At 44.1% G+C, this 71842-nt stretch overlaps 3 protein-coding genes across 17 annotated transcripts in view; 1 reads left to right on the plus strand and 2 right to left on the minus strand.

The window, feature by feature from the left end:
* Window positions 1–912: 912 nt before the first annotated feature.
* On the minus strand, window positions 913–7749 carry LOC124040098 (putative nuclease HARBI1). Of its 15 annotated transcripts, XM_046356925.1 has the most exons (12): window positions 4525–5025; window positions 3546–3616; window positions 3282–3458; window positions 3130–3191; window positions 2950–3047; window positions 2829–2870; window positions 2587–2760; window positions 2472–2507; window positions 1818–2372; window positions 1633–1748; window positions 1435–1536; window positions 913–1340 (listed from the first exon to the last, which is right to left on the minus strand). In XM_046356925.1, exons 9-12 carry the CDS (start codon window positions 2287–2289, stop codon window positions 1281–1283), a joined length of 750 nt encoding a protein of 249 aa, XP_046212881.1. In that variant the 5' UTR covers window positions 2290–2372; window positions 2472–2507; window positions 2587–2760; window positions 2829–2870; window positions 2950–3047; window positions 3130–3191; window positions 3282–3458; window positions 3546–3616; window positions 4525–5025; the 3' UTR covers window positions 913–1280. The 15 variants fall into 15 exon arrangements, 10 of the variants coding, with proteins under 10 accessions (XP_046212881.1, XP_046212880.1, XP_046212882.1 ...); XM_046356924.1 differs by having other exon boundaries at window positions 2587–2870; window positions 2958–3047; XM_046356926.1 differs by lacking the exon at window positions 2829–2870.
* A 467-nt stretch (window positions 7750–8216) lies between these two features.
* Window positions 8217–31861, plus strand: trim65 (tripartite motif containing 65). Its single transcript, XM_046356914.1, has 8 exons — window positions 8217–8292; window positions 12585–13059; window positions 13186–13281; window positions 23184–23414; window positions 29378–29546; window positions 29899–29988; window positions 30220–30437; window positions 30571–31861. The coding sequence occupies exons 2-8, from the start codon at window positions 12625–12627 to the stop codon at window positions 30877–30879; spliced, it is 1548 nt and encodes a 515-aa protein (XP_046212870.1). The 5' UTR covers window positions 8217–8292; window positions 12585–12624; the 3' UTR covers window positions 30880–31861.
* Window positions 31862–62833: 30972 nt separating this feature from the next.
* Window positions 62834–71842, minus strand: part of wbp2 (WW domain binding protein 2) — an 11454-nt gene continuing 2445 nt past the window's right edge. The window contains exons 2-8 of the mRNA XM_046356928.1: window positions 68303–68411; window positions 68045–68183; window positions 67412–67504; window positions 67160–67303; window positions 66895–67017; window positions 66613–66683; window positions 62834–63587 (exon numbers count right to left, since the gene is read on the minus strand). Of these exons, the coding sequence (XP_046212884.1) occupies window positions 63540–63587; window positions 66613–66683; window positions 66895–67017; window positions 67160–67303; window positions 67412–67504; window positions 68045–68183; window positions 68303–68411 (727 nt within the window). The 3' untranslated portion in view covers window positions 62834–63539. The remainder of the gene's footprint in view (window positions 63588–66612; window positions 66684–66894; window positions 67018–67159; window positions 67304–67411; window positions 67505–68044; window positions 68184–68302; window positions 68412–71842) is intronic.

Raw genomic sequence — 71842 nt, forward strand, 5'->3', positions numbered from 1 at the left:
AGCTAGCCTGCTCCAGACCAGGCTAAATTCCAGGATCTATTTAATCTCATCCCTAATGTCAGTCAGCAGTCACCACAAATGGAAACCAATAGTTATTTCACTGCTCACTATACATTGTTATCACATATAACTAGACCCACTGTCATTATTTAAACGTTTGTGATCATTAATTTCAATGATTTTGGATAAAAAATGATTTTTAGATGTTGCTATCATTAGATAATTTACAGTTTCCCATAGACTATATATAAAATGATAGAATATTAGGGCCACAGAGGGAAAAAAAAGACAAGTCATAATATTGTAACCAGTTGTTTTAAAGGAGGACAGTTGTTAAAATGACAGATGCGGGGCATTTAGTGAAATTGTACTTCAGTATGGTTTCATAAACAAAGACATGCTGATGTGCCAGAATATTAAGTATCACATTGTCATAAGTATCAAAACTGTAAAAACAATATGTAGCTTTTCTGCAGAAAGAACCAGCCTCATAAATTTATGACTTTATCCTTTTTCTTCAGTGTGGCCCTAGTACTCTGTCATATAAACAAATACACATTCCATATGAATATAAAAACACAATGTGTAACATTATGTTCCTTTATTGAATAAGGACAAAACAAAGCAGGTAAACCATCAGCTCCTTTCGAAACTGAAGTCACAGTGACTCTACAAGATGGAAAGCACAGAATCCAAGCATATTATACAAAATGATACATACACATTCAAAGGTCTGTATATAACACACCCTGCATGTCTGCACACTAAAATAAATGCAGGACAAATCCATACACATCAACTGAACAGACAAATGAATGGATGCAGTAGCCTCCCTGCAGCCTTGTATTACACACAGTATACCGCACAAACATCATAAGAGGCCAAATTCGTGAAAAAAAAACGAAAAAAAAAAAAACAAATTCCTCTGCCACCGCAGGACATATTTAACCAAAATTGAAAGCACACATACTAACTAAAATAATTCAACACATATTGGTCCCTCAGCAGCCGACCACTGTCGTCATCAGGGAAGATTGCCGGATTGTCCCAGTCCATGGCTGGTGGCACTCTGGGGGCCCTCTCCTTCCTCAGGCAGGCCACATTGTGGAGGACAGCACAAGCCACAGTAATATCACATGCCCTAACAGGGCTGACCCTTAATTTGTGAAGGCAGTGAAAGCGTGCCTTCAGGAGGCCAAAGGTCATTTCAACTCTGGCCCTGGTCCTGGCATGGGCATGGTTGTAGGCCTGCTGTGCTTCCTGGGGGTCTGTGAAAGGTGTCAGGAGAAAAGGCTGGCAGCCATACCCCCTGTCTCCCAGCAACACACCAGAGAATTCACCTGTCAACACAAAATCTCATCATTACTACCTCATAAACATAGTGATATTCTTGACACAGCCATGATGGTTATAAATAGGGGTTGTGTGGCTTACCTTGTGATAGATTTCAGAGGCCCGAAAGATTCTGGAGTCATGGACTGAGCCAGGCCATTTTGCCACAACATTGCTGATCACACAGTCAGCATTGCAGACCATCTGAAATCATAAGATGAGGAATATTACACCAATCAATGCACATCACTGGCAATGCAGAGTGTTCGTAAAAGGACAATATCAAAAAGTTATGTTCACCTGAACATTAATGCTGTGAAAGGATTTCCTATTCACAAAATCGGCCTCATGGGCACCTGAGGGGGCTTTTATCCTTATGTGTGTGCAGTCCACTGCACCAATGACATTGGGGAAACCTGTCACACAAAGTAATGAGTATCCTACTATGTGTTAACAGTTGTCCTGTAATTTGTAGATCCTCTTACCTGCAATCCTATAGAACTCCTCTTTGATGTCACAGAGTCTTCTGTGGCCAGGGAAGGAGATGAAGACATCTGCTAATGCTTTGATAGCCAGACACACACTCCTTATTGTGCGGCAAATTGTGGCCTTGTTCAGCTGTTCTGCATCCCCCACTGAGTACAGGAAGGCTCCACTAGCAAAAAAGCGCAAGGCCACACAAACCATTTGCTCCACACTCAGTGCATGGCTCCGTGCAGTGCGGTGCTTAATCCTGGGACCCAGTAGTCTGCATAGATACCTGATGCCATCTGCAGAAAACCTGTATCTTTCATATAGATGGTCGTCAGGGAAGGCCAGTGGGTCCAACCGGTCCCTGAAGACCCTTTCTCGCCTGAAGGCTCTCCTCAGCACAAGTGCTTCTTCATCCACCACATCTCGCACGAATGGGCATGCCATTGTCAGAGCAGAAAGGAACACACAATTTTGGGCCTTCATATAGGCTAGTGGCCACACCTGGTGCTGGGGGGGTGGGCAAAAGAGGGCGATGCCTTATAACGATGACTTGGTTGTACTGATTGCTGGGAAAATAAAATAAAAACTTAGAAAGATGCCACCGTCCTGTGTGCTCACAATAAGAGCTCATATGTCATGGCTCACTTGACTTTACGAGAATATACCTAATTTTTATTTTGAGCTGTGTCATCTTCTTGGAGCTGGGGGAGGAAATACAAATAATGATTAATACATTTGTGTTACAGTTAGCATACAGTGTACATTGAAGGCATATCTCACCTCCCTCTCAAGTTTTTTTATTTCAAGGTCCAGTTTCCTAATTGTCCTCTTTTTTATTTCGGAGTCCAGTGCAAGATTTTCCATCTTTTTCTTCTTGTACTGAATGTCTATGTCTGCCAGTTCTATTTGGCGCCGGAGGTGGTTGCCATACAACTTTCTGATAGCTTGTGAGCTCTGTGAACACAATACAATTAGCGCAGCTGGAATTTGGCAGGATGTGGTGTCCTTTTATTAATACGCACTATGTTGCCAGACTGGTTTTCCCACTGTATAGCATCTGGGTCCTGTAAAAGAAATTAGATTTTTTGATTCTGATGAGGACTCCTCACCATTGTAGAGTAAATAGTACTTTCACAGTCTTACCATGATACCTCATGCCTTCTGGAATCCAGAGAGATGGTCTCCTCCTCATCATCATCGTCTCCATCATGTGCTGTTGCTGCTGCACTGGGGCCTTCACCCTATCACATTTAATCGGATTCATATTGAAGCTAGTAGACAAGACATGCCAGGCCTACAGTATGCCTTTGATGGAGTACTCACTGGATCAGCATCGTCTGGTGCTTGTGCTGGTGGCTCTAGCAGGAACACAGTGCTGCCAGACACTGCAAGGCAATAGGTAAACCAAAGTCAGACAGTCCAAATTGATTCAATATGAATGTGGTTGTATCCCATGTAGAGATGGAAGGACATACCTTGAATGAAGCGGGTGGCATCTTGGGAGGAACCTATGCTCGTCTCTTTCCCCCCAGGGATCCCCTCTAAGACGGGCCTGCCTTTATTTAGCTCCAAGGCCATGTCCTCTGCTGGGGTAAGGTCAGCCTTTGGTGACCCACCACCCGTGCCTTGTCTGTGGGTATTCTTTTTCACTGCTAAAACAGTACAGACAATGTGTGAGCAGGCACCTTCTGGGTACAATATATGCTTGTGCTTTGTTAAATATTAGTCAGGGACCATACCATTCTGCAGAATGTTCTTGTATTTGATTTTGACCTGCTGCCATGTCCGTTTTGGCCCGTTCATGTTTAATCTACACACACACACACACACACACACACACACACACACACACACACACACATTTAATGGAGTCACACTGCAAAAAATTACTTGGTATTTTTGTCTTGTTTTCAGTAAAAATATCAACAAAAAAAAACTTAAATAAAGATGTATTTTCTTGATTTGCTAAATGACCTAGCAAAATAAGTATAGTTTAGACAAAAAATATAAACTTTAAGTAAATGTGTGCTTAAAACAAGCAAATAAAAAATCTGTCAATATAATAAAAATTCTCTTGAAATAAGTTTACTTTTTCCATAAACACTTAATTTTAGAAAAGTTCTCGTTTCACTGGCAGATTTTTTTTTGCTTATTTTCCTAGGTAATTTTGCTCAAGAAAATATTCAAGATGTTTTTTAGATATTTTTTTTTTACTGAAAACAAGACAAAAATACTAAGTAAGAAAGACATTTTTGCAGTGCAGTGAGCAACCGACCTTGGGTCCTTTGAAAGGCGCTATATAAATTAAAGTGATTATTATTATAGCTCATCTATTTATTCAATTAAATTGTATTTATATAGCACTTTTCACAATTGTTTCATTCTGTCAAAGCAGCTTTACATTAATGAAAGCAGGAGAAACACAAAAAGAACGGTGGACAACATAAGAAGCAGAGTACAACGGCTAAGATTAAACCGTACTGAGCGTAGTAACGTTAAATAATAATGTAAGGCTTTAATAATAATTTATCATAGCTTTATACAGTGTGATGGACTTACTTTACACAATTTCACTCATATCTGCAGTGCATTTCAATTAAAAATTTAACCGTTTCATAATTACAGTACAACTGCGTTTTTGGAGATGTGAATTAAATATTTGAATTGTAATTGTGATGTTTCAGCGGAGCGGTGAGTGTGTAATTGTGCACTACTTACGCATTCAGGCGGTCTGCAATACTTTGCCACGCTTTTTCTCTTTGCTTTATCACTGTGGCGGTGTTGCCTTTCTTCTTAATTATATCTTTTACCTCCTCGTATGCCTCCATGAGGATTTGTGCTTCCGACGGGGAAAAGTACGCGGCTCTAGTTGCCATGGTAAATCAGTTAATCTGTGATCTGTGGCGGGGTCTATTTGAGTGAGCCGTGAGCGCGCACCTATCCAGGATTGGTTTCACCTGGCTTAATGAATCCGTGTCTGCTCATCCTGGCTTGGTCTTTGTGCAACCAATTAAGCCTGGACGCACGTTTTGGATTCATTGAGCTCAGCTGAGTCATTTATCCCGGATGTCTTAATTCTACTTTTGTGCAACAGGCCCCAGTATCACTACTTACACACCATCATCTGTTCATCTATCGCTCCAGTGTTAATCTGCTAAATTGTAATTACTTTGCTACTATGGCCTATTTATTGCCATACCTCATGCCATTTCCACACACTGTATATAGACTCTTTTTTTTCTATTGTGTTGACTGCACGCTTGTTTATTCCATGTGTAACTCCGTATTCTTGTTTCTGTCACACTGCTTTGCTTTATCTTGGCCAGGTCGCAGTTGTAAATGAGAACTTGTTCTCAACTAGCTTACCTGGTTAAATAAAGGTGAAATAAATAAAAAATAACAATGTAGGTAAGGGAAGTTGACAAAAAAGATCTGTAACTTCGGGAGAAGGATTGGCTCTAAGGGCTGGGTCAGTCGGGCTGGGGTGCGAAGCTGGGCTTAAGCCGGGTCTAGGGGTGCAGTCGCTCTGTCGCCCTCCTCGGCACCATTGGAAGTTCATTGTGTGGCCTATCTCGCTGTCTCTCGTGTGTGGTTTCGCAAGCGGCTGCGTGCAGGGGTTCGTTGGGGTGGTGTCCGTCGGCGGGCCGGTGGGGTGTTGGTTCCGATTGTTGGCGGTGGAAACTCTGGACGCGCGCCAGGCCCTTCTCGCAGATCTCCCCAGACTACGGCGCCCGCCGGCCCCCCACATTGTAGGTGGGGCAGTCTCCTCTACGCTCAATTGACTTGAGATGGAGACTAAACCCATTGGCCCTGCAGTGATAGGGCATTGCATGGATCTGGCTCATGCCCTACAAAGTGGGGAGAGGTATCTCCAGCTTGTCTGGGGAGGGAAGCCTACATCTGATGTGGGTAGTACCATCCACACTCATCGATTTGCTGCGGATCCATAAAACGGACGGAAGAAGCCTAGGTTCCCACTGGGCACGGATCACTGAATGTCAACTTGATGAAATTCAAAGGAACATACCCACCTGTCAAGGTCGCATTAAAGTCACCCGTTGGGTGACTGTGACCCCCTCATGTCAAAGTGAGGAATATCGATTGAAGCGCTGGTAAAGGTGGTTCCTATGGTTCTCTCCCGGAGGGCTGACTGTGCAAGCAAATGATTGAAAGGGGATGATTATTTTCTGTTGCTTCTTCCGACACCCAGTTGATGGTGCCGCTAGATACTGCAAGGGGTATTTGGTCCTCAAGCCTATAAGTATTGCGCTGGCACTTGATGTCGATTGGGTGTAAAAAACAAACAAAAAAAACAGCTAAAGTCCGCAGAAGGTTAGTAGCAGCAACTGATGTCCAGTTTGTAAGACAGAAAAGCCTCTGATGATGCCACTGGACGTTACTCAGGGGCAGCACTCAGGCTGTGGAGGTTGGGGACTTAGTCTCTTAGCGGATAAAAGCAGGAGGGTCACCAGGTGCACAAGGAGGCCTCTAACAAGGTGGAGGGCACTCTGAGTCCAAGCAGGGGAGGTCAGACTTGGAGGCTGGGGGCAGCACTCAGACCATGGAGGTTGGAGTGGGGACTTAGTCTGTGAGCAGAAAAAAGCAGGCCGGTCACTAGGAGCACAGAGCTTGTTTCAGTTTACCAAGTGCACGTGGTTCCTAACAGCGGGACTATAGACGTCTTAGTAATTCCAAGGAGTAAGCTATACTCTAAGGCCAAGGGAGAGGGGTGTTGACCGGGTAAGGAGAGTAGGTGTGGAGGCCTGTAGTTCCAGGGAGTAAGCGAAACACTCTCAGGCCCAGGGAGAGGGCAAGCAGGCAGGCAGGGAGTGTAGGCCTAGAGGCCAGGAGTCAGAGGTCACCAGGTCAATGGGGGCCTCCCTGGAGGTTAGGAAGGCCCCAGGGAGAAGGCCCGAGTGAATAGGTTTGTGAATGACACTGTCCTTCAGAGGGGCAGAGCAGGCAAATTAATGTAAAATCATGTGAGATGAAAATGGACAAACTAAAGGGTGTGCAATGTGTAGGGCCAATGAGTGTACATTCTGAGCCTTGTTTGTAAGTCAGTAGGTCACATGACCAATGAGGTATTGAATTTTTAAACATTTTAAAATTCATGTAAAAACGTGTGAGATAAAAATGAACAAACTAAAGGGTGTGCAATATAGAAGTGTAGTCAGTAGACATTCTGAACCTAGTTTGATGTCCGTAGTACACATGACCAAGCAGCTATTGAAATTAGAAACATTGACAATTCATGTAAAATTGTGAGAGATTAAAATGGACAAACTACAGGGTGTAGACCCACTGACTGTACATTCTGAACCTTGTCTGAAGTAAGTAGATCACATGACAAAGAGCTATTGAAATTCAAAAATGTAATATAGTGCAAGATCGACAATAAACAAAATATATAAAATCGACCAAAAAAGTGTGCAGTGTGTGTCTATGCCTTCGGGTTAGCTAGAACAAGTTTAACATTTTAGGAGTAATTGAAATTTTACATGTTTGATTTGTCACCATGTTGACGGTCCCTAACTGCTGTTCAACCTGAAACTGTCTTTACCTCGGTCAAACGAGACACCAGAGACAACACCTTTAACCGGTGATATACTCTGAAAGGCAAAGCTTTGCACATCATATGTCGACATCTTGAAGAGCCAGAGAGCTTTCCTATTTTCAACAAATCAACATCATACCGCTCATGAGTCCTGATCACTCTGACCGATTCCACTTTACCTAATTCGTCATTCACCATCTTCGAGACCGTAAACTGGGTCTACCAAAAAAATATCATTGCTCGTGAATAGCACTCACACCATAAACTGCTGTTCATTTCCAACTTTAGCCACGTTTACTCTACTCTTCTTCACCACCGTTCACACATTTTCACCAAATGTACTCGCGCCAAGAGAATCGCACAAGACTTCCACCGGGCGCTGTCTGACTTTGGTGAATGAAGAAACGCAAACTGTAACATCCGGTAAGTGGGAATAGGTATGTGTATGCGTACTTCGTCATCATGTGGAGCGTCTGCTGCGTTCAAACCAACTCGGAAATCTCTGTCTTCCGACTTTAAAAATATATTTCTTATTTAAACTTTAATTAACTAGGCAAGTCAGTTAAGACCAAATTATTATTTACAATTACGGTATAAACTGACCAAACCCGGACGACGCTGGGCCAATTGTGCGCTTCCCTATGGTACTCCCAATCACGGCCGGTTGTGATACAGCCTGGATTTGAGTTTATTCAAGACAACTGGGAACTCGGAAAAACAAACTCTGAGAAAAATGGATGATCATCCAACTAGGAATTCCAAATCGGGCCTCTTTCCAGAGCTCCGACTTTCCGAACTGCAGATCACCGACGTCGTGATTTTACCTCGATTTTTCCAAATTCCCAGTTGTCGTGAACGCTGTATTTCGGCAAGGCGGATTCTCAGCAACTGTATTTACGTCAGATGCCCTAATTTATTATATTGCACTGGTGAGCTACATTTACTTTTAAGTGGAATGTTAGCTAGAATGATATATGTGAAAAGTTGTACCTTAAATCCGTTTGGCTAGTATCATAAAACTGTAACGTTACTCATATTTCTACTTGATAGCTGTCTTTTTACTGTAATCATGGTTACAAAGTAACGTTAGCTAGCTACATTAGCTATGTGTTAACGTTAGCGCCATGGATAGTATCAACTGTGATGTCATTCATTTGATATAGCTAGGCTAGCTACAAACTGCTGGCTTTGCTATAGCCTATGTAGCATCGTTTGACCCACTCACCTTATGGCATCAAATGACAACATCTCATAGTGTATAACGTTAATTCCTTTGTAATGGTCGAGTTGCTCATAATGTCCAACTGTCACCATGGTCATTCTCCTAAATATACAGTATATATACCGTGTATATTAGGTTATATATATATATATATATATATATATATATATACAGTGGGGCAAAAAAGTATTTAGTTAGCCACCAATTGTGCAAGTTCTCCCACTTAAAAATATGAGAGGCCTGTAATTTGCATCATATGTACACTTCAACTATGACAGACAAAATGAGAGAGAAAAAATCCAGAAAATCACATTGTAGGATTTTTTAATGAATTTATTTGCAAATTATTGTGGAAAATAAGTATTTGGTCATTAACAAAAGTTTATCTCAATACTTTGTTATATACCCTTTGTTGGCAATGACAGAGGTCAAACGTTTTCTGTAAGTCTTCACAACGTTTTCACACACTGTTGCTGGTATTTTGGCCCATTCCTCCATGCAGATCTCCTCTAGAGCAGTGATATTTTGGGGCTGTTGCTGGGCAACACGGACTTTCAACGATTTTCTATGGGGTTGAGATCTGGAGACTGGCTAGGCCACTCCAGGACCTTGAAATGCTTCTTACGAAGCCACTCCTTCGTTGCCCGGGTGGTGTGTTTGGGATAATTGTCATGCTGAAAGACCCAGCCACGTTTTATCTTCAATGCCCTTGCTGATGGAAGGAGGTTTTCACTCAAAATCTCACGATACATGGCCCCATTCATTCTTTCCTTTACACGGATCAGTCGTCCTGGTCCCTTTGCAGAAAAACAGCCCCAAAGCATGATGTTTCCACCCCCATGCTTCACAGTAGGTATGGTGTTCTTTGGATGCAACTCAGCATTCTTTGTCCTCCAAATATGACGAGTTGAGTTTTTACTAAAAAGTTATATGTTGGTTTCATCTGACCATATGACATTTTCCTAATCTTCTTCTGGATCATCCAAATGCTCTCTAGCAAACTTCAGACGGGCCTGGACATGTACTGGCTTAAGCAGGGGGACACGTCTGGCACTGCAGGATTTGAGTCCCTGGCGGCGTAGTGTGTTACTGATGGTAGGCTTTGTTACTTTGGTCCCAGCTCTCTGCAGGTCATTCACTAGGTCCCCCCGTGTGGTTCTGGGATTTTTTCTCACCGTTCTTGTGATCATTTTGACCCCACGGGGTGAGATCTTGCGTGGAGCCCCAGATCGAGGAAGATTATCAGTGGTCTTGTATGTCTTCCATTTCCTAATAATTGCTCCCACAGTTGATTTCTTCAAACCAAGCTGCTTACCTATTGCAGATTCAGTCTTCCCAGCCTGGTGCAGGTCTACAATTTTGTTTCTGGTGTCCTTTGACAGCTCTTTGGTCTTGGCCATAGTGGAGTTTGGAGTGTGACTGTTTGAGGTTGTGGACAGGTGTCTTTTATACTGATAACAAGTTCAAACAGGTGCCATTAATACAGGTAACGAGTGGAGGACAGAGGAGTCTCTTAAAGAAGAAGTTACAGGTCTGTGAGGTCTGTGAGAGCCATAAATCTTGCTTGTTTGTAGGTGACCAAATACTTATTTTCCACCAAAATTTGCAAATAAATTCATTAAAAATCCTACAATGTGATTTTCTGGATTTTTCTTTTTAATTTTGTCTGTCATATTTGAAGTGTACATATGATGAAAATTACAGGCCTCTCATCTTTTTAAGTGGGAGAACTTGCACAATTGGTGGCTGACTAAACACTTTTTTGCCCCACTGTGTGTGTGTGTGTGTGTGTGTGTGTGTGTGTGTGTGTGTGTGTGTGTGTGTGTGTGTGTGTGTGTGTGTGTGTGTGTGTGTGTGTGTGTGTGTGTGTGTGTGTGTGTGTGTGTGTGTGTGTGTTATGTGTGTATATTATGTGTGTATATTATGTGTGTATATAATATATATATATATATATTATGTGTGTATATATATATATATATATTATTATTTTTACTATTTTCTACATTCTCGAATAATAGTGAAGACACCAAAACTATGAAATAACACATATGGAATCATGTAGCAACCGAAAAAGTGTTATTTAAAAGTAGCCACCCTTTGCCTTGCTGACAGCTTTGCACACTCTTGGCATTCTCTCAACCAGCTTCATGACTTAGTCACCTGGAATGCATTTAAATTAACAGGTGCGCTGTGTTAAAAGTTAATTTGTGAAATTTCTTTCCTTAATGTGTTTGAGACAATCAGTTGTGTTGTGACAAAGTAGGGGTGGTATACAGAAGATAGCAGCCGTATTTGGTACAATACCAAGTCCATATTATGGCAAGAACAGCTCAAATAAGCAAAGAGATATTACAGTCCATCATTATTTTAAGACATGACGTTCAGTCAATCTGGAAAATTTGATGTTTTTTTTTGCAATCAAGTGCTATGATGAAACTGGCTCTCATGAGGATCGCCACAGGAAAGGAAGACCCAGATTTTTTTCCTCTGCTGCAGAGGATAAGTTAATTCATGTTATCTATCTGCACATCAGATTGCAGCCCAAATAAATGCTTCACAGAGTTCAAGTACCAGACACATCGCAATATTAACTGTTCAGGGGAGTCTGCAAGAATCAGGCCTTCATGGTCGAATTGCTACAAAGAAACCACTACTAAAGGACACCAATAAGAAGAAGAGACTTGCTTGGGCCAAGAAACACAAGCAATGGACATTAGACCGGTGGAAATCTGTCCTTTGGTCTGATGAGTCAAATTTTAGATTTTTGGTTCCAACCGCCCTGTCTTTGTGAGACGCGGTGTGGGTGAACGGATGGATGATCTCCACATGTGTGGTTCCCACCCTGAAGCATGGAGGAGGTTTGCACTTAGTCCCACTATCATTTGTTTTTCAACAGGACAATGACATGAAACACACTTCCAGGCTGTGTAAGGGCTATTTGGATGAGGGATGGAGTGTTGCATCATGACCTGGCCTCCACAATCACCTGACCTCAACCCAATTGAGATGGTCTGGGATGAGTTGGACCGCAAGTGAAGGAAAATCAGCCAACAAGTGCTCAGCATATGTGGGAACTTCTTCAAGACTGTTGGAAAAGCATTCCTCATGAAGCTGGTAGAGAGAATGCAAAGAGTGTGCAAAGCTGTCATCAAGGCAAAGGGTGGCTACTTTGAAGAATCTAAAATATATTTTGATTTTTTTGAACACTTGTTTGCTTACTACATGATTCCATGTGTGTTATTTCATAGTTTTGATGTCTTCACTATTATTCAACAATGTAATGTAAATGTAAATGTAGAAAATAGTCAAAATAAAGAAAAATTGTGACTATCACTAATAGAATAAGCACACCTTGAATTACATACCTATAGTAGAGAAGAGGAGAACATCTTTCTCACGATGTCAACTTTACTTCTCAACTCCTAATATCTAATAGGCTGTGTTCACAGGCGGTTGGTGGCACCTTAATTGGGGAGGATGGGCTCGTGGTAATGGCTGGAGCGTAATTGGTGGAATGGTATCAAATACATGGTTAGCCTGCCATTAGTATGAGCCGTCCTCCCTCAGCATCCTCCACTGGCTGTGTTAAGAGTTTACACTTCCTTTTCCAATTGTAGTGTGGGGAGGTCAGAATAATGCAAAAATCTATTCATTTTAAAATGTTGATTACTTCTCCTTGGCATTCACCTGATGATAAGATGTGAATTATATATTTTTTGCTAACATATGATGGGGGTCGCCGGTTTGCCTGGACGGTAGTCCCTGGGCAAGAAAGGTTTAAGACCCCTGTCCTAAATGGCTCTTTATCTCGTGATTCTGTCGATAATAAATAAATGAACATGTTACAGTAGGCCAGTACACAATAATGTGACAGTATCATGGCTAGCTACAGCATGAAGCAATCTTAGAATCAAGATTGAAATCCATATGCATGTTATGTAGCTACTGTATCAGCAACCTACATCATGTCCAACTTCTCACATTCATTTCTCTCCACAGATCTGAAGAGGTGTGTTCTGTTTACAGATCTACTGGAGGGATGGAGACCCATAATTTGTCCTGTGCCATTTGCTTGGACCGCTTCAAAGTCCCAGTCACCATCCCATGCGGTCACACCTTCTGTCGAGACTGCATTACGATTCACTGGGACACCAAGTCCAAGTCCGACATCGGGCCGCATTGCCCTATCTGCAATGAGAAATTCCCCACTAGACCCATCCTAAAACGCAACGTGTCCCTGTCCGTCCTGGCTGAGGCCACAGCGAACAGTGCCGGTGCATTCGGTAGAGACACTGTACCGGTTATGAGGGGTGACATGGCCAGAGCCACGCCCCTGATTCTGTGTGACCGACACAAGAAGCCCCTGGTGTACTACTGCCGGAAGGACAACATGTGTGTGTGCTGCGAGTGTGCCATCTCCGAGTGTAAGAACCACGAGAAAGTGCTGGTGGAGGCTGAGAAGGAGAACCGAGAGGTGAGTGTCAGACGGACCGTAAGTGGCTCCTATGTTCTTGTGACTGTCACAGAGATGAACAAAAACAAAATCTGCCACAGCCCCATTGGCTGCCTACACTCATTGTGGTATTGTCTATCTGAACAGTTACTACTGAGGAGGAAGAGTGTGGAGGTGGGAATATGTATGGAGAAGACTGAGAGGAGCATCGCTGAGCTGACGGAGAACATCACCAAAGCCAAGGTAAAGTTGATTTTTACAGTGACCGTCCCTACATCTTCATATTGAAAGGACCATAGTCAATGGATAGGCCTTATGGTTCATTGTGAAAAGGTTTCCTCTACTTCCAAAGTAGATTTGTAGGATATTAGTCGCATTGTTTCAAATTAGGGCCGTGACGGTCATGGACATTTGAATGAAGGTTATTTGTCAGCCATATGACTGCAGCCACTTCATAATCATTCAGTATATATTTAAGACGCATATTTTGTTCTCTACTCCTGAATGCAGGTGCTACTGCTGAAAGGGGTGCGTTGTCTAGGCAAGCCTAAGACTTGTTTTCTACAACACCTTGCTTGTTTCAGCAAAGTTTAATCACGTTGTAAATGGGGATGTAACGATTCACATAGGCATCTGTCCATGATTCAAATGTTTAAGATACAAGTGCATCAGTCTACGGACCCCAAACCGATCAAAATGTAGCATCGGTCATAAAAATTCATTCAAAATGTCCACAAAAATGCCGGTTCACAAAAATGTTTTGTACATTTTTCTACCTTCTGAAAATACCTCTCATCTTTTGTAACAACTGTCAATGGCTCCAGCCACCCAAGCTATAGACTGTTCACTCAGCTTCTGTTCGACAAACGGTACCAGAGCATTGGCTCTCGGACGACCAGGCTCCGAGGCAGCTTCCACCCCCAAGTCATAAGACTTCTAAAGAGCCAGACTGCTAAATAGTCAATTAAGGGTACCCAAACTATCTGCACTGACTCTGTCTTGCACTGACCCTACACACACTCACTAGACTATATAAACACACACACTCACAACATTGACACCCCACACGCATACACTATGTTAGGTTCTAAATAACAGGGTAAAAACAGACGGACAACTATAAAAACTCAAACCAAGTTTATTCACCCAAAGGGTCAGACAGCTGAACAGACAAAGATGTGTTTCCACCAGCACAAGTGTATATACCTCAATTTGGGTGAAGTCTCTTCCTTCCCTCTAAACATGACATCTTTATTGCTAGGCAGGAAGTTAAGTGATGCGGGTAAAAAACTGTTCCTTCTCCCTTAATGTGACCTGACCTCGGCCTGACCTAAACCACAGCTCTCCACCCTTATCAGTGACTGCAACCATGTGATTGCCTTAACTTTACTCAGTACATTCCAAGCTTAATTGACTCCACCATATACATTCCTCCTACAGATTAACTTCTGGTGTAGAAACCAGACTGTGGCACTCCTCATTTCAATGGGATACCTGATGATTAACAATATTTCAAGTTTAGAAATCAGAACCCATCAAATATATACGCACACACTTTTATATTCATCATTTGCTGCTGCTGCTCTGTTCTTTATTTTACTCTTATTATTATCTATCCTGATGCCTAGTCACTTTACTCTGCTTTCTGGCCTCAAGTACCTCGTACCTTTGCACATATTCAGTGGGGAGAACAAGTATTTGATACACTGCTGATTTTGCAGGTTTTCCTACTGGTCTGTAATTTTTTTTATCATAGGTACACTTCCACTGTGAGAGACGGAATCTAAAACAAAAATCCAGAAAATCACTTTGTATGATTTTTAAGTAATTCATTTGCATTTTATTGCATGACTTAAGTATTTGATACGTCAGAAAAGCAGAACTTAATATTTGGTGCAGACACCTTTGTTTGCAATTACAGAGATCATACGTTTCCTGTAGTTCTTGACCAGGTTTGCACACACTGCAGCAGGGATTTTGGCCCACTCCTTCATACAGACCTCCAGATCCTTCAGGTTTCGGGGCTGCCGCTGGGCAATACGGACTTTCAGCTCCCTCCAAAGATTTTCTATTGGGTTCAGGTCTGGAGACTGGCTAGAACACTCCAGGACCTTGAGATACTTCTTACGGAGCCACTCCTTAGTTGCCCTGGCTGTGTGTTTCGGGTCGTTGTCATCCTGGAAGACCCAGCCACGACCCATCTTCAATGCTCTTAGTGAGGGAAGAAGGTTGTTGGCCAAGATCTCGCAATACATGGCCCCATCCATCCTCCCCTCAATACGGTGCAGTCGTCCTGTCCCCAAAGAATGATGTTTCCACCTCCATGCTTCACAGTTGGGATGGTGTTCTTTGAGTTGTACTCATCCTTCTTCTTCCTCCAAACACGGCGAGTGGAGTTTAGACCAAAAAGCTATATTTTTGTCTCATCAGACCACATGACCTTCTCCCATTCCTCCTCTGGATCATCCAGATGGTCATTGGCAAACTTCAGACGGGCCTGGACATGCGCTGGCTTGAGCAGGGGGACCTTACGTGCGCTGCAGGATTTTAATCCATGACGGCGTAGAGTGTTATTAATGGTTTTCTTTGAGACTGTGGTCCCAGCTCTCTTCAGGTCATTGACCAGGTCCTGCCGTGTAGTTCTGGGCTGATCCCTCACCTTCCTCATGATCATTGATGCCCCACGAGGTGAGATTTTGCATGGAGCCCCAGACCGAGGGTGATTGACCGTCATCTTGAACTTCTTCCATTTTCTAATAATTGCGTCAACAGTTGTTGCCTTCTCACCAAGCTGCTTGCCTATTGTCCTGTAGCCCATCCCAGGCTTGTGCAGGGCTACAATTTTATCCCTGATGTCCTTACACAGCTCTCTGGTCTTGGCCATTGTGGAGCGGTTGGAGTCTGTTTGATTGAGTGTGTGGACAGGTTTCTTTTATACAGGTAACGAGTGGAGAACAGGAGGGCTTCTTAAAGAAATACTAACAGGTCTGTGAGAGCTGGAATTCTTACTGGTTGGTAGGTGATCAAATACTTATGTCATGCTATAAAATGCAAATGAATTACTTAAAAAATCATACAAATGTGATTTTCTTGATTTTTGTTTTAGATTCCGTCTCTCACAGTTGAAGTGTACCCATGATAAAAATTACAGACCTCTACATGCTTTGTAAGTAGGAAAACCTGCAAAATTGGCAGTGTATCAAATACTTGTTCTCCTCACTGTACCTGGTACTGGTACTCGCTGTATATAGCTCCATTCTTGTGTATTTTAGTTTATTCCTCGTGTTACTATTTTATTTTTAAAATCTGCATTGTTGGGAAGGGCTCATAATTAAGCATTTCACAGTCAAGTCTACACCAGTTGTATTCGGCGCATGTGACAAATAAAATTAGATTTGATGCGTCCTCCCCTTCACTGTCAGAACTACATGTAACTGTGTTGACAGTCATTTATCTTCAAGTAATTTTGCATGCCGAACAACCCCAGGCAATATCAGTAGCCTAGTCAAACTGCGCATTGTGCCTAGCATCACTCACTGACTGACGCGAGGTAGGAGGCCTGTTCCTGATCTTGCACATAGGAGTGGCACCTTTATGATTCAAATGCTAAAATGGCATGCCTGATATTAGGTTTTATTTTTAAAATTACAACCTATGTAATTTGCTAGGTTATTATCTATGCGCTGTTGAAAATTGTGTTTTGCCGAAATAAAAGTAAGATACTGGAGACAACTCTCATCTGGCTATACTCAAAGATTGTCTATTATATTGACAATATATTTGAGTGACTGCGCTAAAATTGGAAATACATGTCCTCAAAGATGGAAGGCATGCGGGAAGAGGCGAGATCAGGTGGGACCATTCTAGCCAATGAGGGAGCAAATACGTGTGTCAACAACAGACCATGGAGATGACATGACAGCATGGGCAGCGCCATTGAGCCCATCTCAATTTTAAAGTAATAAATGTTCACATCACTGCACTCATCTGTAAGCTGGTCATCTCTGTATACCCATCGCAGACCCACTGGTTGATGCTTATTTATAAAACCCTCATAGGCCTCACTCCTCCCTATGAGATATCTACTGCAGCCCTCATCCTCCACATACAACACCCGTTCTGCCAGTCACATTCTCTGAAAGGTCCCTGAAGCACACACATCCCTGGGTCGCTCGTCTTTTCAGTTCGCTGCAGCTATCGCCTGGAACGAGCTGCAACAAACACTCAAACTGGACAGTTTTATCTCAATCTCTTCATTCAAAGACTCAATCATGGACACTTACTGACAGTTGTGGCTGCTTAACGTGATGTATTGTTGTCTCTACCTTCTTGCCCTTTGTGCTGTTGTCTGTACCCAATAATGTTTGTACTCCGTTTTGTGCTGCTGCCATGTTGTGTTGCTACCATGTTGTTGTCATTTTGTGTTGCTACCATGCTGTTTTAGCATGGCAGCAACACATGACATGTTGTTGTCTTAGGTCTCTCAACAAATGTAGTGTTGTCTCCCTTGTCGTGATGTGTGTTTTGTCCTATATTTTTATTGAATTTAATTGGATTTTTAATCATTTTGCCGTCGTTGTAAATAAGAATTTGTTCTTAACTGACTTGCCTAGTTAAATAAAGGTTGAATAAAAAATTGGCTGATTGCTCCCAACTTGTAGGAATCCCCACCCAGTTGACTACTTTCAAATGGTGGAAGCCCTCAATGTCCATGCTAAAACAGGTTATATCAGTGATGAGTCCTCCATGTCTGTCACAACAGGCATAACTCTGATATAAAGTTGTTTTTGGGTAAGTTACATAGATTCTTATATGAGTGCATTTATAACAACCTAACCATTACAAAACTTCTATTAGATCAAATAAGCCTCATGTAGCAAATTAACTATTATATTTTTTGTTGACCAAATTCGACACTAACCTCCATACAAAAATTCAGGTTTCAGGTTCACCATCAGCAATAGTTTTAGTAGTTTTGCTTTAAACAATCAGTGTATATGGTCATCTTTAGATATACAGTGTGGAGTTGATGATTTCATAACGAGGAAAGCAATCACTTCTGCGTGGTGCACTGCATGGTGAAGCGAGAGGAGGAGAGAAGAGCACTCTGTAAAAACATCCAAATGGTCCAAACCATTTCATTTTGAGATGGGGGGGAAATCCAAAGTGCTTTATATTTATATATTCATTGACTATGTCATTACTAATCAAATCATACTTTATTTGTCACATGCGCCGAATACAATAGGTGTAGACTTTACCGTGAAATGCTTACTTACAAGCCTTTAACCAACAATGCAGAGTTTTAAAATGAAAGTGACTATGCATAGATAAACAGCGAGTAGCAGCAGTATAAAAACAAATGGGGGGGTCATGTAGGTAGGGGTAAAGTGACTATGCATAGATAATAAACAGCGAGTAGCAGCAGTGTAAAAACAAATGGGGGGGGTCATGTAGGTAGGGGTAAAGTGACTATGCATAGATAATAAACAGCGAGTAGCAGCAGTGTAAAAACAAATGGGGGGGGGGTCAATGTAAATAGTCTGCGTGGCCATTTGATTAATAATTCAGCAGTCTTATGGCTTGGGAGTAGAAGCTTTAAGGAGCCTTTTGGTCCTAGACTTGGCTCTCCGGTAGCGCTTGCTGTGCTGTAGCAGAGAGAAAAGTCTATGACTTGGGTGACTGGAGTCTATGAGAATTTTTTGGTCTTTCCTCTGACACCGCCTAGTATATAGGTCCTGGATAGCAGGAAGCTGAGATACTGGACCGTACGCACTACCCTCTGCAGCGCCTTACGGTCAGGTGCCAAGCAGTTGCCATACCAGGCGGTGATACAACCGGTCAGGATGCTCTCTATGGTGTAGCTGTAGAACTTTTTGAGGATCTGGGGACCCATGCCAAATCTTTTCAGTCTCCTGAGGGGGGAAAGGTGTAGTGCCCTCTTCATGACTGTCTTGGTGTGTTTGGACCATGATAGGAACTTTAAACTCTCGACCTGCTCCCCTACAGCCCCGTCAATGTTAATGGGGGCCTGTTCGGCCCTCCTTTTACTGTAATCCACAATCAGCTCCTTTGTCCTGCTCACATTGAGGGAGAGGTTGTTGTCCTGGCACCACACTACCAGGTCTCTGACCTCCTCCCTATAGGCTGTCTCATTGGTGTCAGTAATCAGTCCTACCACTGTTTGGTGTCAGCAAACTTAATGATGGTGTTGGAGTCATGTTTGGCCATGCAGTCATGGGTGAACAGGGAGTACAGGAAGGGACTAAGCACGCACCCATGAGGGGACCAAGTGTTGAGGATCAGCGTGGCAGATGTGTTGGTGCCTACCCTTACCACCTGGGGGCGGCCCGTCAGGAAGTCCAGGATCCAGTTGCAGAGGGATGTGTTTAGTCCCAGGGTCCTTAGCTTAGTGATAAGCTTTGTGGGCACTATGGTGTTGAACGCTGAGCTGTAGTCAATGAACAGCATTCTCACCAAGGTGTTCCTTTTGTCCAGGTGGGAAAGGGCCTTGTGGAGTGTGATTGAGATTGCGTCATCTGTGGATCTGTTGGGGCAGTATGCTAATTGGAGTGGGTCTAGGGTATCCGGGATGATGCTGTTGATGAGAGCCATGACCAGCCTTTCAAAGCACTTCATGGTGTTACAGGGTGGTAATCATTTGGGCAGGTTACCTTGTCTTCCTTGGGCACAGGGACTATGGTATTCTGCTTGTAACATGTAGCTATTACAGACTCGGTCAGGGATAGGTTAAAAATGTCAGTGAAGACACTTGCCAGTTGGTCCGCACATGGTTTGAGTACACGTCCTGGTAATCCATCTGGCCCCGCGGCTTTGTGAATGTTGACCTGTTTTAATGTCTTGCTCACATTGGCTTCCAAAAGTGTTATCACACTGTCGTCCAGACCGGCTGGTGCGCTCATGCATGCTTCAGTGTTGCATGCCTCAAGGCGAGCATAAAAGGCATTTAGCTCGTATGGTAGGCTTGCGTCACTGGGCAGCTCGCGGCTGGGTGTAGTAGAATTCAATCTTAATCCTGTATTGATGCTTTGTCTGTTTGATGGTTCTACTGAGGACATAGCGGGATTTCTTATGAGTGTCCGGATTAGTGTCCCACTCCTTGAAAGATGCAGCTCTAGCCTTTAGCTCAATGCAGATGTTGGCTGTAATCCATGGCTTCTGGTTGGGATATGTACGTACAGTCACTGTGGGGACGACATTGTCGATGCACTTATTGATGAAGACGATGACTGAGGTGGTGTACTGCCCAATGCCATTGGATGAATCCCGGAACATATTCCAGTCTGTGCTAGCAAAACAGTCCTATAGTGTAGCATCCGGGTCATCTGACCACTTACGTATTGAGCGAGTCACTGGTACTTCCTGCTTTAGTTTTTGCTTGTAAGCAGGAATTAGGAGGATAGTATTGTGGTCAGATTTGCCAAATTGAGGTCGAGGGAGAGCTTTGTATGCCTTTCTGTGTGGAGTAAAGGTGGTCTTGAGTTTTTTCCCCTCTGTTTGCACATGTGACATGCTGGTAGAAATGAGGTAAAACGGATTTAAGTTTGCCTGCATTAAACTCCCCGGCCACTAGGACCGCCACTTCTGGATGAGCATTTTCTTGTTTGCTTATGGCCTTATACTGCTGGTTGAAAGTGGTCTTAGTGCCAACATCGGTTTGTGGTGGTAAATAGACAGCTACGAATAATATAGATGAGAGCTCTCTTGGTAGATAGTGTGGTCTACATCTTGTCATAATATACTCAGGCGAGAAATACCTCAAGACTTTATATTAGACATCACGTACCAGCTGTCATTGACAAATTGACACACACGCCTGGCCCTCGTCCTACCAGACGTAGCTTCTCTGTCCTGAAAATTCCGCCAGCACTGTATTACCAGTGTCGTCGTTCAGCCACGACTCGGTGAAACATAAGATATTACAGTTTTTAATGTCCCGTTGGTAGGATAGTCTTGATCGTATATCATCCATTTCGTTTTCCAATGATTGCACGTTGACCAGTAGAACGGATGATCGTAGGAGTTTACTCACTCGCCTACAAATTCTCAGAAGGCAGCCTGACCTCCGCCCCATTTTTCTCCTTCTTTTCTTCACGCAAATGGCAGGGATTTGGGCCCGTTCCCGAGAAATCGTATATCCTTTGCGTCAAACTCGTTAAATAAAAAAATCTTTGTCCAGTTAGAGGTGAGTAATCGCTGTTCTGATGTCCAGAAGTTATTTTCGGTCATAAGAAACATTAGCAGCAACATTATGTAGTGAATAAGTCAAAAAATAAGTTACAAACAACGCAAAAAAACGAACAAAATAGCACAGTTGGTTAGAAGCCCATAAAATGGCAGCCATCCCCTCCGACTCCATTCTAATGGAAATTAGAATGTTAATCTGTAAACAATACATGTTATACAACACTAGCTCAAACACTTAATCTGCAAAAATTAATTAGTGGGTGATGGTGATTTCTAACCCAAAGTGGTCGGACCAACAAAAAAAACACCCCCTTAATCTGATAGTGGGGTGGTAGATGTTTAGTCTCGTTTTATGGCACAGCTCAGGTCCTTACATAGTACATACATCATTTACATACACACACACTTTTTTATTTATTTAACCCTCATTTTACCAGGTCAGTTGACTGAGAAAACATTATCATTTACAGCAACAACCTGGGGAGTAGTTACAGGGGAGAGGTGGGAGATGAATGAGCCAATTGGAAGCTGGGGATGATTAGGTGGGCATGATGGTGGTGTGGGCCAGATTGGAAATTTACCCAGGACACCAGGGTTAACACCCCTACTCTTATGTCCATTGGTCCTTTGGTGACCACAGAGTCATGGCACCTATTTAATATCCCATCCGAAATACAACACACCCTACACAGGGCAATGTCCCGAATCACTGCCCTTGGGTATTGAGATATTTTTTTAGGTCAGAGGAAAGAGTTCCTCCTACTGTCCCTCAAACACCACTTTCAGCAGCATCTGGTCTCCCATCCAGGGACCGACTCTGCTTAGCTTCAGTGGGAAGCCAGTATGGGGATGCAGGGTGGTATGCTACACGCACGCACATGCACACAGTCTTGTGACACACATTTCAGTCCCATTCAAAATCTTATTTTCCCTAACCCGTACTCTTAACCTAACCCCAAAACCTAACCTTAACCCTAAACACTAGCTCCTAATCCTAAAACTAACCCTAGCTCCTAATTCTAACCCTAACACTAATTCTAACCTTAAGCCTAAACCCCCTAGAAATAGCATTTGACTAACAAAATGTCCAGAGTTGGTCAAATATTTGTTTACTATTCTTGTGGGGACTACTGATCCCCAAAAGAATAGTTAAACACTTCCACCTCCACAAACACACACACACACACAATGAGGCCCTTGTCTACATTCCTAGAGTCAGATGAACTTGTCGATACCATTTTTATGTCTCTGCGTGCAGTTTAAAGGAAGTTGCTAACTAGCGCCAGTTTAATTGCCAACTCGCGTTAGCGCAATGACTGGAAGTCTATGAGTTCAAGTGTCCCTTTAACCCGGAACCTTTAAACCTAAAATAGCTGGTCCTGACAAGATAGGAAAACAAGTTCACACACATCAAACAGACAAATCCAGCTCAGAGAGGCCCAGCTCATGAGCTCCAACAGCAGCAGATTTGAATTGGAAAATGAATGTGTCAATGCAACAAATGTTCGTTCATCGAATCGCAACTAAGCGCATCGATTAGTTCTCTATTCAAACCGGTTCACTTAAAACTAAAACGTATCATTCCTGTATCGTATCGGAGCCAATGTATCTAGGAATGAATTGAATCCGCTTGAAAGGAAAAGATGCACATGTAAAAAAATATGTAACTGTGGAAACACTCAGCCGCACGAATGCATTCAGCTGTTCGTTTAAAACATAAAATGTAAACGTAATGAGTTTTTAAAATTTCATGACTGTCTACATCTATAATCTGCAGCTACACAAGCCAGCCCTAATTTCAATATTGGTTTATTGGAAAGTTGACACCTCTCACTGCAGTCAAAACTACAATCCTAAATACTACTACTATCCTTGTCTCCATATGGTAAATGTTTCCCCTCTTACTGTTCTCACCCCCAACTTCTCCCCCTCTGTAGGTGACCCTGCAGCAGACCTCCCACTGGGTGAATGCCAAGTTTTCCATGCTGTTGAAGGTGCTAGCAGAGAAACAGGAGTCTACAGAGAACTTCATTGAGCAGGAGAAGGAGGCTTCCCTCTCCCAGGGGGAGGCTAGGTTGGAGGAGCTACAGGAGAGGGCCAAGCAACTCGGGGAGCGCCAGAGCCAGATCGCAACTCTTCGCAACCTGCCCGACATCCAGCTAATACAGGTTAGCATTGACATATTTTCCCAAATAGATTGGATTTTTACCAGCATACAGAATGACCTATCCCCAAAAACAATATGCTGATCATTTATCTCAGAGCTGGTTTTACATGTATGCATTCACTGCTATAAAACTTGTCGGTTAGGAGACTCAAGCCTAGTGTGCACAGAGCAGAGTAATAGAAATGTTTAAAAAGATTGATAATCTTGATATTTAGCACTGACGCCGTTCCCTCCTGATTCAGGCAGCATCCTCTTTTTACAGACCATTGATATATTCTACTCCCCAGTAAACTAATCACATCAGGATATAACAAGATTGAACCCAAGTGCAGACTCAGACGAGGAGACAGCAATAAGGTTACCAAGGTATTTATTGAAAAGCTGGGGAGATGGGGTGCAGGCCAGGGGGAGCTCGGGCGCGTAGCAGGAAACTAGGAACTGAGGCTGGGGTAAGGGGAATAGGGGCAAGGTAAGCAGGTCCGGAGCGGAATCCAAGGAAGCAGTAGAGCGGGGGTCCAGGGCAGGGATGCAGGATTGACGAGACGAGGGACTGGCGACAGGGACCAGAGTCAGAGCAGACGGAACTGTAGAGTAGAGAAAAGCAGCATTAGGCTAGGGAAAACAGGCACCACAGGATAATAAGATCTATGCAGAAACAAACGGCTTGAAATGCAGACTGACTGAGCAGAGGCTACAATCTGGCAGTGTGGAAGTGGCAGTCCTGAGTATTTGTAGAGGTCTTGATTATGGAACAGGTTGCAGCTGGTGGGGATCTGCTCTGACTCCAGCACACCTGTCTCCACTCACACAATCAGATACACCCACAAAGAGAGAGCACTGGAGGGCTTGTGGCAGGTTAGGGAGACACAAAATGAGAAGTAGAGGGTGTGGCAGGGGCAGATGTAACACTACCATTGTTTGGGGAAGCCTGGGACTGTACTTCATTAGTCTCCAAATACTCTAGAGCAGAGGTGGGCAAACTTTTTGACTCGCGGGCCACAATGGATTCTAAAATTTGACAGAGGGGCCGGGCCAGGAGCATTTGGAGGGAGTGTTTGGGCCGGATATACTAAAGCATTAAATGTAGTGTGTGCAAACCTCATAGCACAGTAAGAACACTACAACCCAATTTATTAACTGTCTTTCAAATGTGAAAAATAGCCCTTATCAGTTAATAAATTTGTCTCAAGGAATATGCAAGATATGGCATTTACATACTATTTCGCAGATACTGGGAGGAGGAAATGTAAATAGATTAAAATAACATACGCACTGTGATTTATCAAGATTGCGTCTGTTTTTAATAAGTTTCAATCGAAGGTGCAAAGTTAAAGAAATCAACATTTATTGAAAAATGGAATCACTTTCAACATTCAAAACATTATTACACAACAAAATACTCAAGCTCAATAATATCTACTTGTGTTAAACTCCGCAAAATCATGGATGGATTGTCCTGACCGCGCGCTCTACAAACTCGCCACGGACGCCCTCGCCTTCACGCGCAAACAGTACACGTGTATCGTTGCCAAGCACACAGACATAGGCTGTATTAAATATCCTACCTGCAGCTGAAAATTTAAATTAAGAGCGATGTGCGGCGTGTTAATTAAGCTACTGTACCGCTGCTGTGCGTAAATGCGCATTGCTCTTAATTAAAAGACAGTAGTTTGCATGCTTCGTGGCAAAGTGACGGCTGATATTGTACTCTTTGAAAACCGCAACAGCTTCTTGGCATATCAGACATACAGCCGTTGATCGGACTTCAGTGAAGAAGTATTTTGTTGTCCACTCCTTATTAAACACTCGGCATTCGCTGTCCACTTTCCTTCTCTTTGGTCAGCTCATTTTCACAGAAGGGCTTAATGGTGACGTGAAACGAAGTGAAAATTAAAGTGAAATAAAGACAAATACGCGCCACTCCAACAACGGTCAATGTGTTTTGAGTGCGCCATCTATTGGGGAAACGTGGGCATTGCAGGGAAAGGGGAAAAAAGGAGGTTTTTACTATAATTTGGACAAGTTCGGCGGGCCGGATTAAAAAGCCTAACGGGCCGTACGTGGCCCGCGGGCCGTAGTTTGCCCATGTCTGCTCTAGAGCATCAACTAGATTCAGGCGCAGGTAATAGAACATATTTACTTATAATTATAATAATAATAATATAATATATGCCATTTAGCAGACGCTTTTATCCAAAGCGACTTAGTCATGTGTGCATACATTCTACGTATGGGTGGTCCCGGGGATCGAACCCACTACCCTGGCGTTACAAGCGCCATGCTCTAGCAACTGAGCTACAGAAGGACCAATTTGTAGACTGCAAAATGACAGCAAGAAGCCCAAACATATAAAATATTTGACTAAAACAATCATTTCAAACATTGTTTACGATCACATTTGTCTATTATGTGTGGGAATAGTTGGAGCTGGAGCACTTGGAGCTGATTTCCTGGTGTTTTTACAGTCTTACAGTGCATTCAGAAAGTATTCAAACCCCTTGACTTTTTCCACATTGTGTTACATTACAGCCTTATTCTAAAATGGATTAAAACAAAAAATATCTTCAATCTACACACAATTCCCCATTAATGACAAAGCAAAAACTGTTTTTTTATATATTTTTTAGCACAAAAAAAATGAAAAAATGAAATAGCACATTTACATAAGTATTCAGACCCTTGAAAGCACCTTTGGCAGCGATTACAGACTTGAGTCATCTTGGGTAAGACGCTACAACCTTGGCACACCTGTATTTGGGTAGTTTCTCCCATTCTTCTCTGTAGATCCTCTCAAGATCTGTCAGGTTGGATATGGAGCGTCGCTGCACAGGTCACTCCAGAGATGTTCAATTGGGTTCAAGTCCAGGCTCTGGCTGGGCCACTACCATAAAGCCCTGATTGGTGGGGTGTTGCAGAGATTGTTGTCCTTCTGGAAAGTTCTCCCATCTCCACAGAGGAACTCCAGAGCTCTGTCAGTGACCATCGGGTTCTTGGTCACCTCCCTGACCAAGACCCTTGTCCCCCGATTGCTCAGTTTGTCTGGGCGGCCAGCTCTAGGAAGAGCCTTGGTGGTTCCAAACTTCTTCCATTTAATAATGGAGGTCACTGTGTTCTTGGGGGCCTTCAATCCTGCAGATTTTTTTTGGTACACCTCCCCAGATCTGTGCCTTGACACAATCCTGTCTCGGAGCTCTACGGACAAGTTGTAGAAACATCTCAACGATGCTCAATGGAAACAGGATGCACCGGAGCTCAGCTTCGAGTCTCAAAGCAAAGGGTCTGAATAATTATGTAAATAAGGTATGTTTTTTATTTTCAATACATTTGCAAACATTTCTATAAACCTGATTTCACTTTGTCATTATGGGGTATTGTGTGTAGATTGTTGAGGATTATTTTTTTAATCCATTTTAGAATACGGCTGTAACGCAACAAAATGTGGATAAAGTCAAAGGGTTTGAATTCTTTCCGAAGGCACTGTATACAGAGTATACCAAACATTAGGAGACCCTACTAATATTGAGTTGTACACCGTCCTTTTGCCCTCAGAATAGCCTCAATTCGTCACGGCATGGACTTTACAAGGTGTCGAAAGGCACAGGGATGCTGAACCATGTTGACTCCAATGCTTCCCATAGTTGTGAATCATTCTTGTTACTTGTTGAAACTGTTGTGTGAAAAACACAGCAGCGTTACAGTTGAGTCAAACCTGGCACCTACTACCATACCCGTTCAAAGGCACTTACATCTTTTTTCTGGTTCATTCACCTTCTGAATGGCACACATACACAATACATGTCTCAATTGTCTTAAAAATCCATATCGATCCTTCATCTACACTGATTGAAGTGGATTTAACAAGTGACATCAATAAGGGATCATAGCTTTCACCTGGACTGACCTGGTCAGTCTGCCATGGAAAGAGCAGGTGTTCTTAATGTTTTGTAAGCTTAGTGTGTGAGGATGTATTGTGGCAGACCAGGGGGTTTGGTCAAGACATTTACACAGATCAGACACGGACAGTATGATTAGCTCGGTTTCAAGGGTGTTTATTTAAATAATAAATCAAAAAAGAAAAGGATAGGTCTCCCCCATGAGACCCTCTCCGGGATACCGTCTTGCTGTATCCTGTCTGGCACAAAAACTGAACTCCCTCCTCATACCTCTGCAACCATCACCAACTATACAGGAGTCCTTTCTTCCCCCACTCTCTCGTGTGCTGCCCTTCTGGCAGCTTTATGGGCCTTGCACAGCTGGTGAGCAATCAGCCCTTGATTACTCACCAGCTCCCAATCAGCCCTGGCCGAAGAGCTCGTCGAGACCTGGCACCTCCAGCAGATGGAGCCATCGCCTCGTGATGTATACTCAGTCTTTCACCAGGCATCGACCAGGCCTCGACGAGTCTCCCCCTGGTGGCTGACCTGCTGTATGCCACAGTGTATATGCACTACCGTTCAAAGGTTTGGGGTCACTTAGAAATGTCCTTGTTTTTGAAGGAAAATTTTAAAAAATTGTCTTTTGTCCATTAAAATAACATCAAATTGATCAGAAATATAGTGTAGACATTGTTAATGTTGTAAATGACTATTGTAGCTGGAAACGGCAGAGAGACCCCCGGGGAACCCAAGTCCCATGTCATGAAATACATTCATGATTTCTTTCTCAATGCGGGCGCAGGTTTGTGTGCAAAGTATATGGTTATTATAGGTGAGAGTAGTTTCTGAATGTGACTATGTTAAGTGTCTGTCTCTCTCTCTCCCCTTCTCCATCTCTTCTTTAACAAGCATCCATGTTGTTGTCAATCCGCTAGGGACCTGTTTTCGCATATTAGGTCTCCAGTTAATAACCGGTGCAGAGTGTATGTTTATCCTGTGTTCCCATTTAATTAGCTTGTAAATAAATAATCTAACCAATTTGTGTCGTGCTTGTTTGTTTTTTGTGTGAAATTTACCCCTTTTACTCCCCAATTTCGTGGCATCCAATTGTTTAGTAGCTATTATCTTGTCTCATCGCTACAACTCCCGTACGGGCTCGGGAGAGACGAAGGTTGAAAGTCATGCGTCCTCCGATACACAACCCAACCAAGCCGCACTGCTTCTTAACACAGCGCACATCCAACCCAGAAGCCAGCCGCACCAATGTGTCGGAGGAAACACTGTGCACCTGGCAACCTTGGTTAGGGCGCACTATGCCCGACCCGCCACAGGAGTCGCTGGTGTGCGATGAGACAAGGATTTCCCTACTGGCCAAACCCTCCATAACCCAGACGACGCTAGGCCAATTGTGCGTCGCCCCGCGGACCTCCCGGTCGCGGCCGGTCACAACAGAGCCTGGGCGCGAACCCAGAGTCTCTACTTAGCCTCCTGCGTGGCACAGTGGTTAAGGCTTGGGTTTTTGCAGTTGCAAGGAGGTTACGACTGTTCAAAATGATGATATGATACGAGGTTATGATTAATAAGTTGTCTGGTTATAGATGTGATAGCTAAAGACCTTTTAGAGTTGAATTCAGGAGATGGTAACTCTTTAAATAACCACTGTCGTGGTGCCCCAGATCCTAATGAGCTAATTGTTACATGGTTAATTCAAATCGGGTAACAATTACACATAGTTGGTTAATTAGTTGAATAACAGTCTTCAGATTAATATTAAAGTTAAGTCACAACATTATCATAGTAGCCTATTCAGTCCCAAGTGAAAATACCAGTCATCGGAAGGCAAGTCCGAGTCCCCAATGGCCGAGACCAAGTTTAGTCACAAGACATAAAAAAATAAAAATATATATTTAAAAAATTGGGATTCGAGTAGTACTTGAGTCCAAGTCCTGTACTTGAGTACTAAAACACTGCATAAATCACATACATAAAATATATGTACATGTTAGCACTAAGTAGCTTTGGGATAAAATTCCCATATTGTATTATTATTGACAATCAAACTATATCATTTTCCTCCTTTGCTCTGTAGGAGTCTCGGCTGGTGGAGGTCCCTCGCATGAAGGACATTCCAGTGGATGTGACCCCTAACCTGCAGGAGAGGCTCAGCGGGGTGACAGACGTCCTCTCACGGATCTCCAAGCTAGTGTCTGAGGACCTGGAGAAGGCTGTGTCTACAGCTGTGGGGCAGGACAAGCAAGGTAACCTAACCTCACTGTATGAAGGAGGAGGCTGTGTGTGAGGTCAGAACAAGCAAGGTAACCTAACCTCACTGTATGAAGGAGGAGGCTGTGTGTGAGGTCAGGACAAGGTAACCTAACCTCACTGTATGAAGGAGGAGGCTGTGTGTAAGGTCAGGACAAGCAAGGTAACCTTATTGTATGAGGAGCATATTGTCTTACTTTGCCGAGGTAAATGCTCTATATTTAGCTGCTCTATATTTAGCTGGAGCTGTGTGTGTTGTTTTAATGGATAGTCATCTCTAAACTTTTAAAATGTCTGTCTGTGGATCTCCCTTCTTTTCCCCATCCCCCCACCTCATCTCTTCCCTAGGTTCTCCCCAGGATAAGCGCCCTGTCCTGGCTGTGGTCCCCAGTCCTGCTGCTCCATGCCACCCCGCTGGGAAGGAGGGCCTCAGTGAATGTATGTGGTCGTTCCTTACTTTAAGATAAAACGTTCAGATATCAACACAGTAACTGTAAATAACAACATATATATTTTTTCTGGAATCTATAATTAGTAACCTGAATGATGTTCAGAAGACTACCAACATAAGCGATCTATCACCTACCCTTTGTTTCAGAGCTAATTTAGACTAATAAACTCTACACCTAAAAAAAAAGTATTCTCTCATGCTACCTCCCACCTCCTCAGACCGCTGCACCCTGACCTTTGACCCTCGCACAGCCAACAGTCACCTGCTCCTCTGCCAGGAGAACCTACGGGCGGAACACCTGACCTCTGGGCCGCGCCCTGTCCCTGCCCACGAAGCTCGCTTTGACCACACCTGGCAGGTGCTCTGCTTCCAGGGCTTCAAACACGGAAAGCACTACTGGGAGCTGGAGTTGTCCAAGCCATGGGCCTACCTGGGGGTAAGAAGATGTGAAGGCCATGGCAGCCGAATGATATGTAAATATTTGTATATACTGTATAGAATTGTGCCCGTGTCTTTAGAAATTTTGACTGCACCTCTTCCTACCTTTGACCCCTGCATCTCTCCCCCAGGTGACTTACGAGGGCATCCCCAGGAAGGAAAAGGGGAAAAGGTGCATGGTGGGAATGAACGATCTGTCCTGGAGCCTCCAGCTGGATGAGCGCCAGCTGAGTGCCTGGCACAACGGCCGTCGGGAGACGGTGGCTGGCCACTCCCACCACTCCCGCATCGGAATTCTGCTGGACTACGAGGCTGGAACACTGACGTACTATGGAGACGGGCATACGCGGCTGCATGCCTTCCACTGTGCCTTCACTCAGGAGCTGTTCCCCGCCTGTTGGATAGGGGAGGGCGTGAGCATCACCCTCTGCTCGCCATGACGACAACACGAAAGGGAATGACCGTGATCTAACAATCTCTTATAGGACTAGTCTTGGGAAACTATAACCCTGTTTATACCTGGTGCTAACATGGGTTCTTTGTCCTGATCTTGCCAACATTCTGATTGTGCCTACATTTCCAGAAATGTGTCAGCATACAGTATGCTATTAAAATGTGCCTGTGGTTGGTCCATTGTGGCTCCATTTTGACCAAATTTCCTTGTCCCTTTATGCAAATTATTTCACAGCTTTCAAAATAATATTTATTTAAGACACATATTGATGTAATCAGTCTGTTGCCACCTGTCAATGATTTTAGAGAGTGGAATAATTATGATTTAAATGGTTTCTCTGTCCGGATCCGGATAAAATATCCAGACACTGTGTGTCTGACGACCTCCAGCCACAATCAAATTACAATGTGTCTTGATTGTCAACACCTGTCTAAAAATGTGGGCACAATCAGGATGTTGACAGGATCAGGACAAAGAACACACATTAGAACCAGGTAAAAACGGGGCTTATGGCAACAGGTTCAGTTATTATTCGGGAACCAGACATTGCATCATTGTATCTGTCCAATTATGGCGTCTGTGAGAGCACGGAAAAGTCTAAACAGGATCCTAGGGATGTCCCAACTCTGACATCATCCCATTGAAGTTGAATTTTAAACATTTTGAGTTAGGGTTGGGGGGGGTAGATCGTTTTCAGCTGTTCGTGCATACATATTTTCTAGAGACAAGCCTGAAGTTCGAAGCCGAAGTTTACACCCCTTTGTCGGTGATTGGTCAACAGTAGTGATTTTTCAATTAAGTGTATGTTGTCATTCAACGAGAGGTTAATAGTATATGTACACCACCGTTCTAAAGTTTGGGGTCACTTAGAAATGTCCTTGTTTTTGAAGGAAAAGCACATTGTTGTCCATTAAAATAACATCAAATTGATCAGAAATACAGTGTAGACATTGTTAATGTTGTAAATGACTATTGTAGCTGGAAACGGCTTATTTTGAATGGAATATCTACATAGGTATCCAGAGGCCCATTATCAGCAACCACCACTCCTGTGTTCCAATGGCACGTTGTGTTAGCTAATCCAAGTTTATCATTTTAAAAGGCTAATTGATCATTAGAAAACCCTTTTGCAATTATCTTAGCACATCTGAAAACTGTTGTCCTGATTAAAGAAGCAATAAAACTGGCCTTTAGACTAGTTGAGTATCTAGAGCATCAGCATTTGTGGGTTTGATTACAGGCTCAAAATGGCCAGAATCAAATTTCTTCTAAAACTTATCAATCTATTCTTGTTCTGAGAATTGAAGGCTATTCCATGTGAGAAATTGTCAAGAAACTGAAGATCTCGTACCATGCTGTGTTCTTTTCCCTTCACCGTACAGCACAAACTGGCTCTAACCAGAATAGAAAGAGTGGGAGGCCCCGGTGCACAACTGAGCAAGAGGACAAGTACATTAGAGTGTCTAGTTTGAGAAACAGACGCCTCACAAGTCCTCAACTGACAGCTTCATTAAATAGTACCCGCAAAACACCCGTCTCAACATCAACAGTGTTCCTCTGTCCAGTGTCTGTTATTTTACCCATCTTAATCTTTTCTTTCTATTGGCCAGTCTGAGATGGATTTTTCTTTGCAACTCTGCCTAGAAAGCCAGCATCCCGGAGTCGCCTCTTCACTGTTGACGTTGAGACTGGTGTGTTGCAGGTACTATTTAATGAAGCTGCTAGTTGAGGATTTGTGAGGCGTCTGTTTCTCAAACTAGACACTAATGTACTTGTCCTCTTGCTCAGTTGCGCACCGGGTTCTCCCACTCCTATTTCTATTCTGGTTAGAGCCAGTTTGCACTGTTCTGTGAAGGGAGTCGTATACAGTATGTCCCAAGGATCCAGGATAGGATGAAGCAAAGATCTCAAAAGGCAGCTCAGTTGAAGCGATCTAATTTTCATCTACTACTACTTCTGTGAGTTGGTAAAACAAACAGAGGGTGCACACTGCCACCTAGAGTGTGTTGTTTGAACCGGTGTGAAGCCAAGGTTGGTGATTTACTGCCACCTGCCGTTATGGAATGTTTTCTAATGAGTATAATTAATTGACTAGGTTGTAGTGTTAGAGGACTCTAGATGGATAAAACCTGTTTTGTCATGGGCATTGCCATTGAGGGCTCCCACCATTTTATAGTAGTCAACTGGGTGGGACTTCCTATGGGTTAAGGACAGATCACATGATTCCATCCAGGTCATCAGGAGGGTCAGCCAATTAATTATAGCCTACTCATGAACATTCCACAACTGTAGGTGACAGTAAATCACCAATCTTGGCTTTATAACTGTTCAGACAACACACTCTAGGTGGCAGTATGCACCCTTTCTGTTTGTTTGTCAACTCAGAAGTAGTAGAACAAGAAAATATACTACTTCAAAATAGAGATTGCCTCAATGGCGCTGCCTGTGCAGGCACAGACGCCATTATGGGACATGTATAAATAGGTAGAGCTAGAACCATATTGTCTATACTTGTGGTCACTAACCTTGGTCTAGGGGAGTCATCACATATAGAGGGAAGAAAGGGAGCTTTTTGGATTGAATTCCAGCCGCTGTCCCAGTTGGATACTAGGACACTGATGCCCGGATGGGTGAAAGCAATGTGGTTTTCCATTATGCTCAGCGGAGTTGCCTCCATATTCTGTTCACCTATCCAGACTTTTAAGATGCGTTGGTTTGGGAAGGTACTAGGAAGTATGTAGGAAAGTAGAAAATAAAATGTGTATTAGGGACCTATCCCATGTGAGACCTTTCATTCTCCCACTGTAGTCTGCAACCCTCATTTTCCCATAGTGAGATAATGTAGCAGTCAGCATTTTATAATCAAAATCCTTAACCTGGTGAGACCCCCGGTTGCAAAAATGCAACAGACCCTAAACTCATGTCAAACACGACATAGTTAATCTCCTTAGATCCAGATGTATCTCTTAGTAGGATTTGTTGTGTGTCCAGTCTTCTCTAAGATGTATTGATTACATAGAAGAAAAAAAGAATCAAGAAAAACATTCTTGGCCAGAGCTAGATGTTAATTAAATCTAGTTGTGTAGTTGCCAAATGTTGTGAGTTAAAAGAGACCGCTCCTAATTGGAGCCTTAACAAGAATACAAACCACTCTCCCTCACATTGCTGTCCCTAACATTTAAAGCTGAGGATAGTGCTGTGATGTCACCTTACTGTACAGATGTTTTGTACAGTCCAGTTATTGGACACTGACTTAAATGGGAGAGATTAGTAAGTACAGCTGTGTCACAGGAATCTTCTGGAATGTTAATGTTCAGAGAACATGGGATCAAACTCGGTAAAGCAGACTAGTCTTTGGGATATTGATGTGGAGAACCAGAAGCACCGTTAGGAACTGGAAAGGACTACTATACGAGAAACCGGTTTTCTGTGAGAGAACGGAAAATCACATCTCTTGGGCTGCTAGAGGCTGAGGAAATGTCTCAAAAGTTCCTGTTGGAATTGTACTGGAGATGATGTTAAATGTTTAGAACAACTTTGTGTTGGAAGTTGGAGCTGGACATAAGTATGGAAATAAATGTAGACTTGGTGCCAGCCTGTTTCTGATTTAGCCAACTTGTCATTTTGTCAAACAAGGCAATGATGTAGCACATAAATTCAGAAATAGTCAGGTACCCAGGTTAGCATCACAATGTGTACAGAAGAATTCAACACAGTCAAATTTTAAAAATGGACACACTTCACATCATACAAGATCAGTTTGATAAAACCCAATTCAATGCATATTAGTTACAATTGATACCATGCTTTGCTTTTGTTTTGTCTTTTCAATATTATATGTGAACATTTTAATTACTCAATAAATTAATGTGAATTTGAAATAAATACATTGCATTCGTAAAGTATTTAGACCCCTTGACTTTTTCAGCGTTACTAATCCTTATTTTTAAAAAGATAAATTGTTTTTTTCCCATCAATCTACACACAATACCCCATAATGAAAAAGCAAAAACAGGTTTTTAGATTTAAAAAATTGCAAATAAACTGAAATATCAAAAAAAATATTCAAACCTTTTAACTCAGTACTTTATTGAAGCACCTTTGGCAGCGATTACAGCATCGAGTCTTCTTGGGTATGACGCTACAAGCTTGGCACACCTGTATTTGGGGAGTTTCTCCCATTCTTCTCTGCAGATCCTCTCAAGCTCTCAGGTTGGATGAAGAGTATCACTGTACAGCTATTTTCAAGTCTCCCCAGAGATGTTCGATCGGGTTTATGTCCAGGCTCTGGCTGGGCCACTTAAGGACATTCATAGACTTGTACTGAAGCCACTCCTGCGTTGTCTTGGCTGTGTGCTTAGGGTTGTTGTCCTGTTGGAAGGTGAACCTTCACCCCAGTCTGAAGTCCTGAGTGCTCTGGAGCAGGTTTTCATCAAGGATCTCTCTGTACTTTGCTCAGTCCATCTTTCCCTCGATACTGACTAGTCTCCCAGTCCCTGCCGCTGAAAAACATCCCCACAGCATGATGCTGCCACTATCAAACTTCACCGAAGGGATGGTACCAGGTTTCCTTCAGACGGAACGCTTGGCATTCAGGCCAAAGAGTTCAATCTTGGTTTAATTAGACCAGATAATCTTGTTTCTCATGGTCAGAGTCCTTTAGGTGCCTTTTGGCAAACTCCAAGTGGGCTGTCATGTGCATTTTACTGAACTGTGGCTTCCATCTGGCCACTCTATCACAAAGGCCTGATTGGTGGAGTGCTGCAGAGATGGCTGTCCTTCTGGAAGGTTCTCCCATCTCCACAGAGGAACTCTAGAGCTCTGTCAGAGTGACCATCGGGTTCTTGGTCACCTCCCTAACCAAGGCCCTTCTCCCCGATGACTCAGTTTAGCCGGGCGGCCAGCTCTAGGAAGTGTCTTGATGGTTCCAAACTTCTTCCATTTAAGAATGATGGATGTCATTGTGTTCTTGGGGACCTTCGATGCTGCAGACATTTTTTGGTACCCTTCCCCAGATCTGTGCCTCAACAAAATCCTGTCTCGGAGCTCTACGGACAATTCCTTAGACCTCATGGCTTTGTTTTTCCTCTGGCTTTGTTTTTCCTCTGACATGCACTATCAACTGATGAGACCTTATATAGACAGTTATGTGCCTTTCCAAATCATGTCCAATCAATTAAACTTACCACAGGTGGACTCCAAACAAGTTGTATAAAATCTCAAGGATGATCAATGGAAACAGGATGCACCTGAGCTCAATTTCGAGTCTCATAGCAAAGGGTCTGAATAGATATGTAAATGTGATATTTCCAGTCCAAACATTTTTAAACCTGTTACCGCTTTGTCATTATGGGGTATTGTGTGTAGATTGTTGAGAAAAATAATTTTATCAATGTAACAATATGTGGAAAAAGTGAAGGGGTCTGAATACTTTCCGAATGCACTGTATGTAGCCATATATTACTTGTTAACTTCACCAAAAGATCCGTTACGTTACATTTGTTTGCTCTGAACTGCACTGGGGCCGGAATGCCATCGTGGTTAGATTAAGAAACCACGGAGTACTCCAAATTTGACCTTTATCCAAACTGAACATCGAGAAGATTGAAATACTGCTACTTTTCTGGAAACTGCCCTTTTCGTCCTTTTGTGGAATGGCACGTCGCGTTGAACAAAGGAGCTGATTGACTGACACAGTGGCTGTGGTGGCTACTGCTAGATAGCATGAGGACGAAAAGGGCCGTTTTCAGGGAACACAAGCCTTATTTCAATCTTCCAAAGTATTTTCAATTGAGATCAGTGATCTAGTCAGTTAGTGTTCGTCTGGAACACTGCAGAGTGATTTGATGCAAGGATTATTTTTTTAAATTCCTTGATGTTGATTGATTCTGGGTTCTGACTCCTAAAATTGGAATATTGTTCATTATCAGGTCTCCTTTTGAAATATTGAGTGCTATAGTCTAGGGCAGGCCTGGGCAATTATTTTCCATGGAGGGCCACATTAGAATATATTTTTGCCATTGTGGGCCAGAGTCATGTTACAGGTTTGTACATCATGTGTATGACTGTGTTGACAGATATATCTACTGTAAATCACATCCAGCTTTGCTACTTACTGTTTTAACATGAAAAGAAATAAACCACATCCATGTTCTCCTTTTGGCAGGTATTTTCATTATTAAACATGCAATGAACTACACGGAGGGAAAAGTACACTGTGCATTCAGCACCACGGACAGAACTCCTGTTAACGGGTATGAACAAAAACCAAGCTCAACATTGCATTTAAAATACTCAGTGTGAGGAGTGAAGTCTCTGATGGGCATTGACTAGAGAGGTGATGTCAGGTATAGTTTCTGACGTCGCGATGCGCAGGATTACTGAGAGGTGAGAGTCAGTAAGAGATGATCTGTGCCTTGACTTGTTATATTTCAATTAAAATGTCTGTTCACATACATAGGTTGACCCAAACAGTACAAACATCTTCTGAGCAGGACTCCTAATCTGAAGATCGATAAACTCAAGTTGCAGGTCAGTGGGAATGTGAAAGGAGAGGAAACCAACAGCATGTCATTTTCCAACACTTTGAAAACCTGAAAACGACGAGAAAACTCCCTGTTCAAAGCACACAGCAGCAACGTATACTTCTCCCCGCTGGTCATCTGATAAGGAACAGACTAGTAGTGTCGGAAGGTGGGTGAGATTGTTGTCATCTGATAAGGAACAGACTAGTAGTGTCGGAAGGTGGGTGAGATTGTTGTCATCTGATAGGGAACAGACTAGTAGTGTCGGAAGGTGGGTGAGATTGTCGTCATCTGATAAGGAACAGACTAGTAGTGTCGGAAGGTGGGTGAGATTGTTGTCATCTGATAAGGAACAGACTAGTAGTGTCGGAAGGTGGGTGAGATTGTTGTCATCTGATAAGGAACAGGCTAGTAGTGTCGGAAGGTGGGTGAGATTGTTGTCATCTGATAGGGAACAGACTAGTAGTGTCGGAAGGTGGGTGAGATTGTTGTCATCTGATAGGGAACAGACTAGTAGTGTCGGAAGGTGGGTGAGATTGTTGTCATCTGATAGGGAACAGACTAGTAGTGTCGGAAGGTGGGTGAGATTGTTGTCATCTGATAAGGAACAGACTAGTAGTGTCGGAAGGTGGGTGAGATTGTTGTCATCGGATAGGGAACAGACTAGTAGTGTCGGAAGGTGGGTGAGATTGTTGTCATCTGATAAGGAACAGACTAGTAGTGTCGGAAGGTGGGTGAGATTGTTGTCATCTGATAAGGAACAGACTAGTAGTGTCGGAAGGTGGGTGAGATTGTTGTCATCTGATAAGGAACAGACTAGTAGTGTCGGAAGGTGGGTGAGATTGTTGTCATCTGATAAGGAACAGACTAGTAGTGTCGGAAGGTGGGTGAGATTGTTGTCATCTGATAGGGAACAGACTAGTAGTGTCGGAAGGTGGGTGAGATTGTTGTCATCTGATAAGGAACAGACTAGTAGTGTCGGAAGGTGGGTGAGATTGTTGTCATCTGATAAGGAACAGACTAGTAGTGTCGGAAGGTGGGTGAGATTGTTGTCATCTGATAGGGAACAGACTAGTAGTGTCGGAAGGTGGGTGAGATTGTTGTCATCTGATAAGGAACAGGCTAGTAGTGTCGGAAGGTGGGTGAGATTGTTGTCATCTGATAAGGAACAGACTAGTAGTGTCAGAAGGTGGGTGAGATTATTGTCATCGGATAGGGAACAGACTAGTAGTGTCGGAAGGTGGGTGAGATTGTTGTCATCTGATAAGGAACAGACTAGTAGTGTCAGAAGGTGGGTGAGATTGTTGTCATCGGATAGGGAACAGACTAGTAGTGTCGGAAGGTGGGTGAGATTGTTGTCATCTGATAGGGAACAGACTAGTAGTGTCGGAAGGTGGGTGAGATTGTTGTCATCTGATAGGGAACAGACTAGTAGTGTCGGAAGGTGGGTGAGATTGTTGTCATCTGATAGGGAACAGACTAGTAGTGTCGGAAGGTGGGTGAAATTGTTGGCTTCTACTTGGAGTAATTTTCCATTGAAGGCAAGGCTGTACATCTGATGTGCAAAAAGGCCCTTCCCTTGTAGTTTAGAATTCAGTTCATTCATGAGGGCCATGATGTCAACGGTGAAGGCAAAATCAGTCAACAATTCTTTATCTTCCACATATTTTCCTTGAATTTACAAAATTTCAGCAATCTCCGACTTCAGGTCCCACACCCTTTTAAGCACCTTCCCCAAACTCAACCATCTCACATGTGTATGGTAGGGAAGATCTGCATGACCCCGACAGTCTCTTCCAACAGTGAGACAAACTGCCTGTGGTTTAAATATTTTGCTCTTATGAAGTTTACCACTTTAGTGACTGTATCCACAACATGGCTAATTTTCAGAACACATTTACAGAGCATCTCCTGATGAATAATGCAATGCAGGAAAATCATTTTCTGATCTGGGTTCAGCTCAGCTACTTGATCATGTATCCTTTTCAAAAGGCCAATGTTTTTTTCCTGACAAGTTTGGGGACCCATCAGTGGTCGTAGTGGATAACTTTTCAAAACGCAGTCCCAGCTTTGACACACACTTATTAACCTCCTCCAATAAATCTTTCCCTGTGACTCTTCATTGACTGCACTGAGGCAAGCTCCTGTGTTTCAAAGTCTGGGGTTATGCCTCGTAAGAATATCGTAAGAATATCAACAACTGTGCATCACTGCTCTCACCCAGGGCCAAGAAGAAATAGGTGAAATCCTTTACCTTCTCTTTCAACTGTTGTTCCATATTCTCTGCGATGTCCTCAACATGCCGGGTCACTGTTCGTCTTGACAGGGAAACATTTTCAAACAGCTCTTTCTTGTCGGGGCAAAGTATTGCTGCGGAGGGAATTAAACATTCTTTAATGAATTCACCCTCAGCGAATGGCTTGCTATGTTTAGCAATTTTGTGGGACAGTACATAGCTATCTCTCGCAATTCCGACGTTTGCTGAATACAGTTTTGTGAAAAGTCCGTGCTGCTTTTGCAACTGAGAAAGCAAATCTTTCGATGCACTTGCCCTCTGCTCAGAAGACATATTCCTCAAATTCTCTGCATGCCTCATCTGGAAGTGTCGGGACCATTGTAGTTTTTCTTTTCAGTTGTAGTCTTTCAAGGCAACAATGCTCTCTTTGCACACAGCTTTCCCTAATACCTCAATAAAGAAAATATGTTGATGTCCACTCATGCTGCAACACCATTCACTGTCTACTTTCCTTTGAAATCTTTGAAAAAATATTTTTTTTGCGCAATTTCTAGCTAGCTACTATTTGTAACTGTGACGTGTGTGTCAGCATGTCAGTCACTGTCTGTCCTTGTGCAGTTGTTATTTTATACGTGCCTTCAAAATAAATGTCCCACAAGCGGTGGGAGTTAAATCATTACACAAAGGCGAGTATACATTGGGCTTTTCATTTAAATAACAAATACGTTTTTCAAAACTTTATATATATATTTTACCTCTTGGGGATATCATTCGAAAACATAATGTTAACTTTCACTGCTATGCGGATGACACACAGCTGTATATTTCAATGAAACATGGTGAAGCCCCAAAATTGCCCTCACTAGAAGCATGTGTTTCAGACATAAGGAAGTGGATGGCTGCAAACTTTCTACTTTTAAACTCGGCCAAAACAGAGATGCTTGTTCTAGGCCCCAAGAAACAAATATATCTTCTGTTGAATGTGACAATTAAATCTTGATGGTTGTAAAGTTGTCTAAAATAAAACTGTGAAGGACCTCGACATTACTCTGGACCCTGATCTCCCTTTTGACGAACATATCAAGACTGTTTCAAGGACAGCTTTTTTCCATCTACATAACATTGCAAAAATCAGAAACTTTCTGTCCAGATATGATGCAGAAAAATTCCTCCATGCTTTTGTTACTTCTAGGTTAGACTACTGCAATGCTCTACTTTCCGGCTACCCGGATAAAGCACTAAATAAACTTCAGTTGGTGCTAAATACGGCTGCTAGAATCCTGACTAGAACCAAAAAAAAAATCATATTACTCCAGTGCTAGCCTCCCTACACTGGCTTCCTGTTAAGGCAAGGGCTGATTTCAAGGTTTTACTGCTAACCTACAAAGCATTACATGGGCTTGCTCCTACCTATCTCTCCGATTTGGTCCTGCCGTACATACCTACACGTACTCTAAGGTCACAAGACGCAGGCCTCCTTATTGTTCCTAGAATTTCTAAGCAAACAGCTGGAGGCAGGGCTTTCTCCTATGGAGCTCCATTTTTATGGAATGGTCTGCCTACCCATGTGAGAGATGCAGACTCGGTCTCAACCTTTAAGTCTTTACTGAAGACTCATCTCTTCAGTAGGTCATATGATTTAGTGTAGTTTGGCCCAGGAGTGTGAAGGTGAACGGAAAAGCTCTGGAGAAACTAACCACCCTTGGTGTCTCTGCCTGGCCGGTTCCCCTCTCTCCACTGGGATTCTCTGCCTCTAACCCTATTACAAGGGCTGAGTCACTTGCTTACTGGTACTCTTCCATGCTGTCCCTAGGAGGGGTGTGCCACTTGAGTGGGTTGAGTCACTGACGTGATCTTCCTGTCTGGTTTGGCGCCCCCCTTGGGTTGTGCCGTGGCGGAGATCTTTATGGGCTATACTCGGCCTTGTCTCATGGCTATATGAATCAATTTGATTTTCAGGTACATACCAAGTGTGTATAAGTTTAAGGAGCGTTGTTTTTCTTCCTTCCGTGAGTAACTGTGTTCTCTTTTGTCGTGGCCATTTATTTTGGTATTGTACCTGATCCTGTTCTTGTGGACTTGCCTATTAAAAGACTCTACTTGGACATCTCTGCTCTCCTGTGCTTGACTTCTTCACCTACCTCTAAATACAATATCGCAACAGTGGGGCTGTTGGTCATTAGAAAAGGGAGTGTAAGGTGGGAATGGAGCCTGCTGCATTCGGAGGAAATGCTGCCATGCAAGCTTTTGCATTTTTGTCAAAAGAGCAGCAACAAGGGCCTCCCAGTGATGCAGTGGTCTAGGGCACTGCATTGTAGCGCTAGCTGTGCCACCAGAGACTCTGGGTTCGCGCTCAGGCTCTGTCACAGCCGGCCGCGACCGGGAGGTCCGTGGGGCGATGAACAATTGGCCTAGCATCGTCTGGGTTAGGGAGGGTTTGGCCGGTAGGGATATCCTTGTCTCATAGTGCACCAGCGACTCCTGTGGCGGGCCGGGCACAGTGCGCGCTAACCAAGGTCGCCGGGTGCACGGTGTTTCCTCCGACACATTGGTGCGGCTGGCTTCCGGGTTAGATGCGCTCTGAATCTTGGCCCCAGTGATGTACCGGGCTGTACACACTACCCTCTGCAGTGCTTTGTGGTCAGAGGCCGAGCAGTTGCCATACCAGGCAGTGATTTAACCAGTCAGGATGCTCTCGATGGTACAGCTGTATAACTTATGAGGATCTGGTGACCCATGCCAAATCTTTGCAGTCTCCTGAGAGGAATAGGCTTTGTCATGCCCACTCCCCGACTTTATTGGTGTGCTTGGACCATGATAGTTTGTTGGTGATGTGGACACCAAGAAACTTGAAGCTCTCAACCTGCTCCACTGCAGCCCCATCGATGAGAATGGGGGCGTGCTCAGTCCTCCTTTTCCTGTAGTCCACAATCATCTCCTTTGCCTTGGTGACGTTGAGGGAGAGGTTGTTGTCCTGGCACCACACGGCCAGGTCTCTAACCTTCTCCTTATAGGTTGTCTCATCGTTGTCGGTGATCTGTTGTGTCATCGGCAAACTTAATGGTGGTGTTGGAGTCGTGCCTGGCTATGCAGTCATGAGTGAACAGGGAGTACAGGAGGGGACTGAGCATGCACCCCTAATGGGGCCCCCATGTTGAGGATCAGCGTGGCAGATGTGTTGTTACCTACCCTTACCACCTGGGGGCGGCCGTAAGGAAGTCCAGGATCCAGTTGCAGAGGGAGGTGTTTAGTCCCAGGGTCCTTAGTTTAGTGATGAGCTTTGAGGGCACTATGGTGTTGAACGCTGAGCTGTAGTCAATGAATAGCGTTCTCACAGTGAGGCCGAAACAACCTCACTAGAAATTATAGAGACAGGTGGGATTTAATTATAACATGAGGGACACCAGTCTCTAGTCTAGTTTACCATTACGTTATGGGATACCATTATTTCCTTATGGAGTTATTGAGAGTTGTAATTCTAACTTTATTGATTTAACCTGCAGTCTTGTTTGTTTTTGAATCACGATGTGAGACGTGTTCAAAGTAAAAAATTACCCGTTACCTGTGGCCCTGGCCCTTCGGTAAATATTTAGTTCAGTCTGCATATAAAAGGAAAAATATATGTTAATAATGGTTGAGAGTTATCCCAAATGGATTGTGATATGTGTATTGCTGTTGTTGTCGTTCTTTTCTTTGTTTCCATACAAATCTCACCAGATTGGGTCTGCTGTATTGTTGGGATTTCTCCCGATGGGTTAACGCTAAAGCTCCCTGGCCCGGTAGCTCTTCGGAGAGGTTGCCAGTATCATGAGGGTGTATAAGCTAATTGTGAAAATTGTTACAACAGTTGTGGTTATGCTCTGTGACATTCGTCTTAGAGTTTTTGGGAATATTAAGAGAATTGGGAATGTAATCATTTGTCATACGGTGAATGGATGGTCTTGAGTTCCAGATTGTTGTTTTACTCTCTTCTCACTCAAGTTATGGCGAAGGTGACCACAAATGGTGTCTTGATGAATAGAAGGGATCATTTGACCACGAATAGTGTGTGAACCTCAAAAACCCTCCCTAACTGGCTGATGAAAGAGCGACAAAGGCGTTCAATATGACCGTGACTTTTAACACCTGTGACCTGAGTCCAGGCCATCAACCTGTGACCTGAGTCCAGGCCATCAACCTGTGACCTGAGTCTAGGCCATCAACCTGTGACCTGAGTCCAGGCCATCAACCTGTGACCTGAGTCCAGGCCATCAACCTGTGACCTGAGTCCAGGCCATCAACCTGTGACCTGAGTCCAGGCCATCAACCTGTGACCTGAGTCCAGGCCATCAACCTGGGTACGGGCGGCAGGAGTGTGCCATGAGTCCTGAGACTGCGCATGTGGAGTGAGCATGGAGAGAGATCACGTTCAAACTTCTCTCATGCTGCTGGTGTACTGGTTCTTTGTATATTGAAATCAGGACATTATCAAGGGCCATCAACTGCGACAGGCATGAGTTACATATGTGGAGACTAAGACAGCATTGAGATACTGATCTGTCACTAATTACCAGTCCACCCGCGACAGTAAAACAGGGATAAACAGGGGTTACAATGAGAGGAGTTATTACCGGTAGTATATGGTCCCGTTTGTAAATGTACATTCTTACCGTGATGATGTGTGCAAGGTTGAGGGGCTTGAATTTGAGTGATAGACTCTGTTACGCGGAGGGGAAGGGGGAACCTAAGAGCAGACTCAGACAAGGAGACGGGGATGAAGTAACCAAGGAATTTATTGGAACACAGGGGGAAGACGGAGTGCAGGTCAGAGGAAACTCAGGCGGGTTGCTGGAAACTAGGTGCAGAGGCTGAGAGGTTGAGACAGGGTAAGCAGGTCAAGGGGGAATCCAAGGGTGTAGTAGATTGGGGAATCCAGGACAGAGTAGCAGGGTGACGAGACATGGGAACGGAGACAGAGACCAGAGTCAGAGCGGGCAGAACTGTAGTGGAGAGGAAAACAGTGTCAGGCAGGGAAACAGGATCTAACAGTAACAAACAGCTATAAGCGTAGACTGACTGAGCAGAGATTACGATCTGGCAGCGTGGAAGAGGCAGGAATTAGTATTTGTAGAGGTCTTGATTATGGAACAGGTTGCAGCTCGTGGGGATCTGCTCTGACTCCAGCACACCTGTCTCCGCCCACACAATCACACACACACACACATACACAGGATGAGCAGTAGAGGGCGTTGCAGGAGCAGATGTGACAAACTCAATGTAAAGCACTATGGACTGTCATTCTAAATTTGGGTTGGATAATTTATCAAATTTTTTAATTATGATTCGGAAAGGAGAGAAAGAGAGAGAGAGCGTTGCTCTCAAACTGTGAGGGGTGGGTGCATTTATTTGGTCTAAGGAAGGTTTTTTCTTCCTAGAAATATTTTCTTTACGTGTCCTCCGAGAGTGAGGTTGTTAGAGAACACTAGATGATAGCTTGAGTCAACCATGAAGTTTTTTTTTGTTTTACCATGTCATGAGAATTTTTATGTTAAATCGCATCAATACATCAACATTTCTGGATGATACGGTACAATTAATTGCATACAAGGACCATAGTCTGTGTCTTGCGTCAACACCCAAGGATGAAAATGAAGGAGACGAGCATGAAGACTGGCATCCCATGGGCATAGAACCGAACGGATGGACATTTTTTCCCCCTGTCTTGGTCGCATCAACGGTGGTGTGAAATTATTCAACATGTATCGCCTCTCTTCCCTGTCCAAGTCCATGTGTTTAGGTGTGGTGGAACATAAGAGTGATCATTGTTCCAGAGGAGGGATTGGTGTGTATTGACTAATTGATTTGAGAATGTTTTAGTATGGCTATGACTATAGTAGTGACTAATGTGTTATGGGTTAGATGGAATGATTTATGTGCAAATGTATTTGTAGCAGGAGGATAGGTTCAAAAGAGGCCTGTGGTTGAGACAGAATGTTTACATAAGGGTGTGAAGCAGAATGGAATGTGAATGTGGAGCTCATAAATTTAGGACGGGGTGATAGTCTGTGGGGAATGATACCACTCCTCTATGTATATTGCTACAGGAGATAGCTCGTAGGAGAGAGACGACAGCTAACTGTGCACTATAGACTACTATGACGTTAAATTGAACGTCACATCACGGTGAGAGTAGCAGAGATGGGGTTGTCATATCAGATTTCAGACACTGTTTTCACATTTCAATGACGGGTTTGTCAAAGAAGACAATGCTTTGAAGATTAGCCACCGATTCCTGTATAAAGGAGGCCACGTCACCGGAAGGCTGTAATAATAGCAGCACATCTCCTGCATAGTGGGAATAAGAAACATGTGACTCAGAGTTGTGTAAGGTTGGATACTCTTCCAACGCCACTAATCTCTCCCCCATTTCTAACAGCCAGCAAACACTTGACATCTCTCCCAGAAGACTGGGACCGAGTGACGGTAAACAGAAAGTGTCAGAAGGGTGGCTGTTTATCAACTGTTGGGACACAAAGTTGACACTATAAAGAGGGTGTTCACAAAGGGGTGGGGGTGTAGATCGGCCTTGGGATGAGCGATGTGTTCATAACCTGAGCACAAGTCGCTGAATTTGGAGACTTTTATTTCCCTCACTAACTTTAACCTCTTAAGTCGACCCTCTACTTTTTCGAACATTCTGTTAAAAATCGCGCAACATTTCAGCGCCCTGCTACTCATGCCAGGAATATAGTATATGCATATGATTCGTATGTGTGGATAGCAAACACTCTGATGTTTCTAAAACTGGTTAAATCACGGCTGTGACTTTAACAGAGTGTGAGTTTCATCGAATAGCGCAGGAAAACCTGATCATTGAAAATGGAAATATATATCCTTGCGCTTACTTCCAGGAATTGTTCAAAGTGAACCGAATTACATGAGACCGAGGTTTCAGCGCCTACAGCTACCACACGTTGTCTAGAGTCTTGTCATTTGATTCGCAATTGATTCTTGGTCTAACCGGTTCAAGGGAACTCCTTCCCTCCGTTCTCCGACCGGATGTTTTGGTCGAGCTCTCTCGGCCATGTTTTTTTCCAGACGACACCTATAGAAGTTACATAGCCTCCTGATGAATTTTATCGCTTATTAACGTGTACTAATACCTAAAGTTGCATTACAAAAGTATTTCAAAGTGTTTTGTGAAAGTTTATCGTCGACTTTTTGAATTTAAAAAAATGACGTTACGTTATGAAACGCTCTTTTTTTTAGTTTATCATACAGTCTACATAGAACGATATCTAGGCTATATATGGACCGATTTAATCGAAAAAAAGACCCAATAGTGATTATGGGACATCTAGGAGTGCCAACAAAGAAGATGGTCAAAGGTAATGAATGTTTTATATTTTATTGTGCGGTTTGTGTAGCGCCGAATATGCTAATTATTTTGTTTACGTCCCCTGCGGGTCTTTTGTGGTGTTACATGCTATCAGATAATAGCTTCTCATGCTTTCGCCGAAAAGCATTTTAAAAATCTGACTTGTTGCCTGGATTCACAACGAGTGTAGCTTTAATTCAATACCCTGCATGTGTATTTTAATGAACGTTTGAGTTTTAACTAATACTATTAGCATTTAGCGTAGCGCATTTGCATTTCCAGAGCTCTAGATGGGACGCCTGCGTGCCAGGTAGGAGCAAGTGGTTTTAAACATCAGCTATCTGAGCAGCTAACCGATCGCTGCAGCTGTACATAGTCCATCTGTAAATAGCCCACCCACCCAACAACCTACCTCACCCCATACTGTTTTTATTTACTTTTCTGCTCGTTTGCACACCAGTATCTCTACAAGCACATCATCATCTGCTCATTTATCACTCCAGTGTTAATCTGCTCATTTGTAATTATTCACTCCTGTGGCCTATTTATTGCCTACCTCCTCATGCCTTTTGCACACACTGTATATAGACTTTCTTTTTTCTACTGTGTCATTGACTTGTTTATTGTGTTTTTGGCTTGTTTATTGTTTACTCCATGTGTAACTCTATGTTGTTGCCTGTGTCACACTGCTTTGCTTTATCTTGGCCAGGTCGCAGTTGTAAATGAGAACTTGTTCTCAACTAGCCTACCTGGTTAAATAAAGGTGAAATAAATCAAATTAAAATAAAACAAGAAAGTATTGTCCACAGGTAGACTGTAGCAGAATACAGGAGGGCATTGGAGATGTTGGTGGCTAGGGGACTGGGTATGAGTTGGGAGATATGAAAGGGTCAGTCCTAAATCTATTAGTGAACCACGAACAGTAGAAGAGCAGGAGACAGATTCCATGCAGTAGTTGTTCTCACTGCAGTAGCTGTAGGGACAGTAACTGAAGGATGCTAGAGTGACGACATGGAATGGGGCTATGGTGCAAATGAGGGATTTTGATGTACACGTCATGGGCAGTGTTAGTAGTAGCAGGGGTTACTTTAGTAGCATTGATATCATTTTCTGAAGGCAGTGAGGTTGAAACGTGTAAATACTGTCATGGAGGTGAAAGAGGACCCAAAAGCGACTTGGCGAAAACAGAGTCTTTAATCCAGTAAAGTGAATACAAACAAAAAAACACAACTTTCACTCGATATGACGAGGACAAACTGGAGACTCGAACTTGAACAGCAGGTGAACAGCAGGTTGCCTCGGGAAGGCACTTGAACCAGACAGACTCAGACACCTGCTCACCACGCAGCATCTGAGGAAAACACGACACGACAGGGCGATACACAAACACAGCACGGTGAATACTAAACAAGGAACCGACAGGACAGGAACGGAACACAAAGGAAGAAATAGGGACTCTAATCAGGGGAAAGGATCGGGAACAGGTGTGGGAAGACTAAATGATTGATTAGGGGAATAGGAACAGCTGGGAGCAGGAACGGAACGATAGAGAGAAGAGAGAGCGAGAGAGTGAGAGAGGGAGGGGGAGAGAGAGGGATAGAAAGAGGGAAAGAACCTAATAAGACCAGCAGAGGGAAACGAATAGAATGGGAAGCACAGGGACAAGACAAGATAATAAATGACAAAACATGACAGTACCCCCACTCACCGAGCGCCTCCTGGCGCACTCGAGGAGGAATCCTGGCGGCAACGGAGGAAATCATCAATGAGTGAACGGTCCAGCACGTCCCGAGACGGAACCCAACTCCTCTCCTCAGGACCGTAACCCTCCCAATCCACTAAGTATTGGTGGCCCCGTCCCCGAGAACGCATGTCCATGATCTTATGTACCTTGTAAATAGGTGCGCTCTCGACAAGGACGGGAGGGGGGAGGGAAGACGAACGGGGTGCGAAGAAAGGGCTTGACACAGGAGACATGGAAGACAGGATGGACGCGACGAAGATGTCGCGGAAGAAGCAGTCGCACAGCGACAGGATTGACGACCTGGGAGACACGGAACGGACCAATGAACCGCGGAGTCAACTTACGAGAAGCTGTCGTAAGAGGAAGGTTGCGAGTGGAAAGCCACACTCTCTGGCCGCAACAATACCTTGGACTCTTAATCCTGCGTTTATTGGCGGCTCTCACAGTCTGTGCCCTGTAACGGCAAAGTGCAGACCTCACCCTCCTCCAGGTGCGCTCACAACGTTGGACAAACGCTTGAGCGGAGGGAACGCTGGACTCGGCAAGCTGGGATGAGAACAGAGGAGGCTGGTAACCCAGACTACTCTGAAACGGAGATAACCCGGTAGCAGACGAAGGAAGCGAATTGTGAGCGTATTCTGCCCAGGGGAGCTGTTCTGCCCAAGACGCAGGGTTTCTGAAAGAAAGGCTGCGTAGTATGCGACCAATCGTCTGATTGGCCCTCTCTGCTTGACCGTTAGACTGGGGATGAAACCCGGAAGAGAGACTGACGGACGCACCAATCAAACGACAGAACTCCCTCCAAAACTGTGACGTGAATTGCGGGCCTCTGTCTGAAACGGCGTCTAACGGGAGGCCATGAATTCTGAATACATTCTCGATAATGATTTGTGCCGTCTCCTTAGCGGAAGGAAGTTTAGCGAGGGGAATGAAATGTGCCGCCTTAGAGAACCTATCGACAACCGTAAGAATCACAGTCTTCCCCGCAGACAAAGGCAGACCGGTAATGAAGTCTAGGGCGATGTGAGACCATGGTCGAGAAGGAATGGGAAGCGGTCTGAGACGACCGGCAGGAGGAGAGTTACCCGACTTAGTCTGCGCGCAGTCCGAACAAGCAGCCACGAAACGGCGCGTGTCACGCTCCTGAGTCGGCCACCAAAAGCGCTGGCGAATAGACGCAAGAGTGCCTCGAACACCAGGATGACCAGCTAACTTGGCAGAGTGAGCCCACTGAAGAACAGCCAGACGAGTGGAAACAGGAACGAAAAGGAGGTTACTAGGACAAGCGCGCGGCGACGCAGTGTGCGTGAGTGCTTGCTTAACCTGTCTTTCAATTCCCCAGACTGTTAACCCGACAACACGCCCATAAGGAAGAATCCCCTCGGGATCAGTAGAAGCCACAGAAGAACTAAACAGACGGGATAAGGCATCAGGCTTGGTGTTCTTGCTACCCGGACGGTAAGAAATCACAAACTCGAAACGAGCGAAAAACAACGCCCAACGAGCTTGACGGGCATTAAGTCGTTTGGCAGAACGGATGTACTCAAGGTTCTTATGGTCTGTCCAAACGACAAAAGGAACGGTCGCCCCCTCCAACCACTGTCGCCATTCGCCTAGGGCTAAGCGGATGGCGAGCAGTTCACGGTTACCCACATCATAGTTGCGCTCAGATGGCGACAGGCGATGAGAAAAATAAGCGCAAGGATGAACCTTATCGTCAGACTGGAAGCGCTGGGATAGAATGGCTCCCACGCCTACCTCTGAAGCGTCAACCTCGACAATGAATTGTCTAGTGACGTCAGGAGTAACGAGGATAGGAGCGGACGTAAAACGTTCTTTTAGAAGATCAAAAGCTCCCTGGGCGGAACCGGACCACTTAAAACACGTCTTGACAGAAGTAAGAGCTGTGAGAGGGGCAGCAACTTGACCGAAATTACGAATGAAACGCCGATAGAAATTAGCGAAACCTAAAAAGCGCTGCAACTCGACACGTGACCTTGGAACGGGCCAATCACTGACAGCTTGGACCTTAGCGGAATCCATCTGAATGCCTTCAGCGGAAATAACGGAACCGAGAAAAGTAACGGAGGAGACATGAAAAGAGCACTTCTCAGACTTTACGTAGAGACAATTCTCTAAAAGGCGCTGTAGAACACGTCGAACGTGCTGAACATGAATCTCGAGTGACGGAGAAAAAATCAGGATATCGTCAAGATAGACAAAAACAAAGATGTTCAGCATGTCTCTCAGAACATCATTAACTAATGCCTGAAAAACAGCTGGCGCATTGGCGAGACCAAACGGCAGAACCCGGTACTCAAAATGCCCTAACGGAGTGTTAAACGCCGTTTTCCACTCGTCCCCCTCTCTGATGCGCACGAGATGGTAAGCGTTACGAAGGTCCAACTTAGTAAAGCACCTGGCTCCCTGCAGAATCTCGAAGGCTGATGACATAAGGGGAAGCGGATAACGATTCTTAACCGTTATGTCATTCAGCCCTCGATAATCCACGCAGGGGCGCAGAGTACCGTCCTTCTTCTTAACAAAAAGAACCCCGCCCCGGCCGGAGAGGAAGAAGGCACTATGGTACCGGCGTCAAGAGACACAGACAAATAATCCTCGAGAGCCTTACGTTCGGGAGCCGACAGAGAGTATAGTCTACCCCGAGGAGGAGTGGTCCCCGGAAGGAGATCAATACTACAATCATACGACCGGTGAGGAGGAAGGGAGTTGGCTCGGGACCGACTGAAGACCGTGCGCAGATCATGATATTCCTCCGGCACTCCTGTCAAATCGCCAGGTTCCTCCTGAGAAGTAGGGACAGAAGAAACGGGAGGGATGGCAGACATTAAACACTTCACATGACAAGAAACGTTCCAGGATAGGATAGAATTACTAGACCAATTAATAGAAGGATTATGACATACTAGCCAGGGATGACCCAAAACAACAGGTGTAAACGGTGAACGAAAAATCAAAAAAGAAATAGTCTCACTGTGGTTACCAGATACTGTGAGGGTTAAAGGTAGTGTCTCAAATCTGATACTGGGAAGATGACTACCATCTAAGGCGAACATGGGCGTAGGCTTCTCTAACTCTCTGAAAGGAATGTCATGTTTCCGAACCCATGCTTCGTCCATGAAACAACCCTCAGCCCCAGAGTCTATCAAGGCACTACATGTAGCACCCGAACCGGTCCAGCGTAGATGGACCGACAAAGTAGTACAGGATCTTGATGGAGAGACTTGAGTAGTTGCGCTCACCTGTAGCCCTCCGCTTACAGATGAGCTCTGGCTTTTACTGGACATGAATTAACAAAATGTCCAGCAACTCCGCAATAGAGGCACAGGCGGTTGGTGATCCTCCGTTCCCTCTCCTTAGTCGAGATGCGAATCCCTCCCAGCTGCATGGGCTCAGACTCTGAGCCAGAGGAGGGAGATGGTTGCGATGCGGAGCAGGGAAACACCGTTGATGCGAGCTCTCTTCCACGAGCCCGGTGACGAAGATCTACCCGTCGTTCTATGCGGATGGCGAGAGCAATCAAAGAGTCCACATCTGAAGGAACCTCCCGGGAGAGAATCTCATCCTTAACCACTGCGTGGAGTCCCTCCAGAAAACGAGCGAGCAGCGCCGGCTCGTTCCACTCACTAGAGGCAGCAAGAGTGCGAAACTCAATAGAATAATCCGTTATGGACCGTTCACCTTGGCATAAGGAAGCCAGGGCCCTAGAAGCCTCCCTACCAAAAACTGAACGGTCAAAAACCCGAATCATCTCCTCTTTAAAGTTCTGGAACTTGTTAGAGCAATCAGCCCTTGCCTCCCAGATAGCTGTGCCCCATTCTCGAGCCCGGCCAGTAAGGAGTGAAATGACGTAAGCAACCCGAGCTCTCTCTCTAGAGTATGTGTTGGGTTGGAGAGAGAACACAATCTCACACTGCGTGAGAAAGGAGCGGCACTCAGTGGGCTGCCCGGAGTAGCAAGGTGGGTTATTAACCCTAGGTTCTGGAGGCTCGGCAGGCCAGGAAGTAACAGGTGGCACGAGACGTAGACTCTGGAACTGTCCAGAGAGGTCGGAAACCTGAGCGGCCAGGTTCTCCACGGCATGGCGAGCAGCAGACAATTCCTGCTCGTGTCTGCCGAGCATGGCTCCTTGGATCTCGACGGCAGTGTAACGAGCGTCTGAAGTCGCTGGGTCCATTCCTTGGTCGGTTCCTTCTGTCATGGAGGTGAAAGAGGACCCAAAAGCGACTTGGCGAAAACAGAGTCTTTAATCCAGTAAAGTGAATACAAACAAAAAAACACAACTTTCACTCGATATGACGAGGACAAACTGGAGACTCGAACTTGAACAGCAGGTGAACAGCAGGTTGCCTCGGGAAGGCACTTGAACCAGACAGACTCAGACACCTGCTCACCACGCAGCATCTGAGGAAAACACGACACGACAGGGCGATACACAAACACAGCACGGTGAATACTAAACAAGGAACCGACAGGACAGGAACGGAACACAAAGGAAGAAATAGGGACTCTAATCAGGGGAAAGGATCGGGAACAGGTGTGGGAAGACTAAATGATTGATTAGGGGAATAGGAACAGCTGGGAGCAGGAACGGAACGATAGAGAGAAGAGAGAGCGAGAGAGTGAGAGAGGGAGGGGGAGAGAGAGGGATAGAAAGAGGGAAAGAACCTAATAAGACCAGCAGAGGGAAACGAATAGAATGGGAAGCACAGGGACAAGACAAGATAATAAATGACAAAACATGACAAATACAGTGCCGAGTTACCTCAAGATGAGGTCAAGCGGATTAAGGCTACTGCACGTGTATATTGGGTGGCTATGAAGGAAGGAGGAGAAGGGGAGGAAAGTGAAAATAACATGGCTTGGGAACACCTCTGAAGACTGAGTGAAAGCATAAGGTTTTTTAGGGCCTTCATTTTTGTGGAACCCAACTGAAAAGAATCCTGAAGGCATAGAGTCAGGCAAAGATAGAGTGGGAATCATCATGTTATCAGACATTGTTTTTTTCTTTGCACATGTAATTATGCATAGTGTCACAGGTGTTGAGAGGAGAAGGCAGGAGGCAGTCGCAGGTTTAGAACTACTGAATTTATTTAAGCTCCATAGAACAAAGCAGGATGAAACATAAACACTGTTGTGCTCAAAATATATCTTCATAAACAAAAAGGCATAGGGCGAACCTAAAGTGCAAAATATAAAGTACTCAGGAAATAGTAGGAGAGATTCCTCTCAGGAAAACAAGTAACATTTACAGTGACCGACAAAGATAAATGGAGGAGGGAGTGTATATACAGTGATAGAGTGGGGATTGGAACCGGGTGTATGTACTGATGACGAGACAAGTCCGGGGTTGATGAGTGAAGGGCGTTTGCCAGCAGTGGGTTCGGCAGCAGCTAGAAGGCCGGCGATGCCCGAGACACTGCACCAGCAGCAGAGCACCGCCACCTTAGGGATGACCCCGGAAACATGGTGCGGGTCAATCGGGACAACGTGGAAGTCCCGGATGAGAAAACGATCCAGGACATCCTGCACCGGAAACCAGCACCGCTCTTTGGGACCGTACCCCTCCCAGTTGACCAGGTACTAGAGAAGCCCACCACGACGCAGTGAGTCCAACAAGCTGCGGACACAGTACGCCAGGGCCCCCACTACGTCCAAGGGAGGGGGAGGTGCATTGTGGGGTCCAGCATTAGCCAAGGGACCAGCTGCCACCGGCCTGAGGAGAGATACATGAAATGAGGGTAAGGCACGGTAATTGACGGGGAATTAAAATTTGTACGTCACCTCATTGACTCTCCTCGGGACCTTGATTGGCCCCACAAACCGCAGGCTCAGCTTCCGGCAGGGCAAGCGGAGGGGCAGGCCCTTCATAGAAAGCCAGACCCTGTCACCGGAATGAAAGACCGGGGCCACACTACTGTGTCGAACGGCCTGCGCCGGAGTATGACAGGTTGGAGACGGGTGTTCCATACCTCCTCGGCGCGCCGGAACCAATCGTCCACCACAAGAGCCTCGATCTGACTCTGGTGCCAGGGTGCCAGGGTCAGCTGATAGCCTAGAACACACTGAAAGGGTGTGAGGTTAGTGGAGGAGTGATGGAGGGAGTTTGGTGCGTATTCTGCCCTAGGCAGAAATGCAGCCCACTCCCCCGGCCGGTCCTGACAGTAATTATGAAGGTACTTACCCAGTTCCTGATTTACCCATTCCACCTGCCCATTTGATTGGGGATGGTACCCGGAGATGAGGCTGACCATGACCCCCAGTCATTCCATGAAGGCCTTCCAGACACGGGAAGGGAACTGAGGACCATGGTCAAACACAATGTCCTCTGGGATACTGTAGTGCCAGAAGACGTGAGAGAAGAGAGCCTTTGTGGTCTGCAGGGCCGTAGGGAGACCAGGCAGAGGAGTCAAGCAACAGGCTTTGGAAAACCGGTCCACAACAACCAGGGTGGTGATGTGTCCCTCCGAGGGGGGAAGGTCTGTGACAAAGTCCATGGAGACATGGGACCAGAGTCATTGAGGAACCGGCAGTGGGTGGAGTTTGCCATAGGGGAGGTGTCTAGGTGTCTTGCTCTGTGCACAGGTGGAGCAGGGAGTGACGTAAACCCGGACGTCCCGGATCAAGGTGGGCCACCAGTACTTGGCAGATAGGCAGTCGATAGTATAGGCTATACCATGGTGCCCCGACACAGGTGCTGTGTGTGCCCAGGCGAGGAGACGGTCCTGCACATCAGAGGGCACGTAGATATGCCCCTCGGGACAGTGGGCAGGTGAGGGCTCCTGTGGCAGGGCTCAATGGATGTCCGCGTCCACATTCCACATCACAGGAGCCACAATGCGGGACAGGAGAATAATGGGTGTCACTATCTCCCTCCAATCCTTTGTGTCATGCACCCGGGACAACGCATCGGCCTTAACGTTCTTTGATCTCAGCTGGTAGGAGAGGGTAAAGTCAAACCTAGATGAAGAATAGGGCCCACCAGGCCTGACGTGGGTTCAGCCTCTTCGCTGCTTGAATGTACTCCAAGTTCCTGTGGTCCATCCAGACAACAAATGGGTGTGCACCCTCCAGCCAGTGCCGCCATGCTTTCAGCGCCTTCTTGACGGCCAACAACTCACGATCGCCCACGTCGTAATTCCACTCCACTGGAGACAGCTTCCGTGAGTAGAAGGCGCATGGTGGAGTTTAGGCAGCGATCCAGTGCGTTGGGAGAGAACAGCCCCTACTCCAACCTCAGAGGTGTCCACCTCCACGATGAAAGGCAGAGACGGATCAGGGTGAGCCAGAACAGATGCGTTAGTAAATTGTTCCTTGAGCGCACGAAACGCTTCGTTGGCCTCCACAGTCCAGCACAGCTGTTGAGGACCTCCCTTCAGGAGGGGGGTGAGAAAGGGCATGACCGTGACCTAACAATCTCATATTCATGGTTGGGTAGGTTACCTTCTCAATGTAATATGTTACAGTTACTAGTTACCTGTCCAAAATTGTAATCAGTAATGTAACTTTTTGATTACTCAAACTCGGTAACGTAATCTGATTACATTCTGTTACTTTTAGATTACTTTCCCATTAGAAGAAGACATGTAGAAGAAGAAATGTATGTTACCAATTGAACTACATCTATTGCAGGATAAATCAATGTTAAAGTTTACATAGCTGGCCATATATGGATGTTACATTTTACTTTATGGGTTGCTATTGTAGGCTTTGTTACATCTGCCCCTGCCATGCCCTCTACTTCTCATCCTGTGTCTCCCTAACCTGCCGCCACTCCCCCAGTGCTCTTTCTCTCTCTCTCTCTCTGTGTGGGTGTATCTGATTGTGTGAGTGGAGATGGGTGTGCTGGAGTCAGAGAAGATCCCAAACCAGCTGCAACCTGTTCCATATCAAGACCTCTACAAATACTCTGCCGTGCCACTTCCACACTGCCAGATTGTAGCCTCTGCTCAGTCAGTCTGCATTTCAAGCCGTTTGTTTCTGCATAGATCGTATTATAATAATAATAATAATATATGCCATTTAGCAGACGCTTTTATCCAAAGCGACTTACAGTCATGTGTGCATACATTCTACGTATGGGTGGTCCCGGGGATTGAACCCACTACCCTGGCGTTACAAGCGCCATGTTCTACCAACTGAGCTACAGAAGGACCATATTATCCTGTGGTGCCTGTTTTCCCTAGCCTAACGCTGCTTTTCTCTCCGCAACATTTCCGTCCGCTGACTGCTTCCCTGCCCTGGACCCCCGTTCTACTGCTTCCTTGGATTCCACTCCGGACCTGCTTACCCTGCCCCTACTCCCCTTGCCCCAGCCTCAGTTCCTGGTTCACTGCTAACCGCCCGAGCTCCCCCTTGCCTGCACCCCATCTCCCCCTGCTTTTCAATAAATACCTTGGTAACCTTATCCCTGTCTCCTCGTCTGAGTCTGCACTTGGGTTCACCTGCTCTGCCCCACGTAAAAGGCCTCTTCTAACCCATCACTTTTTACTACATATAATAATACAATTGAATGATATCTTCACATTGAAAACCAAAGTCTATCAGAATTCCAGTCATTCCAATACAAGTTATACCCCTTGATCTTCAAGGATAGAACTTGGAAATATGGAAGTATCGATTAGCCAAATTGTTTTACCTGAGAAAAACCCCAAGACTAATGATTTATTAGCCAGTCCTACTCTGTTGTTTATGATTCTGTTGTCATGGACTGATTGGGTTCATTGATTCAAGTTGGAAAAATAAGTGCTGCGCTCATGGAATGGCATGGTTTGAGCATTAATGAAAAGTGCCATTTACGTGTAAAAAAGAATACCATATATGCTGCATTTGCTATAGGCCTGTTGTTTACCTTTCTGTTGGTGACACTTTGATATATTGATAATATGTAGATGTTTAAAAAACACATCCACAGATTTCCCACCTCTATTTTAGTCCAAAAAACCCGTGGGATGAGCCTGGAGAAATGTTACCACGCCCAGATGAATAGACAGAGCTACAGATGGAAGGACTCACCATCCATGATATAACAACTGTTGTTTTAACCATGTTTTTTAGGCTATAAAGTGTTTGTTTACATTTATAATGTTTACAAACATTGGAGAAAAACAAGTTTATATTTTGGGTTCTCATGGAGTATGCAGTTGAACTAAACTCAAAACTAGGGCATTTATAAATTATATTCTTCAAGAATCAATGGGTGTATATAATTTATAAGTCCAAAAATGGATGTAGCAACTACAGATTGCCCCTTTAAGTATATCAAAAGTGTGCAAATTTGAGCATGTGTCCATTCAATTTTTTTCTTGCAAACATCCTTTCTGAATTTAAAAGTAATCCTCAAAGTAATCATCTAGTTTTTAAAAGTATCGGCAATCTGATTAGCCCACAATATTTTAGCTGGTAACGGAACGGAACATTTACCGTTTTTTGTAATCCCTTACATGTCACGGATTACATGTAATCCCTTACTCCCCAACCCTGGCTATTGGTTGCTTTAAGACACGGGTCATTCGTTTTATTGATTTCAGTATGTCATTGACAGTGTATCTTGTCATTGTGGTCATTTGTGTACCTCTAAGAATAATGAATGCTGAGTGTAGCAGTGCAAGGTCTTTTTAAGGAGAATATTTGTATAATTAGTTTATGAACGATTTGCATTTTGATTGCTGGATAATCAAAGCCATCCATCCAAACCATTTATTCAGATCTGGCAGTTCAAAGAGGATAGTTGCAAGGGTAATCGATTGGGCCTAGTTATTGTTCATTAGCAGCATTCATTTGCATTCATTCTCTTAAATCTCTTAAAATAGCCTGTACTCTTCATGTGCAGTGTATAGCCTACTGTACTGTTTGTCTGTCTGAACTGTCAGCCTGTCTTGGTGAGAATCTTAAGTTAATAATATACTATACTGAACAAAAATATAAACACAACATGCAACAATTTCAAGAATTTTACTGAGTTACAGTTCATATAAGGAAAGCAGTCAATTGAAATTAATTAATTAGGCTCTAATCTATGGATTTAACATCATAAATGTAATTAGCACGGGCACAGCCATGGGTGGGCCTGGGAGGCCATAAGCCCACCCACTGGGGAGCCAGGCCCAGCCAGTCAGAATTAATTGTTCCTCACAAAAGGGCTTTACTACAGACAGAAATACTCATCAGTTTCATCAGCTGACAGGGGGGCTGGTGTCAGATGATTCTGCAGGTGAAGAAGCCGGATGTGGAGGTCCTGGGCTGGTGTGGTTACATGTGGTGTGCCGTGGTGAGACCGGTTGGACGTACTGCTAAATTCTCTAAAACGATGTTGGAGGCAGCTTATGGTAGAGAAATGAACACAATTCTCTGGCAACAGCTCTGGTGGACATTCCTGGAGCCAGCATGCCAATTGTATGGTCCCTCAAAACTTGAGACATCTGTGGCATTGTGTTGTGACAAACATGCACATTTTTTGTGTCTTTTTATTGTCCCCACAACAAGGTGCACCTGTGTAATGATCATGCTGTTTAATCAGCCAGACTTGTCAGGCGGATGGATTATCTTGACAAAGGAGAAATGCTCACTAACAGGGACGTAAACACATTTGTACACAACATTTTAGAGAAATAAGATTTTTGTGGGTGGGTTCTTTAATTTCAGCTCATGGAACATGGGACCAATACTTTACACTTCACTCACCAGCCCCAGGGTAGGGCAGGACAACATTCCAATGTTAAAGTCTTGTGAATCTCTCCGGCAAACCTTTTTCATTGAAAGTGGTAACAATCGGAGCGATGGACAAATACTGATTTCAAATTGGACTTCATTCCCATTCATATTATCAAGACGTGAGGTGAGTATCAAAATAGTTTAAAAAGATGCCCTTGCCTTAAAGTTGAACCTCAGATCTTTAGTGTAATAGCCTATAGAGTCAAGTGAAAATATGTTCTGTTCTTTTGAAATAGCCAAACATGTTCAGTATCAGAATGAGACTAAATTAACCGACATAGGCCAAACGGATTTGGTGATGTTGTCCTATATTGTATGGACTTAGACTGTTAAAATGTAGGGGGAAAGGCAGACATTATATAAACATTGGATTTCTGTGGCTCGAATGTCATAATGATTTGTTGTTTTCAGACGTTTTCCTTTGGAAGGCCTACCCATGATGTCAATACCAAAGCTGATCATTTTGACTTGTTTGAATTGGAATGATGTTAATAATAGTGATGACGGTGAGAGCCCAGTATAACCTAACCCTTTAATCTTAGGATATTGTTACTTTGTGTCTCTCAAATCATTGTTTCAGTTTTCTATAGTCATGCGAGTCTTTTTTTAATTGAAACGTCCAAATTGCGGCCATATACCAGATATATTGTTTTCGCATGGACTGTTCTATTTTCATTATTGATCCAAATTCAGTATGCTATAGCCTATAGATCACATTCTGCCAATATGAACACATTTATTTTAGGTCACATAAAAGAACAGCTATGCATGATTGGATGAAAAGCAGCAAACAGACATGGTCTTTTATTAAAGAATGTAAAACAAACAGAAACAGGCAATACAGCTGGCTTCACAGTTTCCCCGCCGAAAAGCACACCTACAAGGAAACTTGGCATGTCTCTATGACTGAGTGTGTGAGGTGGTCTGTGCATCCAGTGGTACCTTGCTCTACAAAAAGACAGAGATATAACCCCACCCACTTCGCCAAATTACAGCCCCCACACAACTAGAGGGATATCTTCAACCACCAACTTACCATCCCGAGAGACGGCAGAGTATAGCCTACAAAGATCTCCCCCACCAACACCCCCACCGCACAAACCCAACGTTGTGACTTAAAAGGACCACTCCTTTGGGAACCTTAACCTCTACAGGATTGGTGGATCCCCCGCAGACGGTTGAGCTAACGTAGGCTAATGTGATTAGCATGAGGTTGTAAGTCACAAGAACATTTCTCAGAGCATAGACATATCTGATATGGACAGAAAGCTTAAATTATTGTTAATCGAACTGCACTGTACAATTTACAGTAGCTATTACAGTGAAATAATACCATGCTACTGTTTGAGAGTGCACAGTTATGAACTTGAAAATGTATAAATAAACTAATAAGGTACATTTGGGCAGTCTTGATACAAAATGTTGACAGATGCAATGGTTCATTGGATCAGCCTAAAACGTTGCACATACACTGCTGCTATGTAGTGGCTAAAATCTAAATTGCACCTGGGCTGGAATAATAGATTATGGCCTTTCTCTTGCATTTCAAAGATGGTACAAAAACAATTTTAAACACTTTCTTCGTATATTTTTTACCAGATCTAATGCTTTATTCTCCTAAATTAATTTCACATTTCCAAAAACGTCAGTGTTTTCATTCAAATGGTGTCAAGAATATGCATGTCCTTGCTTCAGGTCCTGAACTACAGGCAGTTAGATTTGGGTATGTCATTTTAGGTGAAAATTGGGGGGGGTCCTCTTAACAGGAATGCAAACCACTCTCCCTCCTGTTGCTGTTCTTAACATGTAAAGTTTATGATGACAGTGTTGTGATGTCTCCTGTACAAATGTTTTTACGGTCCTGTTGAGGGACACCGACTTGAACGAGAGGCAATTAGTAAGCACAGCTGTGACACAGGAATCTTCTGGAATGTTAATGTTCTGGAACATGGGATCAGACTCTGTACAGCGGGCTTGTCTTTGGGATACTAATGCAGATTTGCACAAGTTCTCCGAACTTGTCATTTTGTCAAACAAGGCAATATTGTAGCATATAAATGCAGAAAAAGTCAGGTACCCAGGCTAGGATCCCAATGTGTACATAAAAAGACAATTAGTTACAATTGAGACCAAGCTTTTGTTTCGTCTTTTCAATAAAAATATTTGACCATTTAAAATAAAATACTCAAATGAATGGGAGTTACAAATATAGTCATATGACTTGTTTACTACATACAGCCATAGCAGGAGCGAAGAAGCCTGATGCATAGTTTTTTATAAAGTGCAAAGAATCAGGTGACTGCCTTGTGTAACAGAGGGAGAAAGAGAGTGGCCAAAATATTAAGGTGCTCAGATCCGATTCAGAGATTGACCTCAAACATGTCAGTGAAGAACACGTCGTAAGAGAAGTACAGCCATTACTGTTGTCATAAGACAGAGAACTGGCCTCGTCTGTTAGCTAGTGCAAGTCCGGAACACTGCAGAGTGCTGTGACGCAAGTAGGACAGCACTTATCCTTGATCTGATGTGGTGGGTGAATGAGTTCTAGAATGTTCAGAAGAGTGACACAGGACATTACATCTTAGGGCAACTGCTCTATACACACACACAGATAGGCAGTAGCTGATAGCTATTACTCTCATATTTTGGGCACAAATTTGTTAACATACCTGTTAGTGAGCATTTCTCCTTTGCCAACGTAGTCCATCCACGTGACAGGTGTGGCATATCAAGAAACTTATTAAACAGCATGATCATTACACAGGTGTACGTTGTACTGGGGACAATAAAAGGACACTCTAAATTGTGCAGTTTTGTCACACAACACAATGCTACAGATATCTCAAGTTGAGGGAGCGTGCAATTGGGAAATGTCCACCAGAGCTGTCGCCAGAATTGTATGCTCATTTCTCTACCATAAGCCAATGTCATTTTAGAGAATTTGGCAGTACGTTCAAACGGCCTCACAACCGCAGACCACGTGTAACCACAGCAGCCCAGGACCTCCACATCCGGCGTCTTCACCTGCAGGATTGTCCGAGACCAGCCACTCAGAAAGCTGATGAAACTGAGGAGTATTTCTGTCTGTAATAAAGCACATTTGTGGAGGGAAAAGTTATTCTGATTTGCTGGACCTGGCTCCCAAGCGTGTGAGCCAAGGCCCTCCCTGGCACATCACTGGCCAGTCATGTGAAATCCATAGATCAGGGCCCAATTTATTTATTTAAAATTGACTGATTTACTTATATGAACTGTAATATGAATGAGTCTTAAATGACACCATATTTCCTATATACAAGGGTATCATTTCAGATGTGTACCATATATGTCAAAGTTCACCAGCTGTTCTGTTTTTAACCTTTTTTTATTCAGGTTAGTCTCATTGCAATAACATGTATTTTTCAACAGAGACCTGGTCCAATGATCTACTGCTATGCTCTCATATTTAAAGTAGTCACATTAAAATCCTGTACAGAAAACAAATAAATAAATAAATAATCAACGATGCAGACTTTCGCTAGCCACTGGATAGATTAGCAAAGAAAAAACCTCATTCAGTCCAGTTTGATAGGTCGTCTTAGAAAACAAATCCCTGTCCCATCAAAACAACCTGCTAAACCTTCAGCCTGCCCGTTTCTACTTCAGCCAACTTGCCGTTGTCATGTCTGGCAAGAAAATGTAGGGTTGGCTAACGCAGAAAAGGGCAGGTACCCAAGACTAGTACTAAACCTCAACTTTAACCTAATATCCCATGTTTCCTGACAGCTTAGGGCCCAAACAAGCTACAATGATATCATCAACCACTCTAGAAGAGCTGTATGTTACACTGTTTAGTTAAAGTCAGCTGGGTATGATATAATTGTTTAGTGGAACTCAGGTAGAAGGGAACTGCCTGTACACAAGCTTGAGAAAGCTGGGATGGATTCAAAAGGGAGCCAGGTAGACAGGAGGTGTTGGCAGAAGAGACAGAGGAGGAGAAAGGAGGAGGAAACGCATCATAGGGATGGAGAGTTGGGTTGGTAGAGGCCGTGGGAGCTGAGATACCGATGCTCTACTTGGTCTTCTTGTCCTCAGTAGGAGAGTAGGGGGGAGGTTTGTCCTGGAGAAGAGGAGAAACACAGCGTTATTACAGATGTACACAGTACGGAGGACAAAATCAACTGAGTTAAACCCATTTGATTAATGTGCTACATTGATACTATGCTTAACTGATACCCTGTCAGTTCCTACGCTGGATATAGCAGGATAACATTTGGCATTTGCTTTGCCTGGTTTCTCCCACCTGTCTGTTTCTGATTTCGGGCTGTAGCCATCATTACATTCTGTCTGCTGGTTGTTGTCATGCAAAAGACGTGCTGGTCTCACAGTAATTGACGGCTAATTAACATAAACGTTTAGCATGTCCAGGCCCTCAACTCATTAGGATATGAAGAAATTGTATTTCAGAAGAACAGAATACGAGTTGGCCGACTGCATGTTATCTGGCTATGCTCCGTGCCATAGGCTGTAGGCTTGTTCATTTAGAGGACGATATATGCTTATACGTAGGCTTGTTCATTTAGAGGATGATATATGCTTATACGTAGGCTTGTTCATTTAGAGGATGATATATGCTTATACGTAGGCTTGTTCATTTAGAGGATGATATATGCTTATACGTAGGCTTGTTCATTTAGAGGATGATATATGCTTATACGTAGGCTTGTTCATTTAGAGGATGATATATGCTTATACGTAGGCTTGTTCATTTAGAGGATGATATATGCTTATACGTAGGCTTGTTCATTTAGAGGATGATATATGCTTATACGTAGGCTTGTTCATTTAGAGGATGATATATGCTTATACGTAGGCTTGTTCATTTAGCAGATGATATATGCTTATAAGTAGGCTTGTTCATTTAGCAGATGATATATGCTTATAAGTAGGCTTGTTCATTTAGCAGATGATATATGCTTATAAGTCACATGCTGTTATTTTATATGATTTTATTTTAAGAATAATATAATTGAACTTAGTTGAATAAAATACAAAGGATATTTTTGTACATATGAAGTGGCTATGTTGAGCATAAGTGATCATTTGAAACAAGTCCTATACACTAGATTTAGAGGTATTTGGCAACTTTAGTTGTGAATGATACAAACCTTAGATCTTTGAAATCAAACATATATGGGCTACATGATGCGACCCATAGGCTATTGATGATTTGAGAAAGTCATTAAAAAAAAGCTTAAACTCTGTTCCTTGCCTCAGGCTGCACACGTTGTTCTCTCATCAAGTGATCATATTTTCATCCGACAGACGATTCTCAACTTAGTCTTAACTAATATGTAAAAATGTGTTTTGATTTAGAATGGCAGAAACAGTGTCAAAAGAAAAGACGTATGCACTCGAATAGCGAATGGAGGCCGCTTTCCCACGGCTTGTTTTTCAATCATGCTGGGTAGGCTACTCTGGATATTTCACTCCATGCATCAACCACCGTTTGAGGAGCAGGCAGCCTCTCGCTGCACGACAGGTGATATTCTGCCAAACTCTGTACGCCATGGGCTCTCCAACCCTGTTCCTACAGCTCCCCCAGTGCTCTGTACGCCATGGGCTCTCCAACCCTGTTCCTACAGCTCCCCCAGTGCTCTGTACGCCATGGGCTCTCCAACCCTGTTCCTACAGCTCCCCCAGTGCTCTGTACGTCATGGGCTCTCCAACCCTGTTCCTACAGCTCCCCCAGTGCTCTGTACGCCATGGGCTCTCCAACCCTGTTCCTACAGCTCCCCCAGTGCTCTGTACGCCATGGGCTCTCCAACCCTGTTCCTACAGCTCCCCCAGTGCCCCCAGTGCTCCAACCCTGTACGCTCCCCCATGGGCTCTCCAACCCTGTTCCTACAGCTCCCCCAGTGCTCTGTACGCCATGGGCTCTCCAACCCTGTTCCTACAGCTCCCCCAGTGCTCTGTACGCCATGGGCTCTCCAACCCTGCTCTCCAACCCTGTTCCTACAGCTCCCCCAGTGCTCTGTACGCCATGGGCTCTCCAACCCTGTTCCTACAGCTCCCCCAGTGCTCTGTACGCCATGGGCTCTCCAACCCTGTTCCTACAGCTCCCCCAGTGCTTCATTTGGGAAACCAAGTGAAATATGTTTGGGAACATCAATAGTATTACGTTTTTACAAGGAAACATTTAATTTGACTGTTGACAGTCCAACTCTCTGCTTGCTTGAGAAAGGAATGTAGGAGAGAGAGGCGATGGAAATGCACGGTATAAAGCTAAAAAGTCTCGCTTCAGCCTATTAATTAGGAAAATATATTTTTAAATCCCTATTACTAGGGAATTTGCAATTTCACTATAATTGTAAGCTAACGCTGTAAGCCTGCCTCGGCCTTTATGTTCTTCCCCAGAATCATATATAGAATGTTTGGAGCGTAGCATAAGGTAACCAGTCTATTCAGTATGCATGATAATACAGTCCTCACTCAAAGACGATTACTAGAATTTGTTATATTTTGGAGTACAGACTCGACCAATTATGTACCAGACATCTTAAATCAGTTTTTATGTTTCTGTGCCATGTGTAATATGCAGTAGGCGATGTATTGTATAACGGGACAATAGAGCCCTGAGTACCAGGCCATTAGCAACCTGATGGTAGTTAGCAAATTGGGTACTACCAAATCATGTCCAGAGTACATAAAAAGGAGATTACGTGACTCAAAAGGCTACGTGGAATTTTACTGTGGTCATGACTGCCGGTAATACGGTCACAACAGCCCTAGTCTGGCTACTCTCCACCTGAGAGGAAGTGAGCACCTGTTCTCTGGTTGCACTGTAAGTGGGATGTCTCTCACAGGTCTCTGTACCATTGGATTGTTCCGCTCTCATTGTTCCTGTGATGCATCCTGCATGGTATTAATTGGCTGTACTCTAACCTGCTCTTTGTTTATTGGGTCAGGCAGCTGTCTGCATTGACTTGTCCTGATGACCCTGCCTCTTCTACCTGCTACTGGGCCAACAATTTAAATATAATGGGGAAAATCCATACACTACTAATGTGAAATGTTATCTATGTGCATTTGATAAAGTCAGATTTACAGAGGTAAAATGGTAAAAAGGTGGTAAACAGGTGTACCTGTGGTAGGTAGACGGGAGGGAGTGTGGCACAGCTGGCACTGGCTGCTGCCTCTGCTGCCTTTGCCTCGGCTGGGGGAGGAGAGAAGCAAGTTAATTAATTGTCCTATTATTTAATGCTTTGGCAGCAAGGGATCGCTCACATCACGCCAATTAAAACTATCACTGATGAAGGAACTTTGCAAGAGTGAGTTAGACAGAAAGAAAAGGAGAGTGTGAGCGAGGGGAAGGAGAGAGAGAGCGCGAGAGAGGAGAGAAAGCGAGAACCCAAATGTATTCTGACCTGCAGGTGTGGAGGGCAGGTCAGGGTTGTGGGGGGCCTGCTGTCCCAGGGGGGCGGAGTAGGGAGGAGGGGGCATGTAGGCCGCAGGGCCATCAAACTGGGCGGGGTTGGGGTAGAATGCATCTGGAAAGAAACAGACAGTGGTTAGATATGAGATGCAATAATACATGGACTGTTTTTTGTGATTAAACTATTTTTCAAATCAATTGGACAAGTACAAAACATTAAAAGGGGGACAACAGTCGGCTTAGTGTCTGGTCAGTACCTGGCGGAGGGGGGTTGGGGTAGGAGTACCCGGGTGGGGGTCCCGCCGGGTACCCATTGGCTGGGGGAGGAGGGTAGGCATATGCCCCGTTGGCCATGTACGGACAGCCCCCAAAGCCACCACTCACAGGCTGCCCTCTGGATGCTGCACAGGGGAAGAGGAGAGGGGGAAACATCCATTTAAACTAGCTATTTCAAAAGGAGCTAGTCACTGGGTAAAATGGTCAAAGATTAAAGCTCCAAAGTTGTTCACCTTGTGCAGCAACCTGTAACATGCACTGTCCAAACTCAATGGCTCCTCCAGCAGCAAACACCAGCTTAAAGGTGGCACAGCCTTCCCAGCCTCCTGAGATCGTGATAGAAGTACAGTTAACTCTTTCAAAAAATAAAATATTAAAATCTGGAATATGTTTTAACTAAAGCGAGCCTGTTCCTCCAAGGTTTGGCAGGGAGATTGAGAAGACTTTCCTTCTAAGTCCATTTTAAGCACAGAAGTGGTCCTTGGCTAGGTATGTCTCATAAATGTACTTATTATAGTCACTTTACCTCTACCTACATGTACAAATTACCTCGACTAACCTGTACCCCCACACATTGACTAGGTACCGGTACCCCCTGTATATAGCCTCATTATTGTTATTTTATTGTGTTAATTATTTTTTACTTTAGTTTACTTAGTAAATATTTTCGTTACTATTTTCCTAACGGCATTGTTGGTGAAGGGCTTGTAAGCAAGCATTTCACGGTAAGGTCTACTACACCTGTTGTATTCAGCGCATGTGACAAATACAATTTGATTTGATTTATGTTTCTCTGCTACTGACAGTGTGAAGTTCTTTGAGGTGTGGTGGTATACAGTCAGTCTCATCCTCTCACACACACACACCTCCGGGCTCTGCGCTGACTGTGCCTTTGATGTAGTTGGCCCCCAGGACAGGCTGTTTGACCTCACAGCCCTTCATCAGGTAGAAAGGCATCATGAAGGACAGCAGAGCATCATGACCCCCCTTCGCCACAAAGATCACCTGGGGACAGACAACCTGGATTACACCCATCATTTTCTTTCATATCTAGTGCCTATAGGGTTAGGGACTGGGTTGGGGTGTTTGAAAAATGTGCACGGTAAAGAAGTGTCTCCTCTTACCCTGTAGGGGGTCAGGAAGATGCTCCCCTTCTTACTCTTCCTGAAGGCATCAGGCAGGCACTCAGCTTCACAGAATACAAGCTCCACGTTCTCATAGCTCATCAACACACTGATGACACACACACACACACACACACACACACACACACACACACACACACACACACACACACACACACACACACACACACACACACTTGTCAACATATCATTTTGAAGTTGCAAGTCAATTCAGTGTTCATTTACCTAAATTAACATGACAATTATTATTTTCCATAACCACAGATAAAAATAAAACATTTAAAAAGAGCATGCTTATGAGATCAAGGGGGCATTGTGCAACTGTCCGAGTTGGTCAGTTACCATAAGTCAGGGGTGTCAAACTCAAATACCCAGTGGGCCAAAATGTAAAACCTGAACAAAGTCACAGGCCAATATTGAACAAATTAACCTTTTAATATGGACCCAAACAAGTTTTGCTTTAACATTGAATATGGAACAAGCATCGTTTATTACCATACAATATATACTTTAATAGTGGAGACATGCAAAATCGAATTTCAAATGAAAAAACACATCAATGGCATTCATTTACATTTACATTTAAGTCATTTAGCAGACGCTCTTATCCAGTGCGACTTACAAATTGGTGCATTCACCTTATGACATCCAGTGGAACAGTCACTTTACAATAGTGCATCTAAATCTTAAAGGGGGGGGTGAGAGGGATTACTTATCCTATCCTAGGTATTCCATTTATTAAATAAATAAAATGTAAATAAAAATTGTATGCCTCTTTTCTATTTGCAGCCTTCTGATTTAAATACCAAAATAAACTTTTTCCACTGGCTAATAATTTTACAAATAAAATGATAATAAATCAATCAACCATTCAAGCCCATGCCTTGTAGGAAGAAAAAGACTTAAATGTAATAAAGAAAACAAATAAAATGTTAATTATAGGAAGAAAAAGTGCATAAAGAAAACGTTAATTATTGCACACTGGTCTAATCTGATGTGCCCAAGACAGATACCTGGCATCTCTTCTTGGATGCTAGTTCATCAATGTCTGGGCTCAAGCTCTGAGCTGAAGAAATCCTCAGTATCGAGCGAAGATGTTCATCAGTCAGACGTCTCCTGTGAGTTGTTTGGGTCATCTTCATCGAGGAGAAAAGTTGCTCGCATAGATAAGTGCTGCCGAACATGGAGAGCATCTGAGCAGCTTGGGTGCGGAGCTGAGGCATTGTGTCAGGGATGAACCGTGGAAACTGTGCGGCGCCCACAGCATCATACTTTGACTTCAGCGTGTCGTTGCACTGGAGTTCAATCAGCTCCATTTGGATGTTGGTTGGTGCATTTTCCACATCAACTGCGAAGGGATTACTAAGCAGTTCAATCTTGCATTTCTGGGCATCGAAGTCGACAAATCGCCGGCTAAACTCAGCGGCGAGAACACTGAGTTTTTCAGCAAACTGTGCGCATGGGAACACGGCGGTAGAGATCTGCGCTTTTATGGATTGGCAGCAGGGAAAATGGCAAGGGTTTCCTTGCAGCATCTGATTCTCCCACAGGCACAGTTTAGTTTTGAAGGCCCTCACTGCAGCGTACATGTCTGTGATGATGCTCCCCCTGCCCCTGAAGCTGCAGGTTCAGCGCATCGAGATGGCACAGAGAAAGGCCAGCTCACACAGGAACTTTTGCTCCCGGAGCTCTGCTGTATCCTTCCCTTTGGTTTCCAGGAATTTACATATTTCCTCACGCAGCTCGAAACATCTGTTCAGTACTTTTCCTCTGCTTAGCCATCTCACCTCTGTGTGATACGGCACGTCTGCGTATTCCGAACCACACTCCTCCAGAAAAGATTTAAACTGGTGGTGATTTAGACCTTTGGCTCTTATAAAGTTAACTACCTGTGTTACTGTGGTCATAACATGTTCCATCTTTAGGGCTTTGGCACACAGTGCTTCCTGATGTATGATGCAGTGGTAAACAGTTAGCTCACCTGCACAGTTCTCTTCCCGCATCTTCTCCCGAACCATGCCCACCAGTCCACTCTTTTTACCGCACATCGCTGGCGCACCATCTGTCGTTAATCCAACGAGTTTATCCCACGGCAGCTTTATTTCAGTTACACATTTGGAAACCTCAAAGATTTCCTTTCCTGTGGTTGTGCCATGCATTGATTTGAATCCTAATAGCTCCTCCGTAACACACAGATTTGAGTCCACTCCACGGATGAAGACTGACAGCTGAGCAGTATCAGATGCGTCGCAGCTCTCATCCACAGCGAGGGAGAACGCAACAAAATCTTTTCCCTTTTCCATCAGCTGGTCATACAGATTGGTGGCAAGATCACATGTGCGATCAGCTACTGTGTTCCTGCTCAGGCTCACGTTTGAAAATGCTTGTTTTTTCTCTGGGCATACGAGGTCACAAACCTTCATCATGCACTTTTTCATGAACTCTCCCTCATTAAAGGGCCGGGCTAATTTTGCGATCTCTGCTGCCACTATAGAACTAGCCTTTACAGCAGCCTCGCTTTGTGATGTGGATTTTTTAAACATATTCTGTTGTGAAACCAAACTTCTTTTCATCTCCTCTACTTTCTGGCTCCTTTGAGTCATGTCCAGGTCCTTGTATTTGTCATGGTGTTTCGTTTCATAGTGTCATCTAATGTTGTACTCCTTACTTACAGCCACGTTGACTCCACAAACAAGACAAACAGGTTTGTTTTTTACATATGTAAACAGATATTCTGCCTCCCACTTGTCCAGAAAGCTCCTGTTTTCTTGCCTTTCTTTTCGCCATTTTTGGGAAGGGTTAGCTCGCTGACAGTTGTAGCGTCTATGTTGCTATGACTACTGTCACAAAGGAGAGAGCGTTTCTGGGTCCTGTCCTGATTGGCGCGCGAAAACAGCAGAGCATTATGGGATTCGTAGTATTAGTGGTGAATGCGCTGTATAATACCGGCGGGCCAGCTCTAGTAGTAATTTGGTATTGTCTCGCGGGCCAAATATAATTAGAGTTTGACACCCATGCCATAAGTGATCCATTGCTCATCTCCAGTAAAGAGCTAGTAGGCTGTAATAGGCTTATGCTTGGTGACACACTAGTGGCTGGCTAGACAGTTAGTTACAACACCTTAATACGTTTACCTGCCATGACCGCATGACAGATACGTAACGCGTATTTACGGGAAAACGGCATGATTAGTGATTAGTGGAGTAGTGTTGAGTGTAGAGGTGGATCAAATGAATATTCTTAGTGTTTGTGACACCCGCCGTTTGGTGAGAAGTAGACCCGGTGGCAATGGCAAGACGGAGAATACCCAGTCTGTCTTGTTGAGCTTTGACAGTGTTTCTTCCTGATAAGGTCAGGTTGTAGTTGCTATTCTGTCAGGGCCCTATGTTCCAAACCAGCTTCGGTGCTTTAGGTGCCAAGGATTCAGACATGTTGCAGCAGTGTGTAGACAGGATATCTCACGATGTGAGAAATGTGCAGGAGGGCAAAGTCAGAGGGAGTGTAGTTGCGATAGAGAAA

Source organism: Oncorhynchus gorbuscha, linkage group LG07 (genome assembly GCF_021184085.1).
Source record: "Oncorhynchus gorbuscha isolate QuinsamMale2020 ecotype Even-year linkage group LG07, OgorEven_v1.0, whole genome shotgun sequence".
Taxonomy (NCBI): domain Eukaryota; kingdom Metazoa; phylum Chordata; class Actinopteri; order Salmoniformes; family Salmonidae; genus Oncorhynchus; species Oncorhynchus gorbuscha.

Coding starts and splice junctions, on each gene's coding strand:
- LOC124040098 (XM_046356917.1), bottom strand. CDS start 4,682: ATGGCAACTAGAGCCGCGTACTTTTCCCCGTCGGAAGCACAAATCCTC. Junction 3,192..3,281: donor TGCCACCCGCTTCATTCAAG/GTATGTCCTTCC, acceptor ATTGCCTTGCAG/TGTCTGGCAGCACTGTGTTC. Junction 2,761..2,828: donor AAAACCAGTCTGGCAACATA/GTGCGTATTAAT, acceptor TTGTGTTCACAG/AGCTCACAAGCTATCAGAAA.
- trim65 (XM_046356914.1), top strand. CDS start 12,625: ATGGAGACCCATAATTTGTCCTGTGCCATTTGCTTGGACCGCTTCAAA. Junction 23,415..29,377: donor CCGACATCCAGCTAATACAG/GTTAGCATTGAC, acceptor TTTGCTCTGTAG/GAGTCTCGGCTGGTGGAGGT. Junction 29,989..30,219: donor GAAGGAGGGCCTCAGTGAAT/GTATGTGGTCGT, acceptor CCACCTCCTCAG/ACCGCTGCACCCTGACCTTT.